This window comes from Setaria viridis, chromosome 9 (assembly GCF_005286985.2).
Source record: "Setaria viridis chromosome 9, Setaria_viridis_v4.0, whole genome shotgun sequence".
NCBI lineage: Eukaryota > Viridiplantae > Streptophyta > Magnoliopsida > Poales > Poaceae > Setaria > Setaria viridis.
In genome coordinates, this window is record NC_048271.2 from 32,864,896 (window position 1) to 32,936,984 (window position 72,089).

At 43.8% G+C, this 72,089-nt stretch overlaps 3 protein-coding genes and 1 pseudogene across 3 annotated transcripts in view; 3 read left to right on the top strand and 1 right to left on the bottom strand.

Annotated features, from left to right (window-relative positions):
* LOC117835545 (peamaclein) overlaps nt 1-739 on the bottom strand; it is a 954-nt gene extending 215 nt beyond the window's left edge. Inside the window, exons 1-4 of the mRNA XM_034714901.2 lie at nt 680-739; nt 429-461; nt 300-330; nt 1-97 (exon numbers count right to left, since the gene is read on the bottom strand). The exon at nt 1-97 is cut by the window's left edge and continues 215 nt beyond it. Of these exons, the coding sequence (XP_034570792.1) occupies nt 1-97; nt 300-330; nt 429-461; nt 680-739 (221 nt within the window). The remainder of the gene's footprint in view (nt 98-299; nt 331-428; nt 462-679) is intronic.
* A 27,808-nt stretch (nt 740-28,547) lies between these two features.
* LOC140221183 (uncharacterized) lies at nt 28,548-31,922 on the top strand (annotated as a pseudogene).
* Nucleotides 31,923-47,298: 15,376 nt separating this feature from the next.
* Nucleotides 47,299-51,341, top strand: LOC117839740 (wall-associated receptor kinase 1). Its single transcript, XM_034720147.1, has 3 exons — nt 47,299-48,367; nt 48,482-48,661; nt 50,252-51,341. The coding sequence occupies exons 1-3, from the start codon at nt 47,383-47,385 to the stop codon at nt 51,268-51,270; spliced, it is 2,184 nt and encodes a 727-aa protein (XP_034576038.1). The 5' UTR covers nt 47,299-47,382; the 3' UTR covers nt 51,271-51,341.
* Nucleotides 51,342-63,534: 12,193 nt separating this feature from the next.
* Nucleotides 63,535-68,355, top strand: LOC117839737 (wall-associated receptor kinase 1). Its single transcript, XM_034720143.2, has 3 exons — nt 63,535-64,765; nt 65,438-65,617; nt 67,199-68,355. The coding sequence occupies exons 1-3, from the start codon at nt 63,793-63,795 to the stop codon at nt 68,215-68,217; spliced, it is 2,172 nt and encodes a 723-aa protein (XP_034576034.1). The 5' UTR covers nt 63,535-63,792; the 3' UTR covers nt 68,218-68,355.
* The last annotated feature ends 3,734 nt before the right edge of the window (nt 68,356-72,089 follow it).

The window sequence follows — 72,089 nt, forward strand, 5'->3', positions numbered from 1 at the left end:
ACACATAGGCACTTCTGGCAGCAATAGTTGCAGAAGAAAAGGCATGGCTTCTTGTGTGATGTAGCCGAGCAACGGTAGTCACATTTGTCTGGACATTCTGTACATCCATGAGAGAAGAACAAGATGAGATGTGAGAGGAATGATTCTTGACATTTAAGATATGGCTTGATAGATGCTGTACTCACGCCTTTTTATTCGAAGAAATTTATTTTGTAGTCTCATCTCAAACTTTTTCAGTAAAAATCTAAGGCGAGTTTGATGTACAGAATGTAATGTAGAGAGCAAAGAAGATTCCTTACGTTCTATGGGGACAGAGCCTTCAGCACCAGCCTGTACGACAAATCCATGCGTCAAATCAGTGAAATAATACTAGATGCAAAGATTTGCTGCTCTTTCATGCACCAAACAAAGTAATGATACAGACTTACAGGTTTGTAAAACCCTCCAGCAGAAACCTCAACCTGAAAAAAAATGAACACATTATATGGCGACTACAAAAACCATATTGGAATCATAGTCAGGAACAACATGTACATGGATCCTTTGATTAATAAGCTAATGGGTTTTGCAAATGCTAGTCAAGGAAAGTAAAAAAAACTCTTTAAAATTGGTGGTCTTTTAAACAATTGAAGACACAAAAATAACTTATAGTGCAAGTGTGCAACAGATGAATCAATACCACAAATGCTAGTGCGAGCAGGAACAAAACAATGGAGATGGAGCTCGATGCTTGAGTCATTCTTTCCTCCTTGTTAACACTCCTGCGCAAATTGTTCGGCAAAACCTTTCTTGCGACCTTGCTATTTATAGAATGCTACACTGCACAATCAGTTGCAGGGTAAACGTGATGCATTTGCAAACTTGGGGACAGTAACAAATTTACAGTAGTACATAATGATTGAAATTTGACATTCCAAAACTTGGCACTTTCTAAAAATACTTACGTCACAATTTTTAGGTGGCGCAGAACAAATTTGGCATCAAGCAGGTTTAGGCAATGTTTTATGGGTTGCTAATTTGATCAAGCCGATAATTAGCTTGATGCTACTTTAGCAATTAATACTTGCCAACAAATGGGTCATTAAATTAGAGTTAAGACGGAGCTGGAATGGAGTTGGACCTGTTAAGACGGGGTGTTTGACTAGAGAGTACCACCAGCTTAAAAAAATAGAATTTTTAGCATGGATTGACATTGTTACCCTCAACTTATGGCCCCACGTGTCATTCTCTCGTTTCCAATCTTCTTCCCCACCAGGCTGAAGGAGCTCACGCGGGGCCTCCTCGAGCTAGCAGGGCGGGACGGCCACCGCGGCGCTGAGTGGTAGCGCGGGTGGGGGCCGGCAGCGTCTAGGACGGGGCCGGGGGCGGTGCGGGAGCATCAGCGAGCGAGCGAGATGGGGCCCGCGGCGTGCAGGCGCGGGACGAGCGGAAGTGGCACGCCGGCCGGGCGGAGACTGCGCGCGGGTTCGGTGGGAGGCGGCCCACCAACTTGAGCAGCGCACTCCATTAAACGAGAAGCAATCGCACTTCATTAAACGAGAAGCAATCGCACTCGGAGATCCAACCAAAGGCGCATCACACAGCTGCTGTACAGTCCACATCCAAGAGTTGCCCAACGGATAGCCTCCATTATTTATACATCCAAATTCAGGATTGAAATTAGGGAAGCAAGGGAGGAGACAAGCAAAACAAGATGAACGGGCCGAACCCCAAAACATCGAATGGCAGCAACCATGGCCAAGGAAGCCCGGCCGAAGGGAAATCCCAAATCAAAGTCGAATACAGGAGCTTCACGCGAGCAGCCAGCCCGTTCGTGTGGAGGGTGCTCCGCCGGGTGGCATGCAGCCGCACGGCGTCGCCGACGGAGCATGAGGGGGCGGCCGCCGGGGTGCTGCGCCGGCTCCTCCTCTCCCACGCGAGCGGCAACGACCTTCAGGAGCCCCTAAATGGCGGGATGCGCGAGGGATGGGTGCGGGCGGCGCAGGGGATGGGGCCGGCGGCCGTCGCGCGGACGGGATGGGATGGCAGGCGTCTTGCACGGGAGAGGATAGGGGTGCGTAGAGGGAACGGAGGCGGGAGACAAGAAACGAAATCGAACCGTTTCCTTTGCGTAATAGAGTTGAGGTGTTTCTAGGCATAGAGTCGAGGTATTTAGCTAGCTCTACCTAAGGCCCCTGTTCCACTTCAGAACTCCACATGGAGCCAGCTCCGCTCCAAAACTCCAGAACTAAAATGGCGTGTTTGGCTAGATGGGTGCTCTCAGCTCCAAAAAAGATCGATTTCAGTGTGGATTGTCATTGTTGCCCCCCAATTAAGGCCCCACTTGTCATCCTCTCTATCCTATCTTCTTCTTCCCCTGGATAATTTTTGCAGTCGAGGCAAGACGGGTGGCGGGGTGGGCGGCGACGGGGGTGGCGCTGGGTGGCGACGGGCGACGGGGTGGGCGGCGACGGGGGTGGAGCTGGGCGGCAACGGGCGACGGGGCAGCACGGGCGGCGACGGGCGCGGCGCTAGGCGGCGACGGGGGCGGGGCTTGGGCGGCGGGCGGCGATGGGCGGCGACGGGCGGCGGCGCGGGGCAGTGATGGGGATGGGGCTTGGGTAGCGGGCGGCGACAGGCGGTGGGGCGGCTTGGGCGGTGACGAGCGGCGGGGCCGGGCGGCGATGGGGTGACCGGCGGGGCTCGGCGATGACGGGCGGCGGGGCTGGGGCGGCGACGGGTGGAGCTCAGCGAGTGGGGCGGGGCTGGTGCCAGTGGCGGGGGGATCTGCGGCCGGCGGCGGGGGGTGCGGCCGACGACGGGCGGGGCTGGTGCCAGCGGCGGGGGGTGCGGCCGGCGGCGGGGGCGGCCGGTGGTGGCCAAGACCCGAACGGTGCCCTGCTGTCGTGAGAACGGAGGGAGGCGCGGGACGGGGAACAGGCGGGACGGGGAACAGGTAGAATAGAACGAAACGTTTTTTTCCATAACCAGTGGCATTGGTGGGTAATTATCCAGCAACTCCACGAGGAGGTTCAAAAGAGAGGTTTCTGGAGTAGCAAAAGAGGTGCTCCAAAACTCCACCTCCATTTGCACTACAGCTCCATGGAGTTGGCAACTCCATGGAGTTTTGGAGTTGGAGTGTTTGGCTGAATTTTTTGATGGAGTTGCTGGAGTTTAGGAGTGGAGCCGTGCCAAAAAGGACCTAACTCCGGACTGGAGTTTGGAGTTGGAGTTATACCAAACAAAATTTTAATATTGTTAGAATTTTCTAGGAAGCAGAATGGAGAGAAAAATAGAAATTCAAATTAGCACTATTCTTTTAAGGATACAATAGGATTTCCTAAAATTTGAGAGCAAATGAAATAGGTTCAGAATTTTTATTGACCGCAAGCTGCCAAAAACTGCATTGATTTTGGGAAATATCTCTTTATTATAGTTGTAGATCTTTGGATCGACTCATGGGAATATTTTTGCATTGATTTTGACAAAATCAAATCATGGGAGATTTTGTCATTTAGTTTGATGAATACTGTTGAGGAGATCACCGTAGGATATTTTTCATAAAGAGAGGTTATTTAATGAATTTGATTTTGTCCTTGCCGGATGATGCTGCTGCAACACGGGTCTACAATGAAGGAAGACCGATCATCTCTCGTTCTCACGGCCTGCACATCATGTGTTGGTCCTATTTTCTACACTCCACCGCGGCGGCGCTCTCTGTCCCAATCGAAGTCGAGCTGCACGGCATTTCTGCTCACGCCTGGAAACTGGTGACGGCGGAACAGCAACTCAACGATTTTGCTAGGTTGGCAGCCTGCATCCTGACACTGCGGATCGGCGAGATGTGTTTCGGTTAGCGGCATGGTGTTCTTCGCCAAGCCGTATCCCCGTGGGTATGGACTTGGAGATCATCAAGCTGCCGGTGACCGGCGATGATGCCCACCCAGTGAAACAAAGCCTCGTCTATCCGGTGGAGATTTCCTGTTCTGCCTTAGATAAGTTTTCGCCTGCTGATGCCCCTCGTCCCCACCTCCGGCTGACCATCAAGGTGGTTGCCGTCGTAGGCGTTGGCAGCGGCGGCGTGGCTCGCCGGTGGATCATTCCGCTCAGGCAGCGCAGGGAGACTCCTCTATGGCACGCCCCCAATGCATGCAAGGCTGGGGCCTATTCGTTCTTCGTGCAACTTGTTGATTTCCAACGTCGATTTTGAAGATGCGTCAGCTAACGATACTGATACACAACTCGATAGGTCCATCAAGGATGGGAAGCCTGCTCACGAGGTGTTGCCTAATCCCGCTCCATGGCCGACCGGCTCACCCACGCTCAGTCCCGAGGAGCCCGTGTGTGCTGCTTCATCTGCGACCGTAACTACTGAGCTCCCTGTGCAAGGAACATTCGAGGCACACCTCTTCAATACTTTGGAATCTGGAAGCGATATTAGTGTGCAACCCGAAGGGCCCATTAGTGAGGATTCCTTGGAGGTTTCGCGGCGCCCTTGTTGATCCCTATTAATGAAGCCCCCCGACCTGTCGCCGATTTGGCGGAGCTTTCTGCTTCTCGGTTGCCTATGCCTGATGCCCGTGATTCACCTTTAGGTGATGTTGGGCTCCTGGTGCACTCTCGGTTTTCTTCTCCTAGTGGGTTGGACGATGGGCCTGATGAAGCGGCCCAATTGCCAGTGGATGACCCCATACTGGAAAATTTTCTCACAGGCCATTGTCTCCAGCCCCCCCCCCCCCACTGTCAATCAATCCAGTGAGACGCCAGTGATGCCTGCTCGGTCTCGAGACCTAACAGCGGTGCCCCCCACCTCCACAACTGGTGGCTTCGTGGCCGGGGCGCTGCGGGTGTACTCACGCTCACACATCTATACCAGGCCCCCCTCCTACCTCCAAGGAAGCATATGTCACCGCTACCCTAATGCCGGCGCTTCCTCAACTCTTGAAGATTCGCAAGCTAACTGATATGCTCCTGCTGCAGCTACTACTGCAGCTAGTAATTCATAAGAGGCACACCAAAACCGCTACTCTGGGCTCTCTACCTCATCGTAGTAGAAGGGTGGCAGGTGCCGATCCATGTTCCCCGGGGCCTATCACCACTAAATCGCAAAGGAGAGTCATGTGGAATCTGGGGTGAGCTAAAATTGATCCCATGACCCAAGATGCTTATTTCAAGATCATGGGGAGTCGACTCGCGGAGAACCATGTGGCTACCATGGCAGCTATTTTTGGCTGGAGCCTTGAAGAAGACTCTCAGGTACGAGCAGGGGGCATTTATTTTTAGTCCCTGATTGCTTGCTACCAGTCGTCATTTCTCTCTTGTTTTTACAATGATTCCGTCTTTTGTTCTGGTATGGGATGCGCATGGTCTTAATCAAAAAGATCGGCGTAATGCTGTTAGTGATGTCATCCGGTCCACAAATGCTCCAGTGGTTTGTCTTCAAGAAACCAAGGTTGTTGCTATGAATCAACGGATTTTTCTCTCAGTTTTTGTCATTGCTTATGACAAATATGTGGCACTGCCAGCTAATGGCACGAGAGGAGGAGTGTTGATCACCTGGAAAAGTAATATCTATCAGATTCTAGCCTCTAGAGTTGACACTTATTCTGTCTCGGTCCAATTTGAGGAACAAGAAGGTTGTAATTGGTGGTTTACAGGAGTCTATGGTCCTCAAGAAGATGAGGATAAAATTGCTTTTCTACAGGAACTTCGTGATGTGAGAGATTTATGTAACGGTCCGTGGCTGATCGCAAGGGATTTCAACTTAATCTACCAAGCTGCTGATAAAAATAATGCCAACTTGGATCGTGCAATGATGGGTCGTTTCAGGCGTTTTTTGGATGATGTTGAGATCAAAGAAATCCCGCTTTTAGGACAAAAATATACATGGTCAAATGAAAGATCCTCACCCACCCTCGTGAGGTTTGATAGAGCTTTCTGTTATCTTGGTTGGGAGGATATTTTCCCTAATGTTGTCCTTCAAAGTAGCGCTTTTGTTGTCCTAACCATTGCCTGCTTGTTTTTGGACTAAAGGTTAGTACCAGTGGCAAGCGCAGATTCCACTTTGAGAGTTTTGGACTAAATTGCCAGGTTTCTCAGAAGCGGTTCAGCAAAATTGGAATGCTCCAGTAGCTTCTTCCTATGCGGTTGAGCGACTGTTCCTCAAACTACAGAGACTTAGCAGAGATGTGCAGAAGTAGGGCCAACGCAAAATCGGTAATATCAAGCTCCAGCTGGAAACGGCCAAAGAAATTCTTCATCACCTTGAGATTGCTAGAGATTCTAGGGATCTTTCCCCTAGTGTGTATTGGTTGAGGAAAATACTTAAGCTTCACTATTTGGGCTTGGCCTCTCTTGAGCAAACTATTGCTCGCCTTCGTTCTAGAGTGTTGTACCTTAAGGAAGGAGATGCGAATACATCCTTTTTCCACCAGTAAGCTCAGTACAGGAAGAAGAAGAATTTCATTGCTAAATTACAAGTGGGTGATCAAGTGGTCTTCAATCAAAAGGATAAATAGGAAGCAGTGTTCCAGTTCTATGAAGACTTGTTGGGCATGGTTAAGGAAAGGAATCATACCATAGATTTTGCTGAAATTGGGATCCAACATCATGACCTTTCCTCGTTGAAAGTTCTATTCACAGAGGAGGAGGTGTAGGCTACAATTAGGGAGATGCCTTTGGACAAGACCCCAGGACCAGATGGGTTCATTGACAGATTTTATAAGTCTTACTGGAGTCAGGCTAGCTAATGGTGACACCCTCATCACAGATCATTGGGTACAAAAAATGACTTGGTGGGCTAATGGATTTACCCTGCAAACCGACATGAAGGTACTAGAGTTAGGGGCTTATGATGCAATCCTAGGCTATGACTAGCTAAAACCCCATAGTCCTATGAACTGTCATTTGGAAAACAGAACTATGGAGTTTGAGGATGAAGGTAGAAAAATACTGTTGAAAGGAGTACAACCTCAGAAAGAGGTACTAGAGGAGGTCTCCGTTGACAAAGTGGTGAAATGGTCTCAACGTAATGATATTTGGGCCGTGGCTGGACTAGAAGCTCTTCAAGAACCAACCCCACAACCTGAGAGCAATGATGTACAACAGCTCCTAGAATCTTTTACAGATGTGTTTCAAGAACCAAAAACACTTCCACACTACAGGTTCTATGATCATACAATTCCATTGATACCAGGCTCCACCCCTGTTAACTCCAGACCCTACAAGTATTCACCACAACATAAAGATGAAATTGAAAAGCAAATCAAGGATATGTTGACTGCAGGCCTGATTGAGCAAAGTGCAAGCCCTTTTGCCAGCCCAATTCTGTTGGTCCTCAAAAAGATGGCACCTAGCATTTCTTTGTGTATTATAGAAGATTGAAGTCTATAATAGTCAAGAATTGGTTCTCAATGCCGTTAATTGAAGAGATATTAGATGAATTATCAGGGACAAAATACTTCACTAATAAACTGGATGTGAAATCAGGGGTATCACCAAGTGAGAATGAAGGTGGGAGAAGAGTATAAAACTGTGGGGACCGCCCCTCGAGCATCCATACTTCAGCAATACAATGCCATGCCCTAGATTAGTATCTAGCACTAGTGTTAATCTGAATGATTATCAAAGTAAGAAGAAAAAAAATAGAGGGAGTTATGATGGGGTTATTATCACCTGTAGGGAATATCAAGTAGCAATCAATACGTAGCGGAAAGACAAAAGTTGGCTCCCTAGAAAACCTGGCAAATAAGCAAGATTGAGTAGTTTTGCCAGGAGTATTCAACAAGTATCTTAACATAGAAAAGTTAATGGCATGTAAGTTAAATTGGTGAAAGACGGGGGTTTTATGCAGAGGTTTCTTATATGTAAAGTGTATCACTGTTTGGGTTTTTAAAAGGGAAGTAGTTATAATAATAATGTTGTTTTGGCCCTGGATGGGGAAAACAAAGCCTCCCCTGCCATTTACCATATTTTAAGGTAGCGATCGTTAGGATCCTGCTTGTTTTAGAAGTATGGGCATCTGCACCATAATCTTTACCTCTATTATTATTTGAAGGGTGTGTCTAATCAAAGAGAGCTTTGACCATGTGTGTTTATGATCGAGAACCTTGACTATTCAAATAGATTATTTAACTCTCCAGAGCTCATACACTTTACCCATACGATTGGGTAGCCCATACCAAGGCTTTGGTGGTACTACCCTACGAGACCCATGCCCATCGGCTTCCATCTCTGGATGACATCCTCTAGCTCCATGCACGGATAACACTGGGGCTTAAGCAAGGGCTATTCAATGTCCACTCAGGGACTAACCTGGGAAAAGATGCATCACAATATGATAATGAACAGGTCCTCCGGACCTCAACCAATGATGCATGCCGGCCGGACCTGGGACTATGCGAAGGTCCTGCTCCAGCTTATTTATTGTCCACTGTGGCCCCTTGGGATGGTTTACTAGACTCAGTAGTGGGGTGTGAATCAAGTTCTCACATAAATATGCACTCCCGAAGGCTGTACCTTTTTGGCTTGTATGGTTGCACATATACATTGGAAAAACTTGCTCAATGAACCAGTCCTTATATGACCGAGATAATGTTGGATAGGAGCTCCCTGTGAGGCTATCCGACTTACCTCGCATTCCTCCTTAGCTAGTTGCTAGTCAAGTTTTACAGTTGTCCCCTTTACTCACACCATTTGTGTATTCTCCGAATGATAGTATTTGAGGGATAAGGGTACCCACAGGTCCTCACCGACAAGGATACTAGCCAGCCTGACAAGTAGGCCCCGCTCGACCATGGCGTATAGGGCAAGGTATGAAGACGCATGGTGCACAAGCTTGGAGGCTGGGCAAAACAGATTCCACTTGGATATTGTGGGATACACATTGTAAACCGACTCAAATTGATTTCCTTGTATCAACCGACTAGGATTAGATCCTATCTGATTGTAACCCTAGGTCCTCAGCCTATATAAGGCGGCCAGGGGTGCCCCCCAAGGGCATGTTAACTCTTTGCACCTGTGATCAGCAATACAATCCACCAGAACACAAGACATAGGGTATTACTCTCCGGAGGCCTGAACCTATCTAAACCTTGCATCTCTGTGTTACCATTTGAGTTCTTGGTCTTACGATCTCCCCCGCCTACAAATCTACCACTTGGGTAACCCCCTGGTGGACTGCCGGTCACCAAATCTGATAGTTGTTGTGCCAGGTAGGGGTGATCGTGAGATCCTCCCCAGTGAGCTCGATGGCATCTCACCCTAGCGTCACCTTCCCCGAGAGCATGAAGGACTTCCTCGCCAACCTGATCCAGCTCTGCTTTGGGAGCATGCCGGTAGACTTCGACTCTAACACCTCCATCGCCGACTCGGTGTCCACTGCCAGCTCGGCATCCGTCGGATCTGCGTTGATGGAGCAAGGCCTTCACTTGAGGATCCTCACACCGCTTGCCCAGGAGGTCAGCGATCTTTCTCTCTCTCTCTCTCTCTCTCTCTCTCTCTCTCTCTCTCGGAGAGGATCCTGTGCATCCTCATGGCAACCCACCCACCCACACCCTCCGATCTAATCACGGTGCTCGATTGCATCAGCAACACCATTGCTGAGTGCATCAACCTCTCCGAGGCGGCACTATACCCCAGAAGGTCGACCCAGGGCTCTCCCTGCGCCCCTTTTGGCATCAAGAACTCGGCTGTCGTGTTTTCTAAAAAGCTCATGCAGTCTTTCCAGATCCAATCTGACGACCCACCCGAAACCCACCCAGTTTCCGGACTGCGGTGAGTTCCGGGTCCCTCACTTCTCCCTAACCCCAAACCCTTATGGCGAGGGCGATGATGGAAGCTCTACCTTACAAGATCGGGAAGTCTTCACTGTCTCCGCCGACGAACCTCCTCATGATGGTAAAACTTCCTCCTAGGAGGAAGGGCGCAAAGAGAGGAACCGAGATCGCGGCAGGCTCCGCCAACAGGAACAAGCCGAGCAAGTTCATCAGCTGCTTACTACCCCTGTAGTGGCCGACGCACTGCCCATCTCGCCAGCACCCAATGGCGCCATCAATTTTGGCTAGGACGACGCTAAAGGTTGACGTAGGCGTCCCTTACACGCCTGCAATCTGCAAGCCGACCTCAAATAGGCCGGCCATGACGTGTTCGCTACACCCCAGGCCAATCTGGGGCTTATTTTTGCAAACCTAGAAAATCTTCCAGACTCGGAGCAACTGCAGCGGATCCCGATGCACATCCGCATTGTTAATGCCCATATTGAGGAACACGCCCAGTCCCCAGCGCGAAGCCAATCAACTATATCCAGATCGACAACTACCCGGCACTCCAGAAGCTAATCTACTTAGAGTAGATACGATTGCAGCTGAGCCGATCACAGCCGCCACAGGGGAGGTCGGCTGGAACCCATTCAAGAGGGGGAGGTGGACCAATCTCAAAGAAATGACCACCACCCCAACGACGACGATTGACGATCAGATAACCACCACCGTGACAATTGTTGCTGCAATGGACGAGGAGACAGTGAACGTCGCGGTCGACCTGGTCGGCAACTTGACTGCGACCTCTGCGACTGTCGCGACCTCCGAGGTGAGCTCAACAACCATCACCAGGAGCAGGACCAGCCAAACCGTGATGTGGTGCAGGAGGCCCGCAACCGTCGGGAGGAGGAGCTGCGCTGCCGCGATGATTACGATCATCGCTATGGTGCCCCTAGCGATTCCTACAACCCACCTGAGCATGACAACAGCGCACGCCCCAGGACCCCACTGGTACATTATTGCCTCATGGAAGATGACGACATGGATATCGATGGGTTCGCCAGATTCACCCCCTGCCTTAGGGCTGTTGTGGTGGAACCGCCCTAATTAACTTAGCTAAAGCACAATTAAGTCACCTGACACGCGATCTTATGCTTTAATCAAGTTAACTCGACAGTCCGTCGGATTTCATCCGATAAACCACTACACAGGACCGAGAGGCAGAGCTCACACGAAGGTGAGTGGTTCCAGGGATTACAATAGATCATCCAAAAATTAAACAAGTACATTAATCTCTTACAACACTGGGTTCGAAATTCAAACAAGTTTGCAGAGTTCACAAGCAGCGGGAAAGATAAACCAATCAGAAGCTAGCGCCGGATGTCACGATGGGGCTGATCATGACATCACTGGTCCCTACCCTCACTATCCGAGGAGGGATCCCACTCGACCGTCCACCCAGGTGGGAGCTGGGGAGGCCAAGTGCCAACAGCAGCAAACTCAGGAGCTTCAACATCACCTGAAAGATGTGCCACAGCAAGACTGAGCAACTATGCTCAACAAGACTTAACCGACCGGTGGGAACTACTCCACCAACTTCTAGACATGCAAGGCTTTTTGGCTGAGAGGGTTTGTTTTGCCAAAAGCGACTACAGTAGGTCCTTACCTTCAATATTTTAGCTTCTAGTTCTAGGTTCATTTACCAAACTAAGTCAACAGCTATACTAAACAAGCAAAAGTCCCCAAGCAATTTATGACAAGAAATATATTACATCATCATCAAGTTCCATTCTTACTCAGTGTAGCATAGTGATCAAGCAGTCCCAAACTGTGAGAGGCAGACGAATCGATTCAAAATTTTTTAACCATGCATGGTGAACCTAATCTCATGACATCCGCGCACCACAAAGGGTCGCTTCACTTGTCCACCATCCCCATCAATCCCTGACCCGTGTCGGGCCCACCTCTCTTGGTACAAGGCTCCACAAACCCGGCCTCTGCCGTCCTATGACCGCACTTGTCACCACATGCGGCCGCAAGGGAAACTCCATTCCAGAGATAGTGGATCGAACCGCTCACGTCCTGGTTTAATTAGGTACTAGGCTTCCCCATCCCATACTAGGTATGAGATTAGTACTTTCAAATACTTGATCACGAACGCCATCACCTTTCGACCTTAGACCAATTTCAGTAGACAGACGGGGCAATCCGCCGACCACCAAAATAGTTCACAGAGCCTTGCCCCGTCCATCGTCCTTATAGTGGTAACAAAAAGGAAAGCAAACAAATTCCTATAACTCGTGAGTGACAGGGAATCACTCGACTTTTACCGAGTGCTGTTTAGGCATTGCAACTTCTCGGCCTGTCGTACTAGTGTTCAGATCGAAGGGAACTAAGTCATGCATCTATGGTTCCAAACAACTCCTGAACGTAAATGCACATACATACAATAGAAGGTATGCGCAAGTTTTAGAAAGTCTGGGTGATGCTCCGAGGCTTGCCTTCGAGCGGGGCAGAAGCAAACTAATCCTCGGCGTGCTCGGCTTCAGCTCCTGTAGGTGGTGGCTCAGCTACAACTCCATCTTCTTGCACCGGGTGTAGCTCTCTACACGAAATGCAAATGCAAGGGGTTAGACACCTAGACGGTGATTTCAACAACACTTGCATGGATTTAGCCCAAAAACTGTAGCAAAACTACAGGAAAAGTGTGAAACCCACTTTATTGGATTCTACTCAGAATGAGGATTCCAACCCAAGTGATTTCACATTTTTCTGATTTTTCCTCGATTTAAGATGAATTTCCCAAGCTTCTGTTGATTTAGAACAAGATAAAAGAGTCAGATCGAGAAAAACTTGCGATCTGACCCTTAGACCCAAGGAATAACTATACCGGGGTCCTCAGACTTAACACAGAGAAGTCCTCGGAATTTTACACACATACCCTTGGTCAAAACAAAAAGGCACAACTGAGCCCTCGGGCGAGGCGGACAGGGGTTGGGCGAACTGGAAGAGGTTGGCTGCTAACCGTGGGTCTTACCGATGAAGTCTTGGGGTCGGAAACAAACCAGCTCAGGCAGAACGAGGAAAGGCGTTAAGTTCCGGGTGACGGCGAGGTCCGGCGGTGCTTCTGCGGTGGTGGTGCTTCTTGTGGACAACAAGCAAGCTCTTAGCACTGCGTAAAGGAAAGCGAAGCGGCTGGTGGGGTTGGCAAGGCACGGCGTTGGGTGGAAGGGAGAGCTCCACAGAGAGCTCAGGCGGTGGCGCGTGAGCACGAAGCAGAGGAGTGTGTGGTGGAGAGTGCGCTGAAGAAGAAACCAAGCAAGTAGTGCGGTAAAGGCAATGGTAGCGAAGGGAACTCCGGTAAGAGGCTTTAATACCCTTTTTATAGCTGCGCGGAGGTGAACGAGAGTGAGCAGCGCGAGGATAAGATCGAGGGAGAAGAGGAGTGCTCTGTCTCGGCGGCGATTGGCCAGCGTCTCCATTGGCCGGAGAAGCGGAGCTCTGGGGTAGGATCCTACGGCATTGGGCAAGGAAGATAGCACTAAGGAAGCGCGGTTTTGTCGGGCAGAAGGATTGGCGAGGTCAATCGTGTGCTTGGTCGCATCAAGCGTTGGATTGGGTGCGGCGGCTCGATATTGGTGGACAGGAGGGAGGGAGGTGCACTACAGGCGAGGGTGCTGCAGGCGAGGTGATAGGGCGAGTGATGTGACGCGAGCATGCGCGAACTAGTGGCTCTGCCGGGGTACGCTACTGGCGAGGTGGGGGAAAGGAGTTGTCACCACCTGCGCGGTGGGTGGCGAAGACGACGGCGCCGCAGGGCGTGCGCGCGGGCAGAGCGACTGAGGTGTGACGGGAGGGTCTGAAGGCATTGGGGCGCGCGACCGGAGATCCGGATGAGATGAATGCGCGCAGGAGGTGAGGCGGTACTAGTGCGGCAGCGGCCAACCTTCGGTCGCAGCAGCGGGCAGTGCACCTGGCGCCGCAGGCGAGGCCTCGGTCGAGACGAGACGGGGCGAAAAAGTCTGCAGGGCATTTTTGCGCGTGATTGGGAAGGAGGCGCGCTAATCCATCTTATCGCGGCCGGCGACTAGGCGAGGCGGCGCTCGCCGGTGAGGTCATGCCACGCGGCGGCGGCGCTCTAAAACAGCGCGCACGCGCGCTCTGGCGCTCTTTGGTCGACGGATCCACGAGATTTCTGGCCAGGCCCATCTTCCAGCCTCTGGATCTCCCGATTTCCAAACTGCACCACATCGACTTCCTTCACAAGAGTTGTAGAACACAATCCGAGGTCCAACTTTTTTAATGTGGCGGAGTTCAAAAGCTCGGTGGATTTGGAGATCCAAAGCTCCAAAGTTTGGAGGAACACTGGTTTCGGGACTTAGAGAAAACGGCGGTTTGCTGGGTTTCAGGGGTCGGGACTGATTTGAGCTGCAGATTTGGGAATCTTCAGAGGCGAATTGGATCAAGGTCCAATTAACAAAGTTATAGCAGGGACTTTGTTCTCCAACTTCTATAAAGAGATTTCCTGATGTTCAGCTCAACTTTCCAAGGATAAACCTTCCCTAAGGCGCTAGGTTGGCTGATTTTCCAGACTTAGCTAGAATGGCTAGAGGAAGTCTGAGTTGACCAGACTAGGGGGCTTGTCTTAAGATTAAACTCGGCTGATTTAAATCTAGGTCATTACAGCTGTCCAGTGGCCACCCACCTTCAAGCCAGCCATCAATGAGAAGTATGATGATTGCTTCGACCAGAAGATCTGGCTGAAGACATAATACACCATGGTCAAGGTTGCGCATGGCACCTACGACCAGATGGCCGCCTACTTTTTGGTGGTGATGGAAAGCGCAGCTCTCCTATGGCTCGAAAACCTCCCGTGAGGCTGCATCGGCACATGGGGACAGCTCGCCAAAGCCTTCACTTAGAACTATCAGGGTACATACACTTGACCTAAAAACACGGAAAACCTTGGCCAAGTCCGCCAGTGGAAGAATGAAATTCTCCACGAGTAGGTCAACCGCATGGACTTCAACTTTGAGCCTCCCCTGCCGCTCGGCCTTGGCGGCGGCGAACTAGGCCCGCCCCCCCCCAACCAAACCCCCCTCCTCTCCCCTCACCAAGTCACGGTCCAGGGAAGAAGAAGGCAAAAATTCCCCCCCAATTTCGATCTAACCCCCTCCTTTTCCCTATTCACAAACCAGCCCTCCCACCTCTCTCAAAGTTCTCTCGCGAATATACCCTTCCACCTTCCAAAAATATTCACGAATAGGTCCCTAGTTCTCGCAGTTTAGTCCTAAACCCTATTTTAAGCCCCTAACACTCCGTTAACTCGTCATTTCATGCGCCAAACATCCTCCAACTAATCCCAAATTCAACCACGACATCCTCCAATATACTTCCGCCGAGTCATCTCCAAATTCCATGAAAATACTCACTCCTCCTAATTTCCGTTCGCATTCTTTATTCGAGCTCAACGGGTAAAGCTTTAATTTTCTTTTATTTATTGTGTGCCCAATTGTGTGTGCTGTTGATCATGGAGTACCTGACGAGGAGCATGAGGAGGAGTATGACCGTGAGCCTGAGCTCGAAGACCAGCACCGTGAGCAGGAACTCCCAGAAGGCTTTGAGGACGGTAAGTCCAATCTCACTCTTTGATGTATATTTATCCTAGTTTTTCAAACACAACCTATTGGCCTATTTTATAAATTGCATATTATTTTACCGCTGAAACATGGTTGGATAGTCACCCCTTGATTGTTATGATTATTCCTTGATTATCCTATAATTAAATCTAAATATGACTTGCTCTGTTTTGATGATAATTACTGCAAGAATGCGTAGGGTCTTGTTACTCAATTCAATCATGACTATAATGTGTTTGTTAAAGAATAAACGTGTGAGTGTTTTTAAAAGGGAAAATGGGTTTCTGGAAATGATGGAAAGACATGCTTGGATGAGATGGATGGGTGTTTCTTGTGTGAAATGCTAATAAGTTGGGCTCGTACCTTGGTGGTTGAGCAAGGTTGGGAGATATCCATCTTGTCACAAATTAAGGACCGAGTTGATATGTCATCTTGCCTAACCCAACCATCGTGCAACCACTCGACCGTTGTATGCGGCAATGGCTTAGCATAAATCCCACTAGCTAGTCTGTTAGTCATCAGGAGAGCTGGTGAGCAACAAGAGACCATGGAGAAAGAAAAAGAACTATGTGAAGTTAGGTCCCGGTTAAGACCTCGTTGGTAGGTCATTAACCCCTTGGTTGTTTCCGTGTTGACTAGTCAGGCTTAGCTAAGGTGGGTAATGGCTTTGATAGGATCTGCACTGACACTAAGGTGATCGTGTTGTGGTACCCTACTTGTGGGAAAAGTGTACAACCTCTGCAGAGTTAAAACCTATCCGGGTAGCCGTGTCCACGACATTGGACAAGTTACGGCTTGGTCACATAACTAGTACTTGGATATGGATGATTTTCATGGCGTGTGTTGGATTTTGGGAGTGTCCGTCAGTTGTGCCATGAGCTATTGCGGACGGGGAGTCCGGTAGCATTAAAACTTGGATCCTTTGTGTAAGATCAACCCCACTTAATGATTCGGTTACTAAAAGAAATGCTTTGTGAAAACTCTTTTGAAAATGAACCCTTGCATGTGTTAAAATCTAGCTTTAATGCAAATAAACCTTAGCCTTATCCTTATTATATCTTGTGCATATTCTTGCTTGTATCCTCCTCCGTTGTTGGGGTTGGACTTGTTGAGTACTTTTGTACTCACCCTTGTTTTGTTGCTTCAGAGGAAGACCCAGACTTCATCGTCGAGGATTTCGAGTAGGAGGTCTTGGTTTTGATCCATTCTCTAGAGATTTTTCTCATATATAAGTTAAGCCAGAGGTTGATAAACCACCAGGGTTCTCAATGGGCTCTCCAGATGATAGCTTCATGGCGATCTGATGCATCATATAGTAAACTGACCCAAGTAGATGTTTTCCCAAAGGAACAGTAGCGCCTCTTACTAGCGCTTCGGCTAAGGCTTGTGTGTTGGAGGTAGGGCTGGCCGATTTGCTGTAGAATAGGTGTTTCTCTAGCCGCATCATCAAAAAGGCTGTGTGCTCTCTGTCTGTGATGGGCCCGGTCTTTATGTTCTTCTCGATGAAGCCTTTCCATCTGCCGATGGCTTTTGTCTCCAGCCGGTGAGTGGATTTGATTAGAAGGTCAAAAGGCATAATGGCGGAGGAGATATCGAGGCCGGTCAGCATCAGAACATCGGCCAAAGTGGGAGTCATCGGTCCGTGGCCAAAAAGAAATGCATTAAGGGCGTCGGACCAGAAATAAGACGCTGTAATGAGCAAAGAGTCATTCCTTTCCATATGAGACAGGGACAGATTTATACAGTGGCCGATTTTTCCTTCATCCCAAAAGACTCTCTTGGAGTTTGACATCTTGAAGAACCACTCTCTCCAACCAGGGGTTTCATTCGGCCAAGACCTGAAAGTGCCTGTCCAATTATCCAAATCCATAGTTGATTGTTTAAATGGGATCCTATGAGTTTCCAGATTGATCAGTTCGGTTGAGTCAGGATTCCTCATAGGTCCAAGTCTGATGAGTCTGGGAGAGTCAGTTATGGCGATGGTGATTCTTTGCCAGAGTTCCTAAGAAAATATGAGAAAGACTAAGAATAGATTTAAGAATCGCAAAATGGTGAAGATTAAAAACGGGGGAGTTTCAGGAGATTGACCTCCGGAACGAAAGCCGTGGTGGCTGAAGGGACTGCCATTAGGATTTGAAAGACTGGTGCGATTGATGAAAGGATGGGAGAAGGTCATCGGAAAGCACTTGAATGCACCTGGAAGCGGAACAAGCAGGGTCCGAAATGGGCCAAGACGGTGACCAGATGAAGACGAGGATTGTCCCATAGAAAAGTTGAATAGCATCCAACTCCGAATGCAAGCTGTATCCGTGTGTAAATATTTATTATTTTATTATTTTGAATTAGAGATAAAATTATAACCGGTTAGAAAATCAGTTGCAGCAGGGTATAAATAGGTGCCTCGCAAAGCTTGTAAAACAACACAACAATCATCAATACAGATGTACTTTTTCACGTACTTTACTTTCAAGTCGGCGACTTCGCCAAACCCTTTTTCTTTTCACAAGTTCATGTGAGTTGGCAGGACTACATCAAGACGACCCCCAGCCAATTTGTAAGTTCCGCGTATCAAGTAATATCTAAGCTTTAATTTCGGGCGCATTGCTGTTGTTTTGTTTAGATTTATTCACCAGTTATCAATATTTACTAGAATTATAGGTTTTACCTGTTATTTTAGTTTTTATCACCAGTTATCCAGCTTGAGACACAAACTGTTAGCTTTTATCAATATTTTGCTTATTATCCTATAGTCGATTAGATCTGTTCCTAGTGTTGCTTGTGTAGCATTGTGTAGGTTACTCTAGTAGTTTCTTTTATAATTGCTACATGATCATCAGTTGTTTTGTAGCCGGTCATCTCTACAGTAATTCGGCCGATTCGCTGATACATCCTTTGAAATAGATTGGAACTTCAACCAATCGAAACCTTGGAATTTAACACTTTTCTTTCCTTGTCAATCAACAGGTCAGATTGACTGGCACGCCGCGCGAACCGCACCAGGGCGATAACCCGAACAAGAGCTAAGCAGATTCTCCCGGGTCGTGTGTGTGACACAGAAGCTAGAGTCATCGTCCGATTTTTGGTGTTGACAACTGGAGGCTCTGAAGAAACAACTACACGACATTGGAAACACTAAAGGTGGCAAGTGGCTCAAGGAGCTACACAATGTCCTCTTGGGGCTTCGCACCCATCCGTGCAAACCTACAGGGTATTCGCCCTACTTCTTGGTCTATGGATTAGAAGCCGTCCTCCCCGATGATGTCATGTGGAAATCCCCAGTGAGCAGTACGAGGATGGGGCAGCAGAAAAAACAAGGCGTTTAGACTTAGACAACCTCGAAGAAGCTCGCTGTGCAGCACTCATCCAGTCAATAAAATACCTTGAAGGAATTCGCCGCTATCATGATCGCAACGTCAAAGAACGTTCGTTCAACGCAGGCAATATGGTCCTCAATCGTATTCAAGACACCAAGGGGCTACACAAGCTAAATTTGCTGTGGGAAAGTCCTTTCATCGGCTCCAAGGTCACTGGACCTAGGTCATACAAGCTTCAAACACTCTCAGTTGAAGAAGTCAACAACTCCTGGAACATCAAGCACTTGTGTCGATTGTACCCATAGTTTACATGTTTATGTAAATTGGCCATTGGCCTTAGTTGTACAATTATAATTCAACAAAGCAGAGTTATTTTTTGTTGTAAAATGACTAGTCTTTGCCTAAATGCGGCTTTCAAAAGTGAAGTTCGCTAAGCTATTCAGCTCTTTTGGGTACTATCGCCTAATTCACGACTTGTATTCACAAGTCTGCACACAGATATTCTTGAGTTATTCAACTCATTGGACAAAATTGTCCATGTGTGGCTTGTCCAAACAAGTCTTCTTTTTGGGTTATTCAACTCATTTTGATAACTGCAACTTGCACAAAAGCAAGCTTGCACATAAAATTCCCGAGCTAGTCAGCTCATTCGACAAGTTTGTCCATTGACAGTCTTCACAGACAAGAAGTCATCACCAAACTTGGGAGACACCTACACTACCTGAGTTCTCACCTAGACGAGCCTGTCTAGTCACAACTTGTGATAACAAGTCTGTAGTCCAAGGTCTTCGGAGCGCAACACCCAAACAACCCAGAGAGGCTGCTAAGGTAGGCTCCAATTCATGAAGTCCTAAAGAGTCTACTCGCCTAAAGAGTCTAACTACCTAGATACCCGAGTACTTGCACTCTGCAAAAAGGGGTCACATCCTAAGAGTACTCTACATCGCATATCTGAAGAGGTTCACAAGAGTAGCCTTGTGCGCAGACACTCTCAACTACCACACGAGCAATTATTAGGTTCGTTCTAGAGGTGCACTAAACCAAAGAGTTCAAGTAACTCGACAAGCACTAGATATTGCGAGAAGACTTCAAATACTTTACATTTCATTTTCATGACATGTTTATATTACAATAACATATTATTTTTACATGATAAACTACTCAAGGTCTATCTGACTGGCTACCTCCTTAGCAATGGGAGCCATCTCTTGCAGGTACTGTTAGAATTGCTCATCAGTGCAATCTTCGGCAATCCCCTCTACCACAGGAGCCAAGTTGGCTTGCGGGTAGTAGAACTTTACTATGGACAACAGTTGCTTTGAGACATTCTCTGCCATCTTTTGGATATAGCCAGTGACCTTCATAGGTACTTTCTTGAGTATCTCCGCCAAAGGATGGGGCTCAACGATTTGTTCTGGGGGCTCCTCCATGTCGGCGATAAGCTGAGCAGCTTCTGTTAGCTCCTTTAGAGCAAGCTTGGTTGCCACCAACTCATCCTCTTTATTCTCTTTGGTGAGCTCTGCAAGAACAAAAGCAAGGAGCAAGTCAGTATCATCAAGTACAAATCAGTACTCGAAGACCAATGGAAGATGACACATTACCTCCCACTCGTTGATTCAACATCTTATTATGCTTTCAGAGGTGGTCTTTCTCCTCCACGGTTCTTTGCACAAGGTTTTTGTGCTCAGCAGCTTGGCCATTGTACTTCATAAGTAACCAGGAGGAGTACTGCCAGCACTTGAGCCCGCATAATGGTGTCTCCTTAACCTTTGATCAGCTTTGACTTCTCGCGGGAGTGCTCGATCAGTTTCTACAAAACAAAGCAAGTACTCGTGTATGTAGCAAGTACCAATTTCAAGTCAAAGACTAAGGCAGAAGTGAAACTTACCTCTGTAAACTCGCCTACACGGTGATGCATCTCCATGACCGTGGCCTCCATTTGAATGGTAGTCAGAGGGTTAGTTAGCAGCTGGATCTTCTCCAGGTCCAACCCAGGAGCAATCCAAGTTTCTTCATGCTCCTCATGCTCTTTGGCATTCGGTGCATCAAGAGGAACCAAGGCTCGGCTAGTTGACGGACAAGCTTCTGAAGTTAAGAGGGAGGCCGCACTGCGACTAGTCAATGGCCTCGCCTTGGACGGTGGGATGACAACCAGTGTTGGCAGCGCACTGGCGGCATCGACTTCAGCCTCTGGTACGGGGACTACAAGTGTAGCCTCGACTCCAATAGTAGTCCCCACTGCTGTCTCGGTCTCCGCCTCCGGCTCAGGGGCTACCAGAGTCGCCGCCACGGTGGAAGTAGTCACTGCCATGGGCTTGGCCATCGGCAGCTTGGGGGCTGGCACTACATCGACATTAAGCGATGTTATAATGTCATGCATAAGGGCTGCGACAAGGGATACTGCACTTGGTGCTACTTCTTGCACCGGCTGCTCCTATGGCCGCGGAATTGAAGGCGCCGGGATGATTTCCTAGGCTGAGTAGCTACTACCATCATCTGCGGACTTTGAGCTCAAGCCTCCAATTTCCATGCAGGTGAATCTCCTAAAAAAAGACAAGTGTCAGAAACATGCCACACAGCAACATCAAGTTACAAATAGTAATCGGATACTTACTTGGTGGACCTCTTTATCTTTATGGGGGGTCCGACCCCAAGACGCAGGGACTTGACGGTGGGCGATGGCTTCTTCGGCGCGGCTTGCCAGATCGTAGCTAGATCCTCGCTAGCCTTAGTTGCTGTCTCCGCTCTTTGGGTAGTCTGTGCCAGGACTGGTTTGCCCCTAATGGCAGAAGACTCCTCGTCACCTCCCAAGTTGATAATTGCCGGCAGCTCCTACTATGCGATTTCAGTAGTCGTCTTTTCCACCTCTGTCTCCTCCTCGACTACCTGCAAGTTGTCCATGTTAGAATCAAGTTAGGCATGGCAGAAAGGAAAACAACTTACATGTACTCGATCTTCAGGAACTTGTCCTTCCTCGAAAGTGATTATCGAAGGTGGCACTTCATTGATGGATGACTTCTTCACCACCTGCTTGGCAGCGCTAGTGCGCGTCTTCTTCGGGGGTGGTGCCAATCCGACTTCCAAATCATCCTTAGCTTCACGTTTGGACGTCCCAAAAGATGACCTCGACTTGTCTGAAAGACGGGGCTTGATGACAAATTTCTCAGCAGCTTCAGAGTTAGATCTACTGAAGGAGGACCAATCCTCCGATTCCTCTTCCTTTTCCTCCTCCTCCTCCTCGATCACCTTTTGTACAACTACAAGGGCCTGTACATGCGAAGCGGCGTCATCCGAGCCAGGTAGAAGAGGGATGGAGCAATACAAGAGAAGTTCTTCCAGCAAACAGAAGACAAGTCAACAACTTGACAAGTACTCAAGGGATGCAGGACATGGTTACTTACTTGGTTCGGCGAATTGGTGGCGTAGTGTTCTCGCACGATTGACCAGATCCTCCTGACGTGCTTGAAGAAGCGTTTCAGCTGTGCCATTACCTCATCCATGGACAAGTCTTCTAACATCATCTGGGATGGGTCGTCGGGACCCGAGTAGTCGTACCCCCATGTGCAACACAACTACAGGGGTTGGACTCACCTTCTCATGAAGCTGAAGGCCATGCTGATTCTGGTCAAATCCTTCCTCTTGAGCACGACAATCTTCTCTAGTAGCTCTGGCAGCTGAAAGCTATCGATTGTTCCAGACTGGTTGGTGGCTAGTCACTTTGGGAAGATGGGGCTCATGGTTTCGAATATAGAACCATGTTGCTTCCAGCTTGAATAGGAGTCTATCAATTCGTACTCCAAGTACAGATTTTTCACTTGTTCCCGCAGCTGGATTCCAGCCCCCTTCCCCCTTGACTACTTCGGTGTGGTCCATTCTGGGCTGGGGCTCAACTATAAAGAATTTCCTAAAGAGTTGGAGTGTGGCTAGATTCCTAGGAAACCCTCGCACAAGTGCACGAAAATGGTGACGTGCAAGATTGCATTGGGGTTGAGGTGGACTAATTCCAGATTGTAATACCTCAACAACCCTCAGAAGACACTACAAAAAAATCTAGGCTTTTATAACAAACTGAAAGTGTCATGGAAAGTATAGAATTTGTCACAAAATAAATGGTATGATGAAAAACTACCATCATGAAGGTCATCATATATCGACCATCGCTATATGTACCTACGATAATATGAAAACCGTCACAAAATGTGATGACCTTTTGTGACAGTTTTGTTGTGTCGTCATATATTGTTGTCATTTAATGACGACTGCAACTGTCGCATATTGGTTGGTCAACTTGTCACCTAATACACCAATTGTCACAATGAATACCCTAGACAACTTATTGTGACGATACGGTAATGTCATATATAATTATGCAGATTTTGTGACATTTTCATTGTGTCTTGTTATGTAAGGTAGTTAGAGACATCTTGAGATGACTCTAGGTCGTCATAAATTTTCCTTTCATTCAATTGCGAACGTGGCTCAAATATATGTATCAATTCAATGACCAATGTCACACAGATCTTTCTAGCATTCTCATCACAGCTCATAAAGCATAAACATTTTAGCCAAGCCATCATCCACATACATTCTAAAGCATAAGACACAGTGCTTGCAGGTTCAAACACATCACACTAGTTCCAGGTTCCATCACATAGGTTCAAATGGTTCCGTCACACAGGTTCAAACATACAAACAGATGCAAATAAGTTCGACATAGGTTCTGACAACACAGTGCACAAAGTTCCAACAACAGAGAAAGTTTGGTGTTCTAGCAAGGTAGCAAAAGCCTAGGCAAAGGCATCATCAACAGAAACTGCATTCAGACCTACCTCAATCTTTCTGAAGTTTCACAGCTCGCAGCAGTGCATTAGTCTCTTCAAACTTGGTATGCATCCCCTTCACTTCTTCTTGGGTCTGGCACAACAAATTTTGGTTTTCTTCAAGTGCTGCTTGGTTGGCTTGAAGTGAGGCCTGTAGAGCAAGAAGTTGTGCTTCCAATTGTTCCTGCTTCCTAGCAGCTTCCTCTCTTTCTGCTTGGAGTGTTGCCTCAAAGTGAGCTTGCAGTCGTGCTTCTGCGGTTGTCGATGTAGACCGGGCAGTCTTTGACACTCGAGCGACACCAATGTTTGGAAGGAAGGTGGATGAACGGCTGATCTGGCTCAGACTGTCAGCAACAATCTTGGAGGGAGACTTTTGTGCTTCTCCTTCTTCTGGTTCTCTTTCCTTCTCTGCAACCATATGTTCCTACATAGAATAAATCCACTTAACAAGGCCATACAATAGTGTTCAACCACGCATTTACTTGAGTAAAGTACATGTATCCAATAATTATGTAACTTACATATATCTCATTTGCAAGAAGAGTACGACCATGTTGCGGACTATTCATACATTTCCCAAAGAAATCAACAGGATCTAGATCTGTGTTGTTGTACTTAGGCCTCTACAGCATGCATAAAATTTGGATTACAATGATATCCATGAAGGTAAAGAGAGGGCTGGACAAACATGGGATATAGGATTAGCCATAAATTGTTTTTACATGTCAACATCAAGATGCCAAAATATGTATGGACTACAGATCATACAAGTATCTGCCTCCAGATTTTTGATGCCAACAACAAATGCAATCACTGTGGCATAGTCAACTAATTAATACTATGCTTTGCCAATCAACATTCACACGTATTTCATTCCCAGTTGGCCATCAGCATAAAAAAATATTGCGTATCAATGCAACCTGGATAGATCAAGAAAAACAACATAGAAAAGCACATACTGACAGGTCAAGAAAACCTGGAGGCAGATCAAGAAAAAACCTGGAATACACATTTGGGTGCAAGAACTATTTAATGGTACACATATTGGATCCAACCAAACATCAGGCAATCAGGTTTGTCTCCATAACATTTCACATTTGGGTGCAAGAACTAATTAATGGCACACAGTTCCTTATAATTGGAACGCACAGAAAGCAATAGTATCCGTACCAGGCTGTATCGATGAGCAATACAGGACCTAGATCCAGTCCTTTGGTGAAGCTGCACTTGGGCTCGGTTTACTTTATTCTTAGCACATTTCTCCTGCACCACAAATGCAATACATAGGTTTCATTCAGATGCACAGTTTGCATTGCATATTAACAAAACCAGATAATGCAGGATGCACCTCATTCTTTGGGTCACACCAGTATTCAACCAGCTGGATCCATTCATATTTCTCCATTTTAGGTGGAGGTTCGTTGGCCAACAATTGTGCTCTTGTCAGTGATTCATCGAAGTACTTCCTTTTTAGGTGATACCTCTGCTGCCTTACTCCCCTCTTAATGATATCAGTGCATGCAGCTTTGCTTGGTCCCTCATTCCTAACATCCACATCCAACCTTGACTGAAGCCACACAAATGAATTATTATACACAATTTTCACATGGGAGTATTGTAATGCATGAAACTATTTGGAAGAATGAAATAGCTGTCTCACCGCCACTTTCCTAAGCACTTTTGATACTTCTGCCTGCCTCTGCTCATTATCATATTCTTTCCAAGATGTGTAGATAGGCAGGTTGTCTCTAAGGGCAACACCACATTCTGATGCCACCTTCGCTGCTTGAAGTGGGACCTCAGATCTTTTCTTCCCTTCAGCCACCTCGATAGCCCCAGCTTCTTTCCTCTACTAATCATCCTCTCTAAGCCATGACCCATGGTTTTCTTGCGAACATTCTTTGGGGGTGCTGCATTGGCAAATAATAATAGAAATGTTTTATTATAGCAGTAGCAATTGTAGATATTGAATGGAGAAACTAATGTTTGGAAACACATATTGTTTACCTGGAACTAAGTCATGGACTGGTTCTCCTTCAGTTGTATGACCCTCTGAATTAGCAGCATCAAATTGCTCTGCTGACTCATTGATGCCATTGCTTTGCCTAGAGCTTTGTGCACCTGGCGAGTTGCCCCTAGGAACTGTTCGGTTACCACTGTTTGTGGGATTAGTTTGCTGAGACAGGTTAGCAGTGGGTCTAGTAGCACTAGGCACTATGTTTGTAGTTTCTGTGGTATGGCTGGCGCTTGTAGTGAGATGGCCTTGCAAATGGCTGCTACTGGAAATGGCATTTGTATTAGAGTTGGCTTTCAAATTTCAAATTGTTCTTAGTAGGCAAGTTCTGTCTTGGCCTAGGTGGTGGACGGCCTGCAGTGGTCCTAGTGTTTGCACCAGGCAAAGACATGGCTGCACTGGCCCTAGTGAATCTGGTTGGGTTGGCAGCCGCCATTGTTTCCGCCTTTTGCTCCTTCTGTTGAGTGCAAGTTCCTAGAACCATTGGTCTTACGTGGCAAGAGAAACATGCATCTTATAAATTAAGAAGAAGACAATACATTAATTAACTACAATGAAGTATTTTAAATGACCTTGTCAGTCTTGTTGTATTCACTGAAATATATGTTTCAAATAGATGGCAATAGATTAATTAATTAATTGGACACATATGTAAACTTATAAATTGGCGTAGTAATCCATCTCACCTTAGTATTGAGGTCCTCATCATAATCATCATCACTGTGAGATTGGTTATCAATGTCAGAGGATGGATCATATTCAATGTCAGAGTCTGGTTTGTCAAACACTAGTCTCTTCCTTTTGCCCTCTTTCCCTTTTGAAAAAACAGCTCTAACAGTCTGTTCTAACACTTCAATACCCAAAGACTTAAAAACATCGTGAACCTTCTTTACATTCTCATCCCTTTCTTGCTCATACTTGGTAACTAGCATTTCTTCTAATGCTTACTACGATGAAACACAGAAAGAGTAGAAACTGGATTAAGTTTCTGTTAAGAAGTTCAAGAAAGAACTAACAGATCAGTAATTGCAATGGAAGTTAGTGGTGGATTCAAACATAGAAGGTTAGATTTACTTTAGATCAGGCCGGATGTGTTGAACTTTGGAGAAGGTGAAACCCTCATCACCTTAGTCAAAGCTAGCAGTGTGGCAGCGGGATGGGTAGATCCGGCCACCAGCGGGGGTGTGGTGACGTGATGGGTGGCTCCGGCCTCCGACGTTGGTGTGGTGGCGGGATGGGAAGCTCCGGCCATCGATGCAGGTGTGGCGGTGTGATGGGCAAGTGGCGGCGCTACGTTGAGGGGAGGGAGGAGGAGGCCATGGTCTACGGGGATTTTTCCCCTTTGTCTAACCGGTCAAGAGGTGTATTTTTCCCTACTTGAGCGGGAGGCGTGGTGGGTCCCATGTGCCGGTGAGAGAATCAACACGGGAGTGAGAGAGTGCCAATTTTTGGTCTGGCATGGTGGGTTTGCTATGTTGGTGGCAGAGCCTGCGCTGGCCAATTTTTGGTCCTGGCGCGGTGAGTCCACCATGTCAGAGATAGTATTAGTAGAATTAGGAATTCAAATATATTTTTGGGGTAATAAATGATTTCAAATGGACAATATGTCAGAAACAAAGTTTTATAACGCATCGAGATGTACCACTTTGATTTTGGTCATTTTTTCAGATGACTTTGTTTGGATAGTTCGAATTTTGAATTTCAAAATATTAAAACTTCAAACAAAATTTTTGGGTACTAACTAATTTCAAATGAAAAAGTCATGAAAATAAAAGTTGTACAACTCATCAATATCTACACCTTTTATTTTGGTCATTTGTTCATCCGACAAAGTCATGGTAACATTGCTCACAAATTTTATGTAGCTCTCTTATAGTTTATCTACAACTTTTATTTTAGTCATTTGTTCATCCGACAAAGTCATGGTAACATTGTACGTATCTCTCTTATAGTTTGTGAATATAAGAGAGATACATAAAATTTGTGAGCAATGTTACCATGACTTTGTCGGATGAACAAATGACCAAAATAAAAGTTGTAGATATTGATGAGTTGTACAACTTTTATTTTCATGACTTTTTCAGCTGAAATCATTTCGACTTTCAAAATCTGGTTTGAAGTTGTCATTTTTTGAATTCAATTTTTGAATTGTTCTTTGTCACATCAAAAGATGACCAAAATCAACAAAATAAATTGATAGATCATGATTTTATAAAAATCTAGAAAAAAAAGCATCACATATGGAGTTAGTCTGTGGGAGAAATACTAGTTACAAGTTTTTGCTAGAGAATAAAAAGAGAAACCACTCTTGCACAATGAATTCATTACATGAGAGGCTAATGAGCATGCAGGACCCACATGTCATTCAAATGTTGGACCCACATGGCAGTCAAGGCAGATAAGCCTGCTGTGGCTAAGAAGCAGAGACCACAGGTTGGCCACACACGCTCTGGCCGGCCACATCTCGGCCACTTTGAGCTAGCCTCACCACCTGCAGCTAGCCTCGCCGGTGACGCCACCTGCCGCCTCGCCCCCCCCCCCCCCCCACCTTGAGCTGCTTCGCCGCCCCACCCCCCACCTTGAGCTGCCTCGCCACCCCCCCTCCACCTGCAAGGTCAGGTGGCCCTCCCTATCAGCTCGCTCAGAAGCAAGGTCACGCACGCCATCATTTGTTGCAGAGGAGATCTACACATTGCCATAGTTCTTCCCCTTTGGATTTGTTATTATATTACTACGCCATTAGTAGAATTGAAGGATAGAAGCTCGATTTGTAACTTTTGACACCTAATTTTTCCCAGGTCGAGATGGATAGAAGCTGGATGTATAACAGTGGGCCATTTAGTGATCCTTATCTAGCTGGCGTTGAACAATTCATGAAACATGTTATGAGTAGATTTAGTGCAGATGAGGAAATCAGTTGCCCATGCGCCGATGCCTGAATCATAAACAATTAAGTCAAGATGCGGTAGAGGAGCATATCCACATCAATGGTATTTCTAGATGCTATACTAGGTGGATTCACCATGGAGAGGAAGATAATGATGATGGACAAACTGATGGCACAATCGCTGTTGGTACTGAAGGTATATCATGGGATGGAAATGACCAGCCTCCAATTGATGATGAAGGACAAGCTGAAGATATCATAGAAGACAGTGCACGGGGAGTTCAGGGGTTGATTCAAGATTTGTACACCGTAGCAAGCCATGGCTTCAGTGGTAACTTGTATCAAGAAATCATGGAAGACGCAAAGCGTGAACTTTATCCAAGTTGCACCGAGGAGTCTAGGTTGACTTTCATTATTAAACTGCTGCATATAAAGGTGTACAATACGATGACAAATTCTGGGTTCAATGCATTCAACATCGTTGAAGAATGTTACCGGCCTCTCTAAGTCCTATAATGAAACTAAAGCTCTACTTCAGAAACTTGGTTTTGGTTATGTTGCTATTCATGTGTGCAAATATGATTGTGCCTTATTCTGGAAGGACCATGAAAATGATGATCATTGCCCAGTTTGTGGTGAATCAAGATGGAAAGTGAATAAGGAGGGTAGAAAGAAAGTTCCTCACAAGGTCATGCGTTACTTTCCAATAATTCCATGCCTTCAAAGGCTTTTTATCTCAAAGCAGTGGGCACAGTATGCAAGATGGCACAAGGATAGGAGGGTACCAATTGAAAATGAAATGAGACATCCTACTGATGGAGAAACTTGGAAAGAATTTGATGATACTTTCAAGTCTTTTGCAGATGATCCCCGCAGTTTGAGGTTAGCCATTGCTACTGATGGATTTAACCCATTTGGTCAGATGACCAATTCATATAGCATTTAGCCAGTGATAGTGATTCCATACAATTTTCCACCATGGATGTGTATGGGCCAATCCAATTATATGCTTGCTTTAATTAATCCAGGCAAAAAATCACCAAGCAAAGATTTCCATATGTTCATGTAGCCTTTGATAGCAGACATGCTTACCCTTTGGGAGGGTGTCTCTACTTATGATGCATATGAAGGCAAAGATTTCAGTATGCATGCAGAGATTCTATGGGGAATCAATGACTACCCTGCATTAGGCACCATGTCAGGCAGAACCACTAGGGGTTACTTTGCATGTGTGCACTGTGATGAGAATCCATGCTCCGAATGTCTGAGAAAAAAAATTGGGTTCATAGGCCATAGACGTTTCCTCCCAAATGACCATCCCTAGAGGAAAAACTGATCTTTCAATGGCCACCATGAAAATAGAGAGCAACCAAGGAAATTTAGTGCAGATGAGGTTCTGGCAAGGTTGGATGAAGTTTCCTATGTTCCAGGCAAGAATCCTAATAAGTAGAAAACAAGAAAACGACGCCGTAATGGAGAACCAGTATGGCATCTCAAGGTTAGCTTGTATGATTTTCCATATTGGTCAAAATTGAAGCTACAGTACAACCTAGATGTTATGCACATAGAGAAAAACATATGTGAAAATATTTTTTCAACTCTACTTAATATTCCGAAGAAGACAAACGACACAGTTGCTACTAGACTAGATTTGGAAGGTAGAGGTATAAGAAAAGAGCTTCATTTGCTGGAAGAAGTTGGTAATTCATCCACAAAGCCCAATGCTTGTTATGTTCTAACGCTAGAATTAGAGAAGAAGTTCTTGCAGTTTGTTAGCAATGTTAAATTTTTAGATGGCTATGCCTCTAATATATCAAGATGTGTCAATATGGAGGGAGGAACAATGCATGGGCTGAAAACACATGACTGTCATATACTGGTGCAGCGTATTTTACCAGTTGGCCTTCACGGGTTGGTGCGCAAAGATGTATATGAAGTAATTGCTGAATTGGGTAGGTTTTTTTAGACAACTTTGCTTGAAAACTCTAAAGGTTGATGCACTACACCAGATGAAGAAAGATATTGTAATTATCCTTTGCAAACTAGAGAAAATTTATCCTCCTGCATTCTTTGATGTTATGGTTCACCTAGCAATACACTTACCTGACGAGGCACTCCTTAGGGGACCGGTTTAGTATGGATGGATGTATCCTATTGAGAGAAGATTGGGCACCTTTAAGCGTTTCATCCACAATGAAGCAAGACCTGAAGGATCTATTGTAGAGGCATACTTGCCTATACTCGTATGACCCAATGCTCAACATATTTCAATGAAATTATTACTAAGTTCACTAGGCCTGAAAGAAACTTAGATGGAGCATAGAACATCTTACCCAATAATTACTCTATTTTTCGTCATGGTATTAACCTGTTGGGTGCTTCAAAACTTCATTACCAAGATAATGACTATGACTCTTGGTTTGTTTTAAATGATTGTGAAGAGGTTGATGAATACAAAGAGTGAGTAATTGTTGTCATTTCATTTCTGCCAACATTATTCAATACTAGTGTCACAATAAACTAATTAACTTCTTCCTTTCTAGCATGTATAGGGAAGAATTGGAACAACAATAGGTCAACAATATTGAAAAAATAATGTCAACCCAATTCGCTGCATGGTTCGAGAAACATGTGCGTGCAACTTTTACATCCTGGCTGAATCATTTAGTGTAGAATAAATTTTCAAACTCACCAATTCTCTGTGTTTTCCTGCAGCTTACCAAATTGAAATACGAAAGCACAACAAATGTTGATGAAGACCTGTACTCACTCGCATGTCGGCCGGATAGGCATGTGCGATCATACACAACCTGTATAATTAATGGGGTACGGTACCACACTATGGCTTGTGAGGCAGACAGGAAAACACAAAACTCCAGCATCAAGACTGTAGGTACTCACAATGATGACAATATTGACTTCTATGGGACAATCACAGACATTATTGAGTTGAATTACACTAAGAACAGCAAAGGAGATAGATTTGTTACCTTATTATGCTGTGAATGGTATAATCTTGAGGGAAGGACATACCAGATGAAAGATGATGGTTACTTCAAGAGCATTAACATCGAAGGCCGATGGTATAAGAATGATCCTTTCATTCTAGCCATAGAAGCTTCACAAGTATTTTTCTTGGAAGATACAAAGTTTGGTCCATGTTGGTGAGTGGTACAAGAATCTGGCCACCGACATATATTTGATGTTGAAGAGTCCGACGGAAAACAACCGATCCATGAATAAGTACAGATGAGATGTCAGGAGGTATACCAAGAGGACAATACTTTGTAGGAGATTGTACATGGGAGACATTTATCCTGATATGGATTTGTTGCATATGGATAATCAATCAGTTAGCCCTATTAGTGCAGACCTTGTCAAGACCATCCGTCGACATTAACAAACACCTCAACGTAATGAAACAGATAGCGAAGATGAAGATGAAACCTTCCTTGAGTACCATAGTCAAAATGAAGCGAGTATATCAGAAAACGACAGTGAAGATGACTAACCTTTGCATTTATGGAGCTATTTGTGAACCATGAACTTCTATTAGTGATTCTGTTGTATCTGAATTATGCTACTGAAGTTTGTATCTAAATTATGAAATTGTATGCCTTGTTGGAGGTGGTATTTGTGAGCCAAGACCTTGTATGCAATGATTCTGTTTCAATGGAAACTTGATTTATGAATTTTGTTCTATGCACATGCAACCTATTGGAAGTTACATATAGGCTATATGCTGACAAAATGTCATGGATATATGCTGCCCAGAATTCATTGAGATGATATATACTACCAAAATTCTAGGTTTTTATGACAACCTGACAATGTCATGGAAATTACAGGGTCTGTCATGTATATATATGCTGGATGTTACATACATGCTGCCAAAATTTCATCACACACAGGTTACACATCAATGCAAAAGGGATGATTAATTCCAACATACATCTAAAAGGTGCATATTTTATCACACAGACAGGTTACATATCCATGCACACAAGAGATGTCCAACAACACAAAGGCACATATTTCATACCAACTGCAAATACATCCTGCTTAGCAGGTTCAATACAACATGTCCTACTTCATCATCATAGCCAAAAGCATATCAAATGTGGCCAACATATCCAACCTACTTCACAACATGTTCTACTTCATCATCATTGCCTACTTCAACACTATAGTTACAACCAAAAGGATGGCCAACACCAGGAATGTTACATTTAGACAACCACACACATGACAAATGCAGCTTCCCATGCCTTCCCTGTTCTTGCCAACCATTTCCTTCACCTTGTTCAGATTCTGCTCTAAGCTATCAATTTTTTCCACCAACTCAGGAACTTCTGTTGTCAAAGCTACTGCAATGGTCGAGGAAGCTGACAGTAGATATCCATTATCATGAAAGAACACCACATATTCTTCCTCCAACCAATACCTAGTACATGTCCCCTACATCCAAATTAAAACAATAGGCAAATTAACATCAATAGTGCAGCCACTTAATGCTAAAAACACTATTACCATTCTCAGGCATGCCCATTCAAACAAGAATGAAATTTGGGAAATGCAAAATGATTATAACACTGACATTTCAATAGATCTTCCTGGGGAACATAAAAAATCTCCTTCCAACGTTATCATTAAACTGCGTGGTAGTGGCAGCAAACACCCTCACGTCCTTGCAATCTGGGCACATTTCAACGGCAACCCGTTGACATCATCAATCGGCGCTGGCAGCTCAACAGCAGTGGGCGGAGGCGCAGCGGCAACAACAGCAAGGGGTGCGAGTTGCAGGGAAACCCTAGCTGTGCTTAACCGCCGAGTGCGAGCGGTAGATGACGACGCCTGTGACATGAGAACTTGAGAGAGCGGGGATTGATTAGGCCTCACACATCCACTGGAAGGGGGGAAGGTGAGCGATGGGGAAAGGCAACGAAGGGGGGATGGGGAGGGGCATGAGGGCAACACTACCACAATTGCGCGCCTGGGGACTAGGAGCACACCGCCGACCAATGAGATGGAGTCACCACCGATCACCGGAGATCCGTGCTCCGTAGGGTGGGCTTGCAGCAAATCTGCGTGCTAGCTCCGCCCAGAGGCTGCCGTGCCGTCAGTTGGGGAGATGGGGAGCTGGCTCCGCCCAGAGGCCGCCTGCCGCCGTCTTCAGTTGGGGAAATGGGGAATGAAACTGGTCAACAGAGAGGGCTCAAGGGTCCACCTCCTATTGGGGGTACATTGAAATTGGGGGGGCGTCATATTTGAAATAACAAACACTAATGCTCCACAGACATCACATAAAACAGCACATATCGTCATAAAAATGCCATCGTCAACCGGCTCCTGGCGATTTACATTTTGTGACGACACTTGGTACCTTTATGTAGCAAAAAAAATAGTGTCGTCAGAAATAGTTCTAATTGTCATGATTTTATTACGCTACAGACTTTTGCGTCATATTATGATATATTATATGACAAAAATTTCCCCCATCATGAGGATTTTTTTCATAGAAAGAAGGTTTTGTTTTAGTGAGATTTGGATGAGGGGAGAGCCAGACCTCACTCGATGAAGTGCAAGAAGATGCCTGTCTCATGGGTGTAGCTCTCCAGAGGCTAGGGGTTGCCGAAGGCCTCCCTCTAATCAATGAAGTCCTTCTCTTGGAGAAGATCAGCATCCACCAATGCCTGGATGTCTGCCTCCTTCATCACGAACTTCTTCTAGGCGCAGGCTTGATTCGGCAGTGCTGTCTAATCGGTCTTGCCATACTTTGGCATCTGGATTTCTTTCTCCTTCACCGCCTTCCGCTTCTTGCTCTCTGCCACCTTGTTGGAGGTTGCTTTCTTCCCCATTCGTACTGACATGAGGGTCTTTTTGCGCATATACTTGGGGGCTAAGCTGGGGGAGACGGTGGCACTTGAGCTCAAGAATGGCAAGCGGTGGCGCTAGGGCTACAGTGTGAAAGACGAACAGGCAGAATGGCTCGGGTGAAATCGAAGGAATGAATTCCTCCGTTATTTATAACTGCAGCATAGTTAAACCGAGGCAACATTAATGGGGAATATTCTGTTTTTAAAAGCTTGGAGTTATCGCTTCACAATTTTCAACTTTCGGAGGAGATATGGTTAATGTTGGCGAACGGTCACGTTGATCAGTGGTTGACCCTTATACACAAACTAGTCATGTAACGGCTCGGGAGCTATGTGCCACGTGCCCATCGGCTAAAAAGTTTTTTCTGGGTTTTAAGGTGGAAGAGATGTGAAATTATAAGATAGACCCTCAGGCTGATTCTTCGATTCGACCTAAGGCTCGGAGGCTACTCCATATGGAGTGCGATTTCCAACGCACTTCCATATAAGATTCAAAATTGAAGATTCAAGACCAAGTTAACTCAAGCTTGAGCACATTCAAGCCACATGGCAGTATTCAAGTACATTCAAAGACCCAATTCGACAGATTACTCAAAGAAGCACCACAAACTAGTTGGAGACATCTGCAGAAGTACTCAAGACTGCTACATTTGACTAAAAAGTTTTTGGGGGCTTGTCGGCCATACATCCATGGGCCCACCAGAAGGTTTGGATAGTCCTAAATACAGGGCTGTACACCGAGACATGTCAAGTATGGAGACTACGATGCAGGATGGCGTGGTCTACGTGGAGGACAAAAACTAGTCGAGGATTAGGAAACTACTCGTAGCAATTAGAATAGGACATTTTGGTCGACTCCGACTAGTATTCTTGTAGAATAACCGATGTTAACCCTGCCCTTGGCAATATAAGGCGTGGCAGAGATCCCCACCAAACAAGTTCATCAATACAACACAACCAACACATAGGACGTAGGGTATTACGCGACATAAGCGGCCCGAACCTATCTAAATCGTGTGTTCGAGTTCACCATCGAGTTCCTGATCTCGGCGAGCCCCACGCATAAAATGCTAACTTGGATACCCCCTCGGTAGGTTGCCAGGTCTAAACACCAACACCGCCCTACACCATGGTCTCCATGTCAGATGCGTCTCGGTGTCCAGCCCTATATTTAGGACTATTCAAACCTTCTGGTGGGCAAATAGATGTATGCACGATAATGCTAGTGTGGGTGGAGAATAGGGGTATTCATACTCTGCGGAGGCCATGGCTAAAATGGAAAGTCTAGGGAGGCAAAGGAATGGCCTAAGCCATTTGGCTTAGGTGGGTCCAAGCCGATCAGCAAGGCCCTTCTTTTCATCCTCTCGTGCCCTCCTTCATCTCCAAGTCTAGCGTCTATGTTGTTTTGGAATCCTCTTTTCACATGTATGTGGGTCTGTGAAAGGATTTAGGATGTCGACTAGAGGGGGGTGAATAGTCAAACCTCAAAATGTTCAACAACTTCTAACAAGTTTATCAGAAACTTCCGAAGCTTCTAGAATTTTTTTGGGAAATTCTACAACTTGCGGAATTTTCGAAGAAATCTATGGATTCTCCGAAGATTAGCGAGATTGCACTATACCTCTATGAAATGCTTTACCAAAAGTAAATCAATGAAAATAGGTTAAGCAATAAGGTCTACAGAGCCTTGGAGACAAGATGAAACAGCTAGCAACCTTCTAGAAAACTAGATCGAGCACAAACCCTAGAAATATGTTCTATGCTTGAATATGAACGAAATGAAGAACTACAAGCATAAGAGACAAAAGGATTTGTTTATCGGAGTTCAGCTCCACACTTGAAGCCTACGCCTCCATTGAGGAACCCACAAAGGGTGGGCTTTTCACACCTAAGCCACTTTCCTCACTCTAGCAATCACAAAGATCTAGCTAGAGTCACTTAATCGTCGGGGTAATACAAACTTCCCGTAGGTAGCCACAAGCTTGGATGCTCCACGGGCAACACCTAGCCAGCTAGGGGTTTGAAGCTTCAAGAGTAACAAACGCGAAATCACTGGCTTGACGAAGAACAAGGTGCTCCAGAGAGGGAAATCAGCTCACTAGCACTCTCTCTTGCTCTCCCTTGAACCCCTCCTTAAATCCCCACCAAATCTCACCAAGAATGTCAAAGGGGGAGTAAAGAGGGGCTTTCAATGTGTTTCATAGGCTCATCATGAAGTTAGGTCAAGAAAATAATTGTGGGGAGGGGGTGATGAGGTATTTATACCCCTTCACCCCGAAACTAGCCGTTGGAACATTAAGTTCCAGAAACTTCCAGAACTTCTAGATGATTTTAGAACAACTTCTAGGAAACTTCGCAACTCTCATATCAGCACCATTCTAAGTATACCCATGTGAAGTGCAGGTGCAAATGTGTCTCTCATAGGTTTGTTAGGTCATCTTGAGTACCTTTTTCATTGTAAAGATCAAAGATTACGCATCCATCTTAATAGTGCGGCATTCCTATACTCAAATTCAAATCAAAATTAAAATTAGGCTTCAAGGTATGCCCCATATTCATTCATTTCCTTTTTTAGGGTCATCCACAAGTGCTATATGTCCACCAAACCTTTTAAACCTGCTCATGCACTTGAAAGTTTATTAGACACTTAAGCTTATGTCATTAATTCACCAAAACCCACTTAGGGGCCAAGATACTCTTCAGTCTAGCACATGGATATCCTCTCGATAACCTTCCAAATCTTCTGTTTCCTTCATCTTGATCCGGAGATCATCCTACCTTATCTTCATAAACTTAGCCCTTAATAAGTTTTCAGGGATGCTAAGCATCAATGGACGCTGATGATGACATTACACCCATACATACGGTTAGGGATGAAAGTGGTATGGATACTATCCTCCATTCGTCCGACCGAAGGGGTTTAGACAGTCAAATGGGTAGTTTGTATCGAATCCGGACATTCAATATCCATACCATATCCGAATCTAAATACTCAAAGCAGGATATTTAATATGCGAATAGGATAAATACCATTATTCGACACATCTTGACACTATTCGTATCCGTATTCGATCCAAGAAAAAATAACTATCTGTATTTGTATATATCCATTCGTATCCGATCCATTTTCATCCCTACATATAGTCATGTTTGGAGAATGGCATGGAGGCGGAGGAGACCAGCAAGGTTGTCCAAGCCAAGAAGGAGCCCCAAAGTTTATCCGGTTTGAGATGCCAAGGTGGAGGCCTTAACTGGCCGTCATCTTTTGCTTGTCTATCATTGATCTTGGGCCTCATCCATTTATGCACCAATTTAGTCCAAATTCCTACAAAAATAAAAGATCCTCCAAAACACAAGGTACATGCAAATATGACCCAGTTATTGAACATGATCGATAATAATGATATTAATTTCATGCCATTATTGAAGATAAATAGGGGTAAAAAGGTGTCAATAACAAGTACCAACAATCTATTTGGTAGATCTTATGGATTTTTCCTGTTCCACTATAATAATAAAATTTCAGTTGGCATTTAAGAAATTATTCAACTTGTCAATCACCAATATATCTTTTATGGTAGGTATCAATGCTAGCTAGCTACATGTTCACTTAATTTAGAGGTGCTTCTACGGTACATTTAGAACCATGCTTGTGATTTCTCACTGTATTCATAATTTAGTTACTTGGTTCTATAAGAATTTTCATTTATATATTAAAAGTTATTGCGTTCATTCAAGAATTAACTGATAAGTCGTTCATTGACTATTTCCTTCAAGTGTTTTCTAATTCTTTGAGAATAGCATTTCTCAAATTCTCTCATGCAAGAGATAAGTGATTTACACAATACTTTTCACATTAACTTGAGCCCTTCTATGAACTTCTTTATTTATAAAGTCTTATTCATAATAAGTCATTTTCTCACTTTATTTCCTTCTAGGATTTTCTCTCAAGACATTTAATATTCATTCAGTACTATTATCTTTACCTTAGACATTCATACTTGGTATGAGACTTAATTTCTATATGTTGTGATTTTATTCCTTCGAGGAAATGATGAGTCCTTCAAGGATGTTCTCGTGGATTTTAAGAATGAATTGATTAACTACATAATTTTTACACATTCGTTCTTTCTATTTGCCAAGTAAGTAGTAAAATATTCATTCATACATAATGAAAGTTTACTAGTCTTTGAGAGACTTTATCAACCATTGCATTTCACCATATCCTTATTCATAATAATGACTTCTAGGTTCAAATACACAGCATTTAATCAGCATGCTGATTGCCTATCTTTCAGCGTTGCATTTCCAATGTTTAACAAAATTTTGTGCAAGAAGAAACAAAAAAGAGAAAATCTTCATGTAATCGAGTCAGGGGCACTTTTCATTTGGATCCACAACCCACACTATTTATATGCCGATTTGTCTTTTTTTTGTTTAACCTCAAACTTTGCATACTCATAGATTATTGTATTATCTATCCAGCTACATTTTTGGTCAAATTTATCACACTCTTTGGTGTGTATTTTTCAGGTGAAGTATGGGAGCATGCCAAGTGGTGGAGCACGTACTCTCTCCCAATTAAAGATCCACCTGTCAGGTAGAAAGAGTAGCAGTACCTGATTTGCAAGCATTACGAGGTTGACGGCAGAAAAAAATATACTGGTGGCATGAAAGACAAATTGAGGAGAACAAAATGCTTAACGCGATTGACGGGACGGCCTTAGCTTGCGCCCTGACTTATCTGTGGTCAACGTTAGTTGAAATAATTTTTAATAGCAGCTTCTTGATCGTAAATTTGGACAAGGCTTAAGCTTAATTAGAGGTATGTTGGTTTGACTTAGAACAATATTGCTTTTTCGAAGACATGATTACCTATATATCTTTCTGAAGCTGAACATGATTACTTAGTTAATTCTCACCAGCTGGTGGGGATTCCTGCTAGTTGGCCGGTTTATAACGTGGCCAGATCAGTTTTTATGTGTTCCCACGTCTCCGCACGGTTCAAACTTTAGTAATCTGGAAATATCATCTCCGTCTATATTTGTGTTATGCGCTGGAAATATGAGTTTATATTTATATATTTCATTAATTATTTGTATTGTTGATCAACAAGAATGTAACTCGTTAGTGGAACTTATCTAGCATTCTGATTATATTCTAAATGATCCCAATCTCATGTATATCACCAGCTTGGACAAAAGTATTTGAAAGACCGCTACATGTATGTATTTATTAAAAGTTACAACATCTTTGATTAAAACTTAAGATCGTCGTTAGCCCAACAAGTGTGTTAAAAATGCACTACCTCTATCCTGAAATATGTGGATTCTGAGTTTATCTTAGTTTATACAAAAGAACAATAGTATTTACGATTTCAAATGAGCATAATTAAATCAAATATGGAATATATTTTTCATTCTTTGATATTTTAGATGTTAATTCCGTTGTCTATAAATTTGCTCAAACTTAGAATATCTTGAGAACAAACTTAGGATTCCTTATATTTCAGGATGAAAAGGGAATAGTTAGATATGCGGTATATACCATGTCATATGATATGAGTGATTTGAATAGAATTTCTTTCTCTAGTGATGTGAGAGATATCTCTAGGCCATGTAATGTGCATGATTGCGTAAGAAAAGTGCGCGATAATGCTGTCTGGACTATCTTGCTAATAGCTATGAAAGGTAGAGCTTCCTCAGACAGTCATGGCCTCGAGTAGTGAATTTAATGGTCGCGGTGCTGTCGCAGAATGGCACGGATCCTGCATCTCTTGCGATGTTGATTGGTACAGAATCGGTGTATGTGTGTATATATCAATATTCATTTGTATATGATTCATGTGCCGACATAGTATTGCAAGTTAAGGAGTTGACAAATTTTACTATTACTACCTTATCTACACTAAACCAAGAGCAATGTTGGACCCGAGTACTTCAATCATTGAATGAACTGATTAGAATTGGTGCATATATAATGTTACATAGTAGCATCGTATAGTTTCTTGAATAATCTGATTAGAGCATTTTTTTATTTGCGCTAGTTTAGCCTACCTGCAGCAAATTCATCTCTTGAAAACCTTGTTTGTAATCATCATCTTACAGCTTGTTTGCCCGCTCAAAAATAATCCATCTGCCACCCTGGTCGGCCATATGCTTATTTCCTCGGTACCACACCCACCAACCCTCTCCATGATGGCCAGGTCAACTTCCTCTCCCAGTCTTGCTTCTAAAACCCAAAATTTGGAATCCACAACCCTAACACTCTGAATTTTTTTAATTCCTAACCTAATTTTGTTGGAGAAGCCCAATCTCACCGGAGATGAAGAAAAGAGGGAGCAAATCTCGCAGATCAGCACTTAAATGTAAAGCCCATCACATAACACACAAGTACGTATTTAGAGCAGGAAGCACTAGTAGAGAATTGGCTTTCGATCCGCCCCCTTTTGTCCCGGTTTAAAGTTGGCCTGGGACAAAAGGGGGTGCGCCACGGTAGGCAAAAATGGAGGGGAGATTTACTCCCGATTGGTAATTGCAACCGGGACTAAAGGCCCCTTTAGTCCCGGTTGCAACGGCTAGTGGGGGGCTGTCGGCGGCGGCACCCTTTTATCCCGGTTGGAGGCTCCAACCGGGATAAAAGGGACACCCTTTTATCCCAGTTGGAGGCACCAACCGGGATAAAAAGTTTAGTCCCGGTTGGTGCCTCCAACCGGGATAAAAGGGTGTCCCTTTTATCCCGGTTGGAGGCACCAACCGGGACTAACTATTCAACCGGGACAAAAGGTGTTCCTTTTTGTCTCGGTTGGAGTTTTTAACCGGGATAAAAACCCATCCCCATTATATACGGCCAAGACAGAGGACTTTCTTCCTCCTCCAGCCCGAGCCAGTCCAGCACATTGACAGAGAGAGCTGAGCTTCACCTACTCTCCGGTAGTGCCGAAGCAAGCAAGGGAGGTGCTGCCCGAAGTTTTTTCCCTCATTTTCGTGGGAATTTCACTCAGCCAACACAAGTGTTGCGAAGGTTTGCTACTTCATTCTCGTGTTATGCTTTGATTTATGCTTTGGAGATGGAAAGATTATTTGCTAGAATGTGATGATGAAGTAGAAAAATGGAGAGGTATTTTGAGCTAGAATGTGAGGGAGATTGATGTGTCATATATAGTATGCATTATTGCAGTGGTTTAAAAATGATGCTACCTTGTCTAGACGGTTTATCTTATCAAATTCAATATGGTTTTTCAAATCCACACTTGTTGAACTTGCATACCGTGTTCATTTCTGCGAGGATGTTCTCCGCCGAGCAGCAACGTATGTCAAGAAGGAGGTTCGATTCTACGAGAAAGAGTGGATACGGACATCGTGACCGTGTCCCCTTTTCCGTAGCATCTAACCTCTTTCATGACGAAGTGCGGTGCCGCCCAGTTGAGGATATCCTCGCGAGATGATCACGGTCTTCAAGTTCAACAACTTATGCAGTGTTAAGATAATAATTTTTGTACATAGATGGCTTCTGCTACTGGAGGAAGTGGCGATGGTGGGGGCGATCGTGGTTCCTATTATGGCAAGGTTCCAATCATAGTTGGCCCTCAGCATAAGCCGAAGAAAAAGAGCGTGCTGGAAAAAGCAATGCTTCGTTATTTGCAGCAACGTCATGAAGAAGTTGTTGCCGCGGGTCAGGAACCTCCTTTTGGTGGTCGTTATGCTCCACCCTCAGTCCCGGGTGTTTCACGTCCACTTAGTACTACCGTTTCAGGCGGCACAAATAAACCTAAGGATGAGGTTGGGTTAGCGGAACCTTCGTCGTCACCGTCCAAGGATGCTTAAAGTCCTCCTTGATAATAACCAGTGGATGGCTTGTTGTATTGTATCATGTTGTTTGGGACTTTAATTTAAATATGTGTATTTGGATCTTCATGTTGTTGTATTGTACCATGTTGTTTGGATCTTTAATCGATTTTCACGCGTAATCCATTGTCAAGTGTAATCCATTTTCATGCGTAATACGATGCAGATGGACCGGCAATGGATGTATAATGCAGACAGGCAGAGCAAGGCGTTTATTGATGGCTTGCATTATTTTCTCGAAGTGGCAAAAGCGAACAAGCCAGAGAATGGGTTCGTATGTTGTCCATGCTTCCAATGCAATAACAGGAAGGAGTATTCAAAGGATTCCTGGGGGACTATTCACAGCCACTTGTTTAAATACGGTTTCATGCCTAACTATTTGGTTTGGACCAAGCACGGTGAACTAGGGGTTGTAATGGAAGATGGCGAGGAGGAGGAGGAAGATGACACCATTCCGGACTGGGTTGCAAGCCAAGCTTTTGCAAGTACTACAATGGGCGAGGCTGATGAAGATGAGTTTGCAGAAAATGGCCCTACTGATGACCTTGGTCAGGTGATACGAGATGCATACAGAGATTGCGAAACTGAGAAGGAAGCAGCAAAGTTGCAGCGCATGATAGATGATCACCAAAAATTGTTGTACCCAGGTTGCCAGCAGGGTCATAAAAAACTAGGTACGACACTAGAATTTGTGCAATGGAAGGCAAAAAATGATGTGTCCGATAAGGCATTTCAGGGGATGTTGAACATTGTCAAGAAGATGCTCCCCGAGAATAATGAATTACCGTCCACAACATATGAAGCTAAACAGATTATTTGCCCTCTTGGATTGGATGTTCAGAAGATACACGCATGCCCTAATGACTGTATCCTCTATCGTGGTGATGAATACGAGAAATTGGATGCTTGTCCCGTCTGCGAAGCCCTGCGGTATAAGATCAGGCGAGATGATCCTGGTGATGTCGAGGGGCAGTCTCCCAAGAAGAGAGTTCTTGCGAAGATGATGTGGTATTTCCCTATAATACCATGCTTGAAGCGCTTGTTCAGGTACAAGGCGAATGCTAAGTTGATGCGATGGCACAAAGAAGACCGTAAGGAAGATGAGATGCTGAGACACCCCACAGATGGGGCACAGTGGAGATCAGTTGATAGAACATTCCCAGACTTTGAAAGTGAAGCAAGGAACATAAGGTTTGGTTTAAGCACTGATGGATTCAATCCATTCGGTGAGTTGAGTAGTGGCCATAGTACTTGGCCTGTGACCCTTTGTATGTTCAACCTTCCTCCTTGGCTATGCATGAAGCGGAAGTTCATTATGATGCCGGTGCTTATCCAAGGCCCAAAACAACCCGGCAACGACATTGACATGTACCTAAGGCCATTGGTTGATGACCTTTTACAGCTCTGGAAGGAAGAAGGTGTACGTGTGTGGGATGAGGATAGACAAGAGATCTTTAATCTACGAGCACTATTGTTCGTAACCATCAACGATTGGCCTGCATTGAGTAACCTTTCAGGACAGACAAATAAGGGATATCGGGCATGCACCCACTATTTAGACGACACAAACAGCATGTACTTGACACACAACGGACCTCATGTGAGCTGCATGCACCGGTCGGCAACCTCACTATTAAGGTATACTTATACATAATATTTATGCAATCTTGTCAATTGATCCAGGCCTCGAGATCGGAGTTCAACTTGTTTACTTCTGCTATATGTACAGGTAGCGTACAGGAGTGCGTTAGCAACCCTGGCGGGGCAGAGCAGTCATGGCATGGAAATTCCAACAGGCTACGCCAGCGTCTGTGTAGAGCAAATAGTTGATCCCCAGTATGAAGGTCTAGAGCTCGACTTCCCGGGAGGCGACGGGGAAAAGACATTGGCAGATGCGCTTCATGGGATCATTCTATGGCAAAAACGCTACATCATTATTCCCGGCACGGAGCCATCTCCTCAGACCTCAAGACCGCTCCCCGTAGATCCCCAGCAGCGACCTTCTCCTCATACCTCGAGACCGTCATCTCCTGCTCCAGGACCGTCCCTTCCATCTATATCAAGGTCTCCATCTCCACCACATCCTGGTGCTGGGAGCGACGACGACAATAACAACACCCCTCCCCGATCACCGTCGCCGGCACCAAGAGCGCCCCCTTGAAGGAACCTGCACCACCACTAAAGAAGTCACGAGCACCGCCTCCCAAGCAAAGACAGAGAAAGAAGAAAACAAAGGAGCCTGAAGTGACTCGTAAGGAACGCTTTGAGGCAATGTCTCATGCGGAACAGTGGGCAGAAATCCAACGAGAGGCCAGTGAGTGGTTCAAGAAACAAGCCGAAAAAAAAAGCAAGGGAGATGGAGCCACCGCCAGTAAGTCGGCGAGATTTAAACTTTTTTATCAGGATGGAAGAAGGAGCCAAAAAAAGGATACCACTCTTGTCAAACTATGAACGGGCTCTAATAAAGGCTGATGAAAAGGATAAAAGGAAAGGAAAGTCATCTTCCAGCGGTCCAGTCCCCGACCTCAGCCATTTATCAAAAAAAGATGCTCAACGGGTAAAAGCAATGCCCTTGGATCAACAAGCAAATGTATTGAAGTTTATGGAAGAAACAGGTCTAGGACTTGATGAATGCATAGGGCAAGTTGAGACGCCAACTGCACCGCCCCCTGAGCCGAGATGGCCTTATGAGCTAGGCAAACCTCTAGTAAAGCCTTCATTGGTACGGAAGCTATCAACAAAGATGTACGTATTCCATCAATGGTACATGATGGCATCCGCCGACTCGAGGGAGATGATCGGCATGAAGGTAAAACCGATAGATTTTCACGGTGAAGGGGAGAAAGTGCTGTGGCTAGACTTCAAGGATATATACGAAGTGTACCATCATGATGCCCTGGACGTCTCTCTAATCAGCGCTTGGGTTCTGTAAGTGTCCGTTTATCTCTACATGTAAATTTTGGCGTGCGTCACCGTACTAACTTCATCTTCCATTTCATGTAGGATGCTAATTCAGACATGCCGCCGAGAGGCGTACCTACATGTAGGCTTCATGGATCCATCTGTAGTTAACCAACAACAGATACAATTAGCGCCGGAAAAAACCTTTGCGGAAATATACAATTTCTTAGACAAACAAACATTCAAGGATTTCATACTACTTCCATACAACTTCAAGTAAGTGTGTGTATACCGTCTACTTTCGATGTCTTTTTCCTTATCTCTACATGTTAGTTAGCTCTAATATGCATGGACATTTTACGCACGCAGCTTCCACTGGATCCTTATTATAATTGAGCCTGAAAGAAGCCACGTCACTGTCTTCGATTCGTTAAGGAAAGATCCGGTGGACTACCAAGAATTGCAAGACATGCTAGGCTTGTAATAATTCTGGACCTTTATCTCTATGCAAAAGTTTATTTCCTAAATTTTATCCCTGTTACACTATATCATTCATTATTCTAATCCGCAGCGCATGGAAACAATTCATAAGGACACACAAAGGTCCATTCAAAGAAAAACTTACATGGAACACAGACTTCCCGGTACGTATGAAGTCTGCACATTTATTAAATTGTATAACACGAATATTTCATAACTTCTTTTTTTCCGCACTGAAGTGCTTAAGACAGGAACCCGGGAATAATCTATGTGGCTACTATATCTGTGAGCACATGCACAGTTTTATGGGACCCAAGGGACCGAAGATGACGCCGCACAACTTTAAAGTACGTAAAATAAAACTATTACTAGTTAATTATTTTCTAGCTCCTTATATGTATTTGTTCGTCTAACATTCACAAATTTCCAAATTATAGATGTTAAATATTCAACAAGGACTCTTGAAGGAAGAAAGAGTAGCGGCAATATGTGAAGGTCTCATTGGATTCATAATGGACGAGGTGGTAGATCCAAAAGGAGAATTTTATTACGATGGACGACAATTAGACACTCCGATCAGCAACACCACGACGGGAAGATTGTAGACAGATACTTTGATTTATTTGTATATATAATACGCGCTAATTATGATCGATTTGTACTAAGCTAGTTGAATTGTGTATATGAATTGTGTATAAGGATTGTGTATATATATAGTAATTGTATAATTACAAATCCCATTCGTTTAAATACTAGTTGATTTCATTCTAAAAAAATCTCAACTACTAAAGGTTAACAAATTAAAAGGGCCGCGGTACTACGTATACGTGATGCATGCATGAAAAATTCAGGCGCCACGGTAGTGCCATGCAGGCGCCATTTAGTCCCGGTTGGAATCCAGCCGGGACTAAAGGGCGTGTCCTGCGCCTGGCGTGGCAGGCCCTTTAGTCCCGGTTGGTGTCACTTTAGTCCCGGTTGGTGACACCAACCGGGACTAAAGGGGGACCTTTACTCCCGGTTAAAAGACCGGGGACTAAAGACCCCCCCTTTTGTCCCGATTGGTTTATCCCGGATGGATATCCGAGAGATATGCACCCTACCAACCGGGACTAAAGGTCAATTCTCTACCAGTGAAGCCAAGAACCAACGCCACAAGCTAATGAGATTTGCTGCTGAAGTCCGATCCAAACACATTAAACAGCAAGCGGTGGGCGTTGAGCAGAGGAGGGTGAATTGAGCGGAAGAAAAATCTGGCATGGGAGGGCAGAGAAATATTTTTGAGAAAAAAGAAATGTTTCTAGCCTCTGCGACCGCATACAATCAAGTTTTTACACCATTTTAGCTTACAAGCTAATCACTAAGGAAGACACGTACGCAAGTAAAAGGAAATAATAAAAAACAAAGTTTATTATTATTTTTCCATCCATTCTTGTCGAAGATATCTAAATCGATGACTTCTATCGCTTTGCTTGCCGAATAGATAAATTCCTTCGGTTCATCACGCTGGGGACCGGTACCGCAGCTAATATACCGATGTAGATTGATTATGTTTTACTCTCATGAGTCTCTAATCCAACGAATATATTAAATTATAACAGACAGTCCCGATCATAGTACAATACTAAAAGAATAAAATCAATGATTGAGCTGCGCATCACAAATAAAGTCAACAGCTGGTAACGTGGGATGAAACTTAAACAAACTCAGTCACCCTTATCGTTATGCACTAACATACATCCGTGTTTGTTGGCACCAACCTTCGCCCAGGAGTGTATTTGTTTGCTTGTTTTTCCAACTCCATCAACCGTTCAAATACTCTCCAGAGAAAGCATTAAGCTTATGCACTTCATCACCTAGTTAGGCCACCATGCAGATGTCGCGGATGCCACTCTGCCTCCACCTCGCCGCCGCCATAGCCTTCGTCATGAGCATGTCTTGGGCGACGGCGGCCGTGGATCAACGCCGGCCAATCACACTGCCCGGATGCCCAGACAAGTGCGGGAACATCAGCATCCCGTACCCTTTCGGCACCAAAGCCGGCTGCTACTTTGATGACACCTTCTCCGTCACCTGCAACCTCTCCACAACGCCCCCCGCAATACTCGACGAACCATTCACGTTGCAGGCGAGCGCGTACTACTTCGGAGGCCAAGCCAACCCGGTTGGCGTCATTACCAACAAGTCCTGGTGGACGGCCGACCTCGTCGACGTCAACGTCGCGCGGGGAGAGGTGCGGGTGTCCATGCCGATCAGCTCCGACTGCAGCATGAATGAGAGCTACCATGAGCTCAGCGGCCTTGCCAGAATGTCACTGAATTTCTCGACGACGTTCCTCTTCTCCACGGCACGGAACGTGCTGGTGGGCGTCGGCCAGAGCGTTGGAGCCCGGGTCTTCGGCGACACGGCTCGAACCAACTACTCCGCCGCCTGCAACTCCCTGTTCGACACGCCGGCAGCGGTGCAGGATGGGCTGTGCAAAGGGATCGGCTGTTGCCAGGCAGAGCTTGCGCCGGGACTCCTCGCCGTTATGTCCTCCATGTACTACCAGAGCAACAGCATGTGGAAGACATTCCCGTGCACCTACTCCATGGTGGTGGACAGGTCGTGGTACAACTTCTCGTTGCAGGACCTCTACGGCTACAGGGTTTTGGACAAGAGATTTCCCGGGGGCGCACCGGTCGTGCTGGACTGGGCCATCAGGAATGGTTCTTGTCCGGCGGAAGGCAAACCGTTGCCCATGGCTTGCCGCAGCGGCAACAGCCTCTGTGTTAACGCGACCAACGGCTACGGTTATCTCTGCAAGTGCAAGGACGGCTTTGACGGCAACCCATACATCCCTGATGGATGCCAAGGTAGTGCACACATTACCTGCGTACAATGACATTTATTTGAGTAACAAGAATTCTCTGCGTTGTTTGTTTTATTTCTCCAGTTTATAGCACTAATTAAGTGATGAAAATTTGTAGATATTGATGAATGTGCCCTTCGACAAGAGAAACCTGAGTTACGTGATTCATATCCTTGCAATGGTATTTGCAAGAACTTAATCGGGGGATATGATTGCAATTGCAAATTTGGAATGAAAAAGGACGGCAATGGAACATGCACGCCGGTGTTTCCCATCCCAGCAATGGTGGCTACACTTGGTATGGAACTTCCGCATTTAATTTACTACTGTTGTGCAAAATGGATGTCATATTCAATGAGATGTCTTTGTAGTTTCATACATTTATCAGTTTCCCATTTGTATGTATTACAAAATGGGTGAATCTAGTAATGTGTATTGACATGGATACACGATTTATCCTACTACTATAATTTTTTGATATACTGGCTCTATCATTTTAGTTGTCGTGATCGACCAATTTAGATAACAAGTACCACAATCAATGAAAACCCATAGCACTCTACATAATCCAGGTAGTGTTAGTGAGGTTGAAATTTTTTAATTATTACGCCAGCTATGCGATATTATCTTCCCATGTTGTTCACATGTATTGCATTTGTATTTAGATATGACTTCAAGTTAAGTTACTAGTTGGAGCAAGTAATCCAAGCAACATTTTTATTTATAAAACATTACCTTAATAAAATGCAATCCAAGAACCTAGTTATCACCTTAAGATCAAGTAATTTGTTTCAAATCGTAGGTTGTTTTACCTTTTCTCGATTCATAAATTCATTTATGCATCTAGGTGCATAGAAAACTAGAAAAGCTAAAATGACTTACAATTTGGAACGGAGGGTGTAGTAAGATATTTCTAATAATGCTATGATAGATTTCAAGAACAACCAATAAAGAAAATAATTAAGATTCTTGAATCACTAGTTGATTTTGTGCTTCATGATATTTAGTTTGTGTACCATGTATGAGAGTATATGTCGGCTGATATTTATTTTTAAGGTTTTTCAAATTTTCCAGTCAATTGGAATACGTTGCATCATCCAAAGAATAGATAGACAGAGTTTCATGAGATCTAGCAACTTTGTTATAGAACTATCTACAAATTCAATATATCCACATGATTATTACCTAATAATACCGTATGTTATGTTCCAATATTGACAAGTGTCGGATTTAGTGACTGGCAGTCCACTAGGAGGTTACCCAAGTGGTTGATTTGTAGGCGGGGGTGATCGTAAGATCAAGAACTCGAATGGTAACATAGGAACGTAAGATTTAGACAAGTTCGGACCTCCGGAGAGTAATACCCTACATCCTGTGTTGTGGTGGACCCTATTGCTGATTGCAGATGCGAAGAGTTGGTGTGTGTTCCCCTCGGGGGGCGTTTCTGGCCACCTTATATAGCTGACGACCTAGGATTACAAGTTTGATAGGATCTAATCCTAGTCTATTGTTACAAGGAAATCAATCTGAGTTGGTTTACAACAAGTATCTCGTGATATACGGACAGAATCAGTTCGCCCAGCCTCGAAGCTTGTGCTTAAGGGAACATCATGCCTTGGCCCACACAACATGGTCAGGTGGGCCCACCTGTCATGGCCGACCAGTATCCCAGTCGGTAGGGACCTGTGGGGACCCTTATCCCTCAACAACTAACATATGTTCATATCAAATAACGGATTTACAATGCGTAAGGCTTACTTAGTTTTCTTAGAAACCTCTAATATGGCATTTTTCATGTTTTATGTTTCATAATATTTTATGCATATTTTCTTCTTTCTATATAAGTTAGTTGAGAAACAGTTAATGATCTTTCTCAACTGTCATGCAGGCATAGTTATTGTCGCATCCATTGTGGTTATTGTAGTATTGTTTAAGCTTCTGTTTGAGGAGAAGAGAAAGACCAAAGAATTTTTCATAAAGAATGGTGGTCCCATACTGGAAAAGGTTAACAATATTAAGATATTTAAGAAAGATGAGCTCAAAGCAATCATAGAACCGTGTAATGTTATAGGGAAAGGTGGATTTGGGGAAGTGTATAAAGGGCTTCTTGATAATCAGCTGGTTGCAATTAAGAAATCCATTAATGTGGACAGGTCACAAGAGAAGCAATTCGCAAATGAGATTATCATCCAATCACGAGTCATCCACAAGAACATTGTCAAGCTCATAGGGTGTTGTCTAGAGGTTGATGTCCCAATGTTGGTCTACGAGTTTGTTCCACAAGGAAGCCTCCATGACATTTTACATAATCAAAGCAATAATGTCAGCCTCAGCTTAGGCACACGTTTAAACATTGCTGCGGGAGCAGCTGAAGGGTTGTCTTATATGCATTCAAAAACCTCTACAACTATTTTGCATGGTGATATCAAACCTGGCAATATACTTTTGGATGATAACTTTGATCCAAAAATCTCAGACTTCGGTATCTCAAGGCTGATTGCAATAGATAAATCACATACCAAATGTGTCATAGGTGACATGTGCTATATGGATCCAATATATCTTCTATCAGGATTGTTAACGAAGAAGAGTGATGTTTATAGTTTTGGAGTTGTGCTTCTAGAACTTCTGAGTAGGCAAAAGGCAGCTTTTGGTGAAGACAGAACACTAGTTAAAGCTTTTCTTGATTGCTACAGAGAAGATAAACAAATACTTGAGCTATTTGATAAGGAAATTTTAGCAGATAAGGATATCGAGGTACTTCACAAACTTGCAATGCTCATAGTGGAATGTCTAGAGCTCGATGTGGACAGAAGACCAGAGATGACAGATGTAGCTGAACGACTTCACAGTTTGAAGAGATCTCACAAAAATCTGTATGATAAAAACACCAGTGCCACTACATAATATTATATATTAGGGCTTGCATTGTAGAGATTTCAATCACCATAACATTATGTTACAGAATTATACTTGCCCTTCTAAGAGTTCTTTACAGCTTTAGTGCTTCCTGTCTTTCGTAAATGCAGTAATAAGGATGCCTAACTTGTGCACCAAAATTTTCATTTCCTTATTCACCTTTGTTGTAATTCTCTGTCTCTTTTTACTCACTCAGTTTATAATTAACCAAAAGTGGGAAACTACCCTGCGAGAGACTGAGGGCCACCCAACGTGTGTAACTCTTCCTGCATGCTTGTGAAGAACCCTCAACTATCTACCGTACCCCTACTCGCACTTTTGGTCACGGCAGTTGGCTTGGCCTTATGGGCCGAATCAGTAGTACACAAGGTTAGCTAGGGTTTAGGGTTATAGATAAGAATAGCCAGCACACATAAGTGTCCTATCCTAGTTGGTGCGGTTTGGAATCGGCACATTTAGGTCCTTTTTGGTATGGCTCCACTCCTAAACTTCAGCAACTCCATCAAAAAATTCAGCCAAACATCCCAGCTCCAAAACTCCATGGAGCTGTACTGTAAATGGAGGTGGAGTTTTGGAGCACCTCTTTTGCTGCTCCAGAACCCTCCCTTTTGAACCTCCTCGTGAAGTTGGTGGGTAAACTGGTTACACAAAAAAAACATTTCGATTCTATTCTCCGAGTCTCCAGGCACATCCCATTTTCCCCGTCCTGCGCCTCCCTCCATCCCGACTCTTCTCACGAGACCACCGCTGGTAGGGTTTCCGCCGCCGCCAGTTATATCGGCGGCCACCATCCACCCCCGCCACCGGCCGGCCCAACCCCGCCGCCGGCTGTCCTAGGCCCGCCACCAGTCTCCTACCCCCGCCCGGCCACCTAGCTCCGCCTCTCACCACGTCTGCACGAGGCCTGCCGCTGGCTGCTGCTTGCCGTAGAAGCCCCGACACCAGCCGCAGCCCCTCGTCGCTGGAGATACCCCGCCGGCCGCAGGCCCCCACCAATGGCCGCAGCCTCTTGCCGCCGGCCGTAGGGCCCGCCAACAGCTATCCGGAGATCCAACCTTCGGCCGCCGTTCACAAGGTATGGTGCCTGCTTTGTTTTTTCTATCGGCCACCGTTACATGCTCTGCAATTACATGTATGGTGCCTATCGGACGCCGTTTAATGCTGGTGTAATTGGGCTGCATGCTCTGTTATAGATCGATGCATTATTGTAGCAACTAAAGTGTGCACTAGCTTCTGTAACATTAGAGTCTTGTTTGCTGAAATTAGCCTGCTGGATAGATCGATGCATAATGAGAACCTGTTGTAGTTCTAGATTGCTGAAATTAGCCTGTTGGATAGATTGATTCATTAGATAGATCGATGCATTATGAGAACCTGTTGTAGTTCATGATTGCTTAAATTAGTCCTGTTAGATAGATCGATTCATTAGATACATCGATGCATTAGCCTGAACCTGTAGCAGTTCTAGTTTGTTGAAAATATCCTATTGGATAGATCAATTCATTAGATGGCTCGATGCATTAGCCTATTGGTGGTTCAGTATATTCTAGTAGAAATTGCTTAGCATAATGAGAACCTCATATATGAAATTTGTATACATTGGGTAACATAAATTAGGTAACTTGCCCTCTAATATGAAATTTGTGAGTTCGATATATGCATGAAATTGATTGGAACTCGGAGAACACTCGAGTGTTGTGTATGTTGTTTGCCGAACAAGTTGGAAAAGAAAATCGGCCAAACACACACTTGAATGCACATGGTTATACTGAGGTTGAGAAAGGGTTCAAAGAAAGGACTGGAATTATGGCTACCAAGGTTCAGATCAAGAACAAATGGGACAAGTTGAAGGAAGATTTCAAGGCATGGAAGAAACTAATGCTAAGGCAAACAGGGACAGGTTAGGATCCTATAAAGAAGACTATTGCTATGGATGATGAATGATGGAAAAAAAGCTAGAGCTATAAGTTGGCTCAAAAATTTGCTATATTTGTTTTCCATATGTCAAATCTGTTGGTAATACTTATAATAATATGTGTTGTTTTGCTTATTTCAGGACATTCCGGGTTGTGGAAAGTTCAAAAAGAAGAGCCTTGAGAATGAAGATGAATTAGCCAAGTGTTTTGCTGACATCACTACTATTGGTATTGATCATTGGTCTCCTCATGTTGTGAATGTTGAAGCAACCAAAAATATTGATGAGACACAAAATGAGGCAACCAATTTTGAGCCACAAGATGATAATTTCATTCCTAAAACATAAGAGGAGGATATTGGTATTTCTCCTCCTCCTGCGAGTGGCAAGAGATTGGCTAGGCCTATTGAAAGAAGTGGCAAGAAGGTGAAGTTTGGAAATGCACTCCTAATTCAAGAAGCAGTAACAAGTATGGCAAGTTCAGCCAATAAATATGTTTCAAAGAGACATAGAAAATACTCTATTGATGAAGTGATGGAGGTTGTGATTGCTTTTGGGGCCAGCTATGATAGCAATGAATATTAAATTGCGTCTGAACTATTCGTGAAGAAGGAGCAAAGGGAGATGTTCATGACCTTGCCTACTAATGAGATTAGGTTCAATTGGCTTAGGAGGAAGTATAATGATAAATATCAAAAGGAGAAGTACAACTGTTGGTAGTGAGAGTGATGTCATTTATGTATGCTACATTTTATTTTTGTCGCATGTATGCTACATTTTATTTTTATCGCATGTATGCTACATTTTATTTTCTTGCAGTTCATTTATGTATGGCAGTTGTATCTTACATTTCATTTATCTCAATGTTCACAGATATCTTCAAATGAGTCTAATGATTCTAGTGATCATGGGGAATTTTTTTAAAAATGGTTAAGAATAGTGCTAAACTAGCACAAAGTTATCATGACTTGTATATGGACAAGGCACCGCCGAGGTTTATGTTTTCACAACAAAATAGAATGGGATGGCTGATGGAGATGATGAACACTCTAGGGGAGTGTCATTGAATGCTTCGGATGAATGAGGTTATTTTTCATGATCTTCATGATGTGTTGGTTGAGTGGTACGGATTAAAACCATCGAAACACATGAATACATATGAAATGTTAGCCATTTTCCTATTCACAAGTGGTGGGTGTGAGTCAAATAGAAGTGGACAAAATAACTTCAAACACTCAGGTGAAACCATTAGTAGAAAATTTCATGAAGTTCTAGATTGTGTGGTTGCCATCGCACAATATTTCTTGAGACCAACAGATCCTAATTTTCGCAATGTGCACAAGAGGATTAGAAATGACAAGGGAGCATATCCACACTTTAAGAATTGCATTGGTGCACTTGATGGAACCCATATTCATGTGTCTTTATCACCTGAAGAACAAGTGAAATATATTGATAAGACTAGAATTGCAACTCAAAATGTGCTTGCCGTTTGTGATTTTAATATGCGCTTCACCTATGTGGCTGCGGGTCAACCGGGTTCTTTGCATGACACAAGTGTATTGTACCATGCATTAGAAGAAGATGTAAATGTCTTCCCACATCCTCCTCAAGGTAAGATTTTTTCTTATGTTCTTTTTCATATTTGTATGCATAAACTTATCTTGTTTTACATATGTGTAGGCAAGTACTATGTTGTAGATGCGGGCTATCCTAATCGTCCGGGTTACCTGGCTCCGTACAAGGGTGAAAGATACCACTTACCCGAGTGGCATCGAGGTATGGAACCAAATACTCCAAAAGAGAAGTTCAACCATATACACTCATCTGTTCGTAATGTTATTGAGCGCACATTTGGAGTATTAAAAATGAAATGGCAAATCTTTTACAAGATGCCCGGTTATTCAATGGTCACACAAAAGAAGATTGTTGCTGCTACCATGGTCCTACACAATTTCATACGTGAACATGCTAGTGTTGATGTGGACTTTGCTAATTTTGATACAGATCCTACCTACATGCCTACTATTCCGGAAAGGTACAACAAGTATGCCGTGTCTCAACATGCCTCCAATTAGTCAACTTCAGAATCAAGCTTTGTGACTATGGACACCTTTCGTGATAGTATAGCTACATCCATCGCCCTTGCATGGAATTAATGCAATGATTATTGTAACGATCTTATTTTGGAACTATGAACTTATTTCAAAATTTTGAAATTTTGGAACATGTAATTTATTATTATTTTGAACTTCAATGCATGTACTTTCATTTCATATTTGTGATAAGCAGTTCAAGTCGAACCAGGGGTAAGAAAGGCAATCTACCCTCAAACCCCTCTTTTCTTGAGCTAGGGACACCCTTCTAGCCAAACACCCTCATCAGACAGCTCCAACTCCACCCAGAGCTGGCTCCACCTAAGTTCTGAAGTGAAGCAGCTCCATCCAAAATTGGAATCATGCCAAACAGGGCCTTAAGTACACATATGAATCAGTTTTCTTTTGAGCCGGCACATATAAGTTGTTCATACAAGTCGGTTCCATTTGTCAACCAGCACGTAAAGGTTCCATATACAAGTCGGCGCGGTTATGAACCGGTAGGTATAATTCTCGTACCCTCGCTGGTTGTATTTGTTAGCCGGCATGATCTTGTCAGCTAGCTGCAAGGTATATAAACAACCAGAAAGGGGAAGCCAAATCATAACTATTGTTCTAATCATGCATATGCAAACAGTTAACCAGTCAGGATTGTACATATAGTTATTTACTGTAGTATGGCAATGTTACACACTCGCCTTCCCACTATCGTGTAACTTCTGCACGGGACAGCAATCAAGTTTTTGGGTAGCATCTACACGCGACCGCTTGGTGTTTCTGCGGGATCTAATTCAACGCAATCGACTTCGTTCTGCGCAGGATTTTTGGGTAATTTCCTTGCACATTACTATTCTAGTCAGTATGTTGCTTGTTGAAATGTGTTATATGCTTGCATCATATTTTATCTATGTGTTTTTTCTTCAAATAAAATCTGGACTATTTTTTAGGCACATAATTCCAACATTAAGAGGTTTGATGTGCTGCCTTTTATAGGGCTCGGAAGGGAGAGAAGAAGTCAGGCAGAGAAATGAAACGCTATCAGCAGTGGAGCTGGAATTTACGTCATTGTGGTTGACGTTTTGGTTCCCTGTTGTTGGAAATTGAAAGGGTCTCAAGTGGTCAACCAGTTTTGATGCTCGGTGGGTGTCAGTGGAGTTTTATTGTCTACTAGTGCAAGCTCTCAAGCTGCAGATAGGTGGCCTGCTAAGTGCTAGCAGCAAAACGTCTGACGTGCTTGCATGCTGCTTTCACGTGCATGGCTGGAGACTGGAGACCCAAGGATACAGATTAGCAAAGAAAGAAAATAGGCCATGGAAAAAGGAAATAGAGAGATCAAGGCGTAAAAGCTCTCGGCTAATACACATATTAGCAAGAGAAAAGGAACAGGTCCATGCGCATCAATAAGGGATTAAGAGATACTATATCATTTGGAATTTGGACTAAACAAAGGATAAAGCCATAAAGGATTTGATCGAAGATTTGGACGGTACGTAAACCTAGTTGTATTTAAAAATTCATTTTTCATCCAAAACATCATGCAGTCTGCATGAATGCAACATCCCCATATCAAATTAATTTGAAATTTAGAAACTTATGTTTTTTTCTATCTAAATTGACAACAAAGCAAATAAGGTTGGAAACTTTTAGAAAATAGTAAAATTATTTGTTTTATTTAGTGTTATCTAGTCACAACCCAGAATCAAAATTTTGGCAGTGAGGGTGGCCGTGCGGGTGGCCGACAATACAGTTTCGAGCTGCCATTGACTCGTCCTCTAGAAATTCACTTCTCTAATGGCGTCATTAACTTGCCTACTAGCAGTGGAAGCCGAAGAGCAAAACCCAACATAGTAATATTATTTTCTTCTTGTAATTGATTTTTATGGTACTACACATGAAAATTCCTAAATTTTACTTATATATATAGTGCAGGTTATCAACCCTGTTAAATGGTTCAAAGATGTTGTTGAAGCTCTAGATGGTACTCCTCCTTTGATGGAATCCGAGGTCATCGGTGCTAGAAGCTTTATGAGAATACAGATGTCTTTTGACATACATGTTCAAAGAGATGCGAGCTCGATGGTATCAATTGTGACATGGGATCAAGAAGCACCAACTAGGTTGAATTTTGAAAGATCCATCGTTGATGCTTGCCTACAATAGCTTAACGATCATGGATACTTTATGCCAAAGTTCTCATATTTTCGAACAAGGGTGCTCGAGGAGGGAGAATGGAATGTGGCTACGACTACTGAGAGGCTTTGTTAGTTGAATGAAAATGAAATGGTATGGAACATATCTATTCACCCTTTATAATTTTTTTGGTCCACTTTCTAACTTTCATTATGTCATTCTCATCTTTCAAGATATATTCGGTGAAAACTTTGCAACAATGAGCTTTCTTACAATTCCATCTCAAGTCTTGGATGTGCTAAATTATAGTTACCATGATGAAAAACCACAATGCACCAGAGATGGCAAGTGCCAGGCTCATCCCTAGTTTCTATAGGACAATGGATTTTACCTCTCCGTTGTTCAAGTTTTATGGAAAAGCATGTGATCGTCCATGTGAAGTCATGGAGAGTGCATTCATTCATGTTCTAGTTTATATTGATGAAGTGCTAGGCTTTAGGATTAGAATTATTAACTATATTACCTATCTATGGAAGCATAACGAAATATGACATCATGTTGTGTTTGTATATTTATTTGAGTAATGATGTTCTACGAGTGTTGAACTTGTGAACTTGGATTTGAATCGGTTGATAATTGGAATATCCAAATTTTACAAATAAATTTGGCTTGAAAACAGACCTAAATTTGGCGGGAAAACGAATTTCAGAGGTGGCCCGTGTAATGATCTGCCCCTGAAAATGCATTTCCAGAACAGGCCATGCCTTCACCCGCCCCTGCAAATGCCATTTTCAAGGGCAGCTCATGGCATGGCATGCCCCTGTAAATACTTTAGCAGGGGCAGACAAGCTACCCACTCCTACAAACAATAATTTTTAGCTACGAAAGCAAAAGCGGGTAATGCATCTGCTCCTAAAAACCCATTTCAAACCACTCCTAAAATGCTTTTCTGTAGTCAATGTTCAACTAAATGCTAAACGGTAGTCATTCGGCCATTCCTCGAGTAGCGTGCAGGGCGTGTACAGGTTGTGTACATGAGCTACACGTTTTGTTAGATTACAATAAAATTCATAGTTATGCTAATGAAAATTAGAAATTTTGATATTTCATGGTCCAAATATAAAAAGTTACCAACTTTAAAAGTCAATTTGACTAAAGATCTAATTATAGATTGGTGTTACTCACAGTTCTGAAATCAAATAACAACTAGCATATTGATTCACAATTAGTTGTAGTTTATACTTTCCTATCGTCTAAACGTGGTTTAAAACGGTCTGCTCATCGTGTAAACCGTGTAATCACCGTTTCGTGTTTGTACAATGTTTAGGCCGTGTAGGACTATTTTTTACCATGTAATCACCGTTTAGGACCTAAACTACATGGTAGGCCATCAAGTAACGTTTACACAGCGTGTAAATGGCGTACACGAGCAAACACTATCTGTAGTAGTGATCTGATTTGCAGGCATTATGAGGTTGGCAGAAAAAAATGCTGGCAAGAAAGATAAATTGAGAAGAAAATGCTCAACACGATTGACGGGATGGCTCTGCACGCAGATATATCTTTTCCTATAATACTAAATCAATTAATGTTTCTGCCTAAAATTTTAGTTTGGTCCAACTTAATAAGGCTAATAGTGGGCCACGTCTCATAGTTGTTCAAAGGACACCATCCCCAACATGGTAAGAACACAAATCATCAATATCCTGATACACTAACAACACAAATTGTACACAGACAAAGCAAAAACACAAACTCATAAATATCTGAACACGATACAAGATCATAAAAAATTAGAAGAAGATTTAAAATCTAAGAAACCGAATCATCAGATATATGCCAATGAGGTCGACATGAAGTAACTAGCTCGCTTGCTGGTGATGGCATTGCACCTCCATGCTGCTGCTCGTTGTTGCGTGAGCGTCCACGCTATCCACTAGGCCACAACCCAATATGAGTATGAAAATTATTTCAACGAAAATCCAGAAGATTAATCAGTAAATTTTCAAGGAAAACAAGATCTGGAGGAATCCACCAGTATGGAGAATAAAACTAAAGAAAACAGAGCCCAGAAGGGGCCGAGCCGATCGGCCTGGACACCCTCAGGCCGATCGGCCTGGGCAGTTTCCCCCTGTGTTATCTCTAAAATTTGGCATGGAAGATCCTCCTGAAAAATAAAATAATTTTCTGCAAAAGATCGAAGATTTTGTTACTTACATCAGTAATTTATCATTCTTCCTTTTCATGCTCGAGGACGAGCATCGTCTAAGCATGGGGAGAGTCATCGTATCATCTCTGACTACTGCTGAGTAAGTATTATGTTGCAAAGAGTTCTGAGGAGCAAGAGAAAAAAATTGTGGAAAGAAAAAAAAAAGAAGAAAGAAAGAAGAAAGAAAAGAAAAAGGAGAAAAAGAAAAAATGAGAAGAAGAAGAAGAAGAAGAAGTACTCCTTAGTTATTTGAGCTTCATAAAAGTTTTGAGTGCTCTCAAGATTAAGGATTCATCCATTCTCATTTTCTAACCATGTGCAATCCGGTTTCAAGAACTTCATTTGTGTCTTGCGATCACCTTTTTCCCTTGCACATGTCCATTGTCAAAAAGTGTGTGTTCATTTTCTCCCTCTCCGTAAGCAATTATTTTCCATGACCTTTTTGACAAGTCTCAATAACATCCATTAGAAGTCTTTCTTGTTTTAATAATATCCTAATTATAATATTTTGCTAGAACTAACCATCCTAAAGATCCAGATAAAGCCTTACACAAATTTTATGAGTGATGACTGGATTGGAAAAAGTTCTAGCATAGGTTTGTGAGACTTGATGAGTTGAGAGTACAATGAGCAATTGCAATGAAATTTAAATTCTTGATCTTGGTTCAGTTTCTTTTTGAAAAGCTTTATTAAAAATCTTTTCAGATTTATTAAAATTTAGAGCAAGTGGAATAATTCTTTGTGGGGTGTGCTTAATGATATCTACCCTCCATATTAGAAAAGGCTGGTTACAACTTGAATATTAATTGAAAAATCTTATGATAGCATTATGTTTTCTTGTGATCAAGTGCAGGATTGAACACCGAAGGGCAACACTGATTTCTATTGAAGACTTACTTGTGTACGAGCAAAGTTTAAGCATGGCGGGATTGTTGACACTCGTTATTGACATCTTTTTACCCCTATTTATCTTCAATAATGACGTGAGTTTAATACCTAAACTATTGATTATACCTAATAAACTGGTCATTTTCACATATGCAATATATTTTGGAGAATATTCTGTTTCCATAGAAAATTGGACTTATTGGAGCATAATTGGATAAAGTCCTGAACAAGTAATGAACCAAAGAAAAAAGAAGGCCAACGAGCCTAGAAAGGGCATAGGCCGATCGGCCTATAGGAGCTCAAGCGTTCGGCCTAGGGTTCTCTGGTCTCCTCTCGTGCTTGTTTTTGGCAAGCACTCCTCCAAAATGACTTAAGGGCTAAGTTTGCAAAGATATGGCAAGATGAGTTCGAGATCAAAGAGGATCAAGCGGATATTTGAAAAGTTATCAAAAACTAATCTCATCCCGAAGCTATCGATGCGCCAGGTCCACATCCAAGTGAAAAAAAGACTCTAGAACACCTGAGATGACTTGGGGATAAAGGAGGGCGCGAGTTGACGAAAGGAAGGCTCAGGCTGATCGGCCTGGACCCCTTAGGCCGATTGGCCTGGGGTGTTTCCTCATCCTCTCGCCTTCCGATTTAAGCCACGGGTCCTCCAGACTATAAATACTCGATTCTCCATCGAGCACCACATCTAAGATGACGTATTCGACGTGAAGTAGCAGAAGCAGAAGAAGCTTGAGGGACACCTCTTCGGAGAGCCGAGGATCGTGTAGTTGTCTAAGGATTAGTGTAGCTAAGCTCTAGGCGACGTGGGAATCCTGCAAGGAAGATCCACCTCGAAGTTCTGGAGCTAGGATCATCAAGATCAAGGTAGGATCCGGTGGTAATCTTGTGATGTACAATCATTCATGGTGAAGTAATAGATCTATTCTTGTACTTAGCAATATAAGTATCTCCTTCTATGGTTTTATGCTCTTTCGGGTTTGCTTGCTTTTCAATCTATGATCGATGATAGATTGCTTAGGGTGTTTATGTGGTCGTGGTCACTGGATTTGCATGCCTGATTTGCCGATAAGTATAACATGTTCTTTTGATCATGCTATTAGATTACCTATACTGATAGAGAGGATTGTGACAGAGTCTTTCTTGTATAAGATAGGGGTTTTTGGGAGCTAGACCAGAGGTGTAGATTTTAAAGATGCTTTTACTAAGTTCATATTTGTGTTGCTTTACTTTCCGTGCTCATAATTACAACATATGCATAGTTTAGGTTGCTTTAGATTGGTTACCTCTGCTCTATCTGTTATCTATCTGTGTATGCTAGATTAGATCTGAATCACTCATCAACAAAAAGTTCATACTAACAATTCTAGTTGAAATAGATTTTGTATTATAAGTTCTACAGATTGATAAACCTTGGGGGAGTACTCTAAGGAAAGAACTACAATTGATCCGTATGCTTGCAGTTCACAATTGGAGTGCTAACTGCCGTCAACAAGCTGTCAACTCAAGCTCGCTGAAAATTAATATTTACACGAGGGACGGTGTTATTTCATAATACATCGTCCATTTATTTTATTTCGTGTTGTAAGATGATTGATAGGAACTTGCTTTTGATGGACGGACTAGTCATACAGATTAACGTTAGTTGATAATTTTTTAATATCTGATACTCGTAAATTTGGACATGGCATAAGCTCATAGCCATTTTGGTTTGACTTGGAACAATATTTACTATCTGCAGGACCAAGACCTTATAACCTATCTTCCAAAGCTGAACAATATTATTACTTAATTAGTTCCAACCAGATGGTACCATATACATAATTGATTCTCGGCCGGCCGGTAGCGATTCTTGCTAGCTGGCTGAATTTTATGACGCGGCTAAGCCAGTTTTTGATGTGTCCCACGTTCTGCCACGTTCAAACTTAATTTTAGTTTTGCAAACAAAACAAGTCTAATTTAGTAATATAGAAAAATATCACCTCCATCTATATTGGTGATAGCCCCCTGATAGGTTAGTTTATATAACTGCTACTTTTATGTATGCCATTTATTATTTTGTCGTGGTGCTGCCACACGATGGCACGGTTCCTGCATCTCTTGTGATGTTGATTGATATTGTTATAGGCAAACAAATCGGTGTACTTGTATATATATCAAGATCCATTTGATGTGATCCATGTGCCTACATAGTAGTGCGAGGAGTTGACAAAAATTACTACTACCATCTCTACACTGATGCAAGAGCCATGTTGGACCAAAGTACTTCAATCGTTGCTGCAATGACACTAATATATGCAAGAGCCATGTTGGACAAAAGTACTTCAATCGTTGCTGCAATGGTACATAGTATCTTAATATGGTATAGTATCTTGAAAGAATTGGTTAAGAGTTTTTTTTAATTTGCACTAGTTTAGCCTTCCTGTCTACCAGCAATTTCATGTTTTTTTCCTGAAAATCTTCTTCATCATCGTCATCTTACAGTTTGTTGCTAGCTCAAAAATCAAGTCAAACTGTGGACCACTTACAGGCTAACCTGTCAGATCAAGTTCCTCCCCATGGCCATCTGCCACACCCTGGTCAAATTAAATGATTCTTAAACTTTATGAAAACTTGATGTATCCATTAATTAGAAACACTAAAATTAAATATTGGTGACAACCAATGAATCATATATTTTTTGCTTATATATACTATAAAATGGCGTTGATCTTGTTCAGCCGCTAGAGGAGGATGTAGATTGAGAAAAAGAAAAAAAAGGTATGAGAGAAAAGAGAAATACCCATTTATATATCACATCCTACGTCTAAGCATAAGAATATATTAAATTACAACATACAGTCCCGACCATATATAGCACTAAAAGATTATCAAATCAAGGATTGTTATCGTTATGCACTAACATACATCCGTGTTTGTTGGCACCAACCATGCATCGCCCAGGTGTGTATTTGTTTGCCTGTTTTTCCAACTCCATCAACCGTTCAAATACCTTCCAGACAAAGCATTAAGCCACCGATGCCGATACACCTACACCTTGCCGCGGTGGCCTTCGTCTTGAGCATGTCTGCGCATCACAGATCAAATAAAGTCAACCTGGGCATCACTTGAATAAACATCGGCCATGCTTTACGCTTATGTTTGTTGGCACCAACCATTGCCTTGCTGTATATTGTATGCTCGTTTTTCCAACTCCATCAACCGTTCAAATACCTACAAGACAAAGCACCGAGCATCCCCAATTGATCACCTAGGCCACCATCCAAATGTTGCCCATGCCGCTCCACCTCCGCCTCGCCACGGTAGCCGTCGTCTTGAGCATTTCTTGGGCGACGGCGGCTGCGGATCAACGCCGGCCAATCACACTGCCTGGATGCCCAGATAAGTGCGGGAACATCAGCATCCCGTACCCGTTCGGCACCAAAGACGGCTGCTACTTTGATGACACCTTCTCCGTCACCTGCAACCTCTCCACAACACCCCCCGCAACCCTCAATGACCTGCTCACGTTGAGGGGGATCGGGTACTACTTCGGAGACCAGGCCAACCCGATTGGTACCAGGACAAACAGGTCCTGGTGGACGGTCGACCTCATCAACGTCGACGTCACACGGGGAGAGGCGCGGGTGTCCATGCCGGTCAGCTCCGACTGCAGCCTGAACGAGAGCTATCATGAGCTCAACCTCAACGACATGTCGCTCAATTTCTCGACGACTTTCCTCTTCTCCGCCACGCAGAACGTGCTCGTGGGCGTCGGCCAGAGCGTTCGGGCCCGGGTCTTCGGCGACATGGCCCGAAATAACTACTCCGCCGCCTGCAATTCCCTGTTCGACACGCCTGCGGTGGCGCAGGACGGGCTGTGCAAGGGGCTCGGCTGCTGCCAGGCGGAGCTTGCGCCAGGACTCGTCGGCATTATGCCCTCCATGTACTACCAGAGCAACAGCATGTGGAAGACATTCCCGTGCACCTACTCCATGGTGGTGGACAGGTCGTGGTACAACTTCTCGTTGCAGGACCTCTACGGCTACAAGGTTTTGGACAAGAGATTTCCCGGGGGCGCACCGGTCGTGCTGGACTGGGCCATCAGGAATGGTTCTTGTCCGGCGGAAGGCAAACCGTTGCCCATGGCTTGCCGCAGCGGCAACAGCCTCTGTGTTAACGCGACCAACGGCTACGGGTATCTCTGCAAGTGCAAGGACGGCTTTGACGGCAACCCATACATCCCTGATGGATGCCAAGGTAGTGCACACACATTACCTGCGTACAATGACATTTATTTGAGTAACAAGAATTCTCTGCCCTCAATTATATATTTTCAATCATTGCTTGGTACGGTACATCATCCTAAACCACACAGGCCACAGCGAAGTTCAGCGAGCACCATTGTTATTTTCGTAACCATTTTTGTGGCAGCATATATTCGTTGATACATCCAAAAGTCGCAAGCGGATTTTAATGGATATTAAATTGTACAGTGTAACCGGACCTTATAAAAGTATATATTTTCGTCATAAACGTAGGAAGAGAGAAAATAGGTAGACATCCTACCTCTTGGCCTTTAGAATGGGTGCGGTTTCTTTTTCTTTTTTGCGATTCTATTATAGCCACAAGGAGCACAACATTAGTTATAGTAGACCCACAATTGGAGAAGGTAACCTAGGAATTGGAGAAGGTAACCTAGGAACGTTAAAAAAAACATAATAATTAAAGTCCTTACAAAATGTGACAGTGGTGTTTGTATTTGTGGCGCAAGGAGCCACGCTTCATTCTTCTTATAGAAAGGTAACACCTTCTCACCACAAATATGTAACTCCAATATGACTTCCTATACGATTGTCATTCTTGCTGCAACTACGTTGTTTGTTTTATTTCTCCAGTTTATAGCATTAATTAAGTGATGAAAATTTGTAGATATTGATGAATGTGCCCTTCGACAAGAGAAACCTGAGTTACGTGATTCATATCCTTGCAATGGTATCTGCAAGAACTTAATCGGGGGATATGATTGCAACTGCAAATTTGGAATGAAAAGGGACAGCAATGGAACATGCACGCCGGTGTTTCCCATCCCAGCAATGGTGGCTACACTTGGTATGGAACTTCCGCATTTAATTTACTACCGTTGTGCAAAATGGATATCATATTCAATGAGATGTCTTTGTAGTTTCAAACATTTTTTCAGTTTGCCATTTGTATGTATTACAAAATTCGTGAATCTAGTAATGTGTATTGACATGGATACACGATTTATACTACTACTATAATTTTTTGATATACTGGCCCTATCATTTTAGTTGTTTTCATCGACCTATTTAGAAAACAAGTACAACAATCATGGAAAACCCAAAGAACTCTACACAATCCAGGCAGTGTTATTGTGGTTGAAATTTTCTAATTATTACGCTAGCTATGTGATATTATCTTCCCATGTTGTTTGCATGTATTGCATTTGTATTCAGATATGACTTCAAGTTAAGTTACTAGTTGGAGGAAGTAACCTAGGCAAAGTTTTTATGTATAAAGCATTACCTTAAGAAAATGGAATCCAAGCACCTAGTTATCACCTTAAGATCAAGTAATCTGTTTCAAATTGTAGGTTGTTTTAGCTTTTTAAGGTTCATAAATTTATTTATTTATGCATCTAGGTGCATAGAAAACTAGAAAAGCAAAAATAACTTACAATTTGGAACGGAGGGTGTACTAAGATGTTTCTAATAATGCTATGATAGATTTGAAGAACAACCAATAAAGAGAATACTTAAGATTCTTGAATCACTAGTTGATTTTGTGCTTCATGATATTTAGTTTGTGTACCATGTATGAGAGTATATGTGGGCCGATATTTATTTTTATGGTTTTTCAAATTTTCCAGTCGATTGGAATACATTGCGTCATACAGAGAATAGATAGACAGAGTTTCGTGAGATCTAGCAACTTTGTTATAGAACTATCTACAAATTCAATATATCCACATGATTATTACCTAATAATACCGTGTGTTATGTTCCGGTATTGACAAATATCAGATTTAGTGACCGGCAGTTCACCAGGGGTTACCTAAGTGGTTGATTTGTAGGCGGGGGAGATTAAGACCAAGAACTCGAATGGTAATACAGGAACGCAAGGTTTAGACAGGTTCGTGCCTCCGGAGAGTAATACCCTACATCCTGTGTTGTGGTGGACCATATTGTTGATCGCAGATGCGAAGAGTTGCTGTGCGTTCCCCTCGGGGGGGGCGTCTCTGGCCACCTTATATAGGCTGATGACCTAGGGTTACAAGTTTGATAGGATCTAATCCTAGTCTGTTGTTACAAGGAAATCAATTTGAGTTGGTTTACAACAAATATCTCGTGATACCCGGACAGAATCAGTTCGCCCGACCTCGAAGCTTGTGCTTCACGGAACATCACGCCTTGGCCCGCACGGCATAGTCAGGTGGGCCCACCTATCATGACCGACCAGGATACCCGTGGGGACCCTTATCCCTCAACAACTAACATATGTTCATATCAAATAACAGAAATACAATGCGTAAGGCTTAGTTAGTTTTCTTAGAAACATCTAATATGGCATTTTTCATGTTTTATGTTTCATAATATTTTGTACATATTTTCTTCTTTCTATATAAGTTAGTTGAGAAACAGTTAATGATTTTTCTCAAATGTCATGCAGGCATAGTTATTGTCGCATCCGTTGTGGTTATTGTAGTATTGTTTAAGCTTCTGTTTGAGGAGAAGAGAAAGACCAAAGAATTTTTCATAAAGAATGGTGGTCCCATACTGGAAAAGGTTAACAATATTAAGATATTTAAGAAAGATGACCTCAAAGCAATCATAGAACCGTGTAATGTTATAGGGAAAGGTGGATTTGGAGAAGTGTATAAAGGGCTTCTTGATAATCAGCTGGTTGCAATTAAGAAATCCATTAATGTGGACAGGTCACAAGAGAAGCAATTCGCAAATGAGATTATCATTCAATCACGAGTCATCCACAAGAACATTGTCAAGCTCATAGGGTGTTGTCTAGAGGTTGATGTCCCAATGTTGGTCTATGAGTTTGTTCCACAAGGAAGCCTCCATGACATTCTACATAATCAAAGCAATAATGTCAGCCTCAGCTTAGGCACACGTTTAAACATTGCTGCAGGAGCAGCTGAAGGGTTGTCTTATATGCATTCAAAAACCTCTACAACTATTTTGCATGGTGATATCAAACCTGGCAATATACTTTTGGATGATAACTTTGATCCAAAAATCTCAGACTTCGGTATCTCAAGGCTGATTGCAATAGATAAATCACATACCAAATGTGTCATAGGTGACATGTGCTATATGGATCCAATATATCTTCAATCAGGATTGTTAACGAAGAAGAGTGATGTTTATAGTTTTGGAGTTGTGCTTCTAGAACTTCTGAGTAGGCAAAAGGCAGCTTTTGGTGAAGACAGAACACTAGTTAAAGCTTTTCTTGATTGCTACAGAGAAGATAAACAAATACTTGAGCTATTTGATAAGGAAATTTTAGCAGATAAGGATATCGGGGTACTTCACAAACTTGCAATGCTCATAGTGGAATGTCTAGAGCTCAATGTGGACAGAAGGCCAGAGATGACAGATGTAGCTGAACGACTTCACAGTTTGAAGAGATCTCACAAAAATCTATATGATGAAAACACCAGTGCCACTACATAATATTATATATTAGGGCTTGCATTGTAGAGATTTCAATCACGATAACATTATCGTATAAAATTATACTTGCCTTTCTAAGAGTTCTTTACGGCTTTAGTGCTTCCTGTGTTTCATAAATGCAGTAATAAGGACGTCTAACTTGTGCACCAAAATTTTAATTTCCTTATTCACCTTTGTTGTAATTCTCTATCTCGTTTTACTCACTTAGTTTATAATTAACCAAAAGTGGGAACTACCCTACAAGAGACTAAGGGCCACCCAATGTGTGTAACTCTTCCTACATGCTTGTGAAGAACCCTCAACTATCTACCCCAACTGGCACTTGTGGTCAAGGGCAGTTGGCTAGGCTTTATGGGTGGAATCAGTAGTACACAAGGTTAGTTAGGATTTAGGGTTATAGATAAGAATAGCCATATTATATGTACTTAGGTAATCATCTCTATACAAGGAGATGAGATGTATCAAGGAAGAATGCAATAAGAATATCAATCTGCTAGTAGGTTTAGCCTTCTATCCCTGCTCCTATGGTACGGCTGCCACCAATTATTGGTGAGGTTGCACTGCTTGGGTACAGGACCAATCAGATCCGTGCTGCGTTCGGTGTTGCCCATCTAGAATTTACGCTAAATTAATAATTTAGCTATTACGACTGTCATCCTGGATTTGGGATTTCCTTTATATGACAGGTCCCTATAGCAGGAGTACCCCGCGAGAGGGATTAGAGGCCCCTGCAGTGTAAAGGGGCCCAAGGCCCATGAACTCGGAACATTCCCAGAGCAGCTCAAGCAACACCACAGCCCATCTCCCGACCTTCCTAGGTGACAACAGATCGCGACCCGTCGTACTACCCGAGACTTCTCGGGGGTGGGACCCACGTGGGGCCCGAGGCGCGTCACCTACCCCTTGACAAAGGCGACCTGTGTTGCACCCCGTGCATTAAATGCAAGATGTGGCATCCTTGACCGCTCCACGACGGTCCGCGCCCGGGGACGCGACGAGCCGACCCCTAACCATAGGTCCAAGGGTGAGGCTACACCTTCAGACCGCATCAGGACAGCCTAAGAAAAAAGACCACGCGGCTGTACACGCGCACAGATACCGAGACATCATCATGACCTACCCCACCGCAATGGCCTATCAGGGGCAGGGTAAGGCGGCCACCGGCAGGCTTGGTACGAACCCGACATACGAGTCGGGGCCCAGAACAAGACCTCACTGCGTCGAGCAGCCGTGAGGGCACCCAGCAGGTCGGGAAAAGCCGGACAAGCGGCACGCCTCAACCAGAGCCCGCCTACCCACTCCGGTGTTCTGCTGTTCCCATGTAGGAAGCCAAGGCGCTGATTTGTTTACTCCAGGAGCGTGACTGTGTGAGGTTAGTAAGGTTAGAAGAGACAAGAGAGTGTAATATAAGTAGCAAAAGAAAAACGAAGCAAGACTAAAAAGTAAAAACTGAAACACAAATAATTTAGTTTCGAATTAATCATATGAACATAGAAAATTCCAATATGTACCTCTCATTTTGGCATTTGCCCATGCGGCCTTGCCCTTTCCCTTCGTATCGATCTTTACTTTCACTGTCCCAAATTTACAGGCTCGTTGGTTGCACAATGCACATGCACACCTTTTACGTGATAGGACAGGGAGGTGTAGCTTTTGCACTACCATGTCCACCTCACTTCTCCCTTTCACCAAAAGCATTGATTGAGATTATAAGGTAAAAGACAAGCCGAATAGCCGTAAGCTAACGAAGCAAAGCCTTGATATAGAAGCACGGTAGTACTGGGCACCAGCACACAGTCAAAAATTAACCAGCAAAAAAGCACGGATTCACCGCACCTGCTTTCCGTGTGAACGAAGTATTCGGCCGACGAGCCGCCGTCCACTCCATGGCCACCTTTCCTGGCTCCGTGCCTTCACCTGTGCGTCCATGTCGATTGGTTAAGCTGGCGCCTGGCGCACTCACTGGAGGGCTCAATGCTGGGGGCTCCTATCTATATTGTGGAAGTATAAAGCCCAATTAAGCTCATTTGCTATAACTATTACCTACGCTACTAGCTAATTATCCCATTCTGTTGCAGCCTTAGGTGAGCGTGGGGATGAAAAAAATGTTGGATGAGAAATGTTGAATCAAATTTTTTTAGAGAAATGTTGAATCAATATTTTTTCAGAAAAATACAAACCAACATTTTTCCGACAAAAGTTGAACAACATTTTTGAAAGAAATGTTGAACCAACATTTTTTCGATAAAGTTCAGCCAACATTTTTTTTTAAAGTTGAACCCAACATTTTTGGATCCTATTTCTCCGGCGCCGGTGAGCGGCGCGCGCCGTGGTGGGGCCGGGCTGCAGGGGGCGGCGGCGCCAGTGGGGTGGGGGCGAGGCGACAGCCGGCGGCAGCGGGGGCGCGCAGCGGGAGTGGAGGAGGCAAGGGCCGCAGCGGGAGTGGAGGAGGCAGGGGTAGGGTGATGTGTGTTAGGGTTTGTGGAATCCAACGGGGTGAGTTGTTTTGCACGAATCTCAAACGCTGGAAGTGAGGGAGAAAAAATCTTTCGGAAGATGGCTCAATGCTTGCCGCTGGCCCATTAACTCATCAAGTGAACAAAAGTTGAGCCGAAAACAAAGACAGAGACAGGCCCAGTTCATACCTTGCCGTACTGCTGAGCCCTTCGCCGAAGGGCGTTGAATTATATGATACTAAAAAAACTACTGGGATCCAAGAGAACTTGCACAGGATAAAACAGCATATATCACTCCTATCAAGATGTGTTAAGTTTATCTAGTGTTACTAGGGATTTGCAACCTAATTCCAATCCTAACAACTATATAAGGCAATTTTAGGAAAAGATGACACTCAAGCACAAACAGAGTAATGAAAGAAGCCAGGAAACGGCAGACTAGGACAAGTCGCTGAATATGATGATGTACCTCCATCCTCCAAGTCAGGCACTGGAACCTCACCACCCGGATGAAAAAATGGTGCAGAGTGTCATGGTCTGAGAGGATGATGGCTATAGTCAGTGGTGATAGCTCATCCAAGTTCTTCTTGTTGCCAACAAAGAACTGGGCTATAAAGAAGCAACAAATAAGAAGCACCAATGCACAGGAGGTGCAGTGTCTGGTACTTGCTGAGGCCAGCAACACAAGCAGTTAAACGGCAATAATGGGACTACACCTCAATGTGCTCATTCTTCATCTGATCATGTTGCAGCATGTCGTGTCGATTCTTCAACACAACCATTAGTTGCAGTAGCGTAGTAGCAGATGACTTCTACACGGCTGAGTACTGACTAGTGCAGGAGAGCACGTCCACACATTCAGCACAGGAGTGCGCCACCATGGGGGTACCCAAGAATAAAGAAACTGAAACTGCTATTTCTGGTTTCTACAGCTTAAAAGCAATTTAAGCAGAACCTGGATTGCTGCAAACCATAAAAAATATGCTATCAATATCCAGTTATCTTGAACAGTAAACAAATCTTTTACATGCTCTGAAACTTATGGCAAAATTTCCACATATCTGAAAGAACAAACATGGTTATGGCGGAACGAAGCCAAACATAAAAAATTAATTTGTTAACCAGCGTTCGTAGGCTTTTTACTTATTTGTTATTTCCGACGAATATGTAGTTTTCATTCCGAATACCTTGAAGTTCTATTCTAGAAGCTCTTTCAATGTTTCAAGCTTCAACAAACGACAACTTACTGCATCCATCACAAGTGAAGGTTGAGCGATTAACTTAGCCTATACCATATACGCTACTAGTATACCCAGAGAATTATCGGCATAAAGGGCCTCATACCTCTGTTTGTTCTGCTCCTGATGCTACTGTTGGCATTTTGGCAAATTAAAGAATGATTACTAGCAGGTTGAA

Excerpts from the sequence above, each read along its gene's own strand:
- LOC117839740 (XM_034720147.1), top strand. The coding sequence starts at position 47,383 with ATGCAGATGTCGCGGATGCCACTCTGCCTCCACCTCGCCGCCGCCATA. Across the intron at positions 48,368-48,481 it reads CATCCCTGATGGATGCCAAG|ATATTGATGAATGTGCCCTT; the intron begins GTAGTGCACACA and ends GAAAATTTGTAG. Across the intron at positions 48,662-50,251 it reads AGCAATGGTGGCTACACTTG|GCATAGTTATTGTCGCATCC; the intron begins GTATGGAACTTC and ends ACTGTCATGCAG.
- LOC117839737 (XM_034720143.2), top strand. The coding sequence starts at position 63,793 with ATGTTGCCCATGCCGCTCCACCTCCGCCTCGCCACGGTAGCCGTCGTC. Across the intron at positions 64,766-65,437 it reads CATCCCTGATGGATGCCAAG|ATATTGATGAATGTGCCCTT; the intron begins GTAGTGCACACA and ends GAAAATTTGTAG. Across the intron at positions 65,618-67,198 it reads AGCAATGGTGGCTACACTTG|GCATAGTTATTGTCGCATCC; the intron begins GTATGGAACTTC and ends AATGTCATGCAG.